Source organism: Chelonia mydas, chromosome 9 (genome assembly GCF_015237465.2).
Source record: "Chelonia mydas isolate rCheMyd1 chromosome 9, rCheMyd1.pri.v2, whole genome shotgun sequence".
Taxonomy (NCBI): domain Eukaryota; kingdom Metazoa; phylum Chordata; order Testudines; family Cheloniidae; genus Chelonia; species Chelonia mydas.
In genome coordinates this window covers 93,252,011-93,324,099 of record NC_057855.1, presented here as the reverse complement: position 1 = coordinate 93,324,099, position 72,089 = coordinate 93,252,011, and the positions used below count along the sequence as shown (strand labels likewise).

The 72,089-nt window shown below is 41.7% G+C and overlaps 1 protein-coding gene across 1 annotated transcript; it reads right to left on the bottom strand.

Annotated features, from left to right (window-relative positions):
* Positions 1–44,398: 44,398 nt before the first annotated feature.
* SLITRK4 (SLIT and NTRK like family member 4) lies at positions 44,399–50,527 on the bottom strand. Its single transcript, XM_037909555.2, has 2 exons — positions 49,820–50,527; positions 44,399–47,674 (listed from the first exon to the last, which is right to left on the bottom strand). The coding sequence occupies exons 1-2, from the start codon at positions 49,836–49,838 to the stop codon at positions 45,111–45,113; spliced, it is 2,583 nt and encodes an 860-aa protein (XP_037765483.1). The 5' UTR covers positions 49,839–50,527; the 3' UTR covers positions 44,399–45,110.
* Positions 50,528–72,089: the final 21,562 nt, after the last annotated feature.

Here is a 72,089-nt window from a genome sequence, read left to right as displayed (position 1 = left end):
TCCATTCAGACTTATTTCTTGTTCAGCCAATCGCTCAGACAAACAAGTCTGTTTACATTTGCAGGAGATAATGCTGCCCGTTTCTTGTTCACAATGTCACCTGAATGTGAGAACAGGTGTTCACGTGGCACTGTTGTAGCAGGCATCACAAGATATTTACATGCCAGATGCTCAAAAGATTCATATGTCCCTTTATGCAAGCATCCATGCTGATGACGAGTTCTGCTTGATAACAGTCCAAAGCAGTGTGGACCGACACATCATCTGAGTCAGATGCCACCAGCAGAAGGTTGATTTTCTTTGTCGGTAGTTCAGGTTCTGTAGTTTCTGCATTGGAGTTTTGCTCTTTTAAGACTTCTGAAAGCGTGCTCCACACCTTGTCCCTCTCAGATTTTGGAAGACACTTCAGATTCTTAAACCTTGGGTTGAGTGCTGGAGCTATCTTTACAAATCTCACATTGCTACCTTCTTTGCATTTTGTCAAATCTGCAGCAAAAGTGTTCTTAAAATGAACATGTGCTGAATCATCATCCGAGACTACTATAACATGAAATGTGGCAGAATGTGGGTAAAATAGAGCTGGAGACATTCAATTCTCCCCCAAGGAGTTCAGTCACAAATTTAACACATTTTTTAACAAGCACCATCACCATGAAAGCATGTCCTCTGGAATGGTGGCCGAAGCATGAAGGGGCATACGAATGTTTAGCATATCTGGCATGTAGATACCTTGCAATGCCAGCTACAAAAGTTTCATGCGAATCCCTGTTCTCACTTTCTGGTGACATTGTAAGTAAGAAGTGGGCAGCATTATCTCCCGTAAATGTAAACAAACTTGTTTGTCTTAGTGATTGGTTGAACGAGAAGTAGGACTGAGTGGACTTGGGGCTCTAAAGTTTTGCATTGTTTTGGTTTTGAGAGCAGTTATGTAACAATTTTTTTTTTGTAAATTGCATTTTCACAATAAAGAGCTTGCACTACAGTACTTTCATGAGATGAATTGAAAAATGCAGTTTCTTTTATCATTTTTACAGTGCAAATATTTGTAATAAAAATAATAATATAAAGTGAGCAGTGTACTCTTTGTATTCTGTGTTGTAATTGAAATCAATATATATGAAAATTTAGAAAAACATCCAAAATATGTAATAAATGTCAATTGGTATTCTATTGTTTAACAGTGCAATTAAAACTGTGATTAATTACTATTAATTTTTTTAATATCAATTCATTGTTGAGTTAATCGCATGAATTAATTGCCGTTAATCGACAGCCCTAGTTTCTACACCTTTAACCATTTTTGTCTCTCTCCTCTGGGCTCTTGCCAGTTGAGCCATAACTTTCCTAAAGTGTGGCGCCCAGAACTGGACACAGTACTACAGCTGAGGCCTCACCAGTGCCAAGGAGAGCAGGCAATTATTTCCCACATCTTAAATATGTAGCCTATATAGTGACTGAACTTTTTCTGACTGACACTTTTGTGTCAGTGGTGAATTCGTTATGTTGTTGGCATAACCGTGCACTAAAAACAGCCTCTATATAGCAAACACATCCCGGTGGTTTGCTAATGCTACGGATTAGCTGACAGGTTGAAAAGAAAAGGGAGATGGGTCATAGCCCTGGTGATGTGGGAGCAGCTATAAGGAAGCTCTCCAAAGTGAACCTAGAAAAAGCTGGATTTTTTTTTGTAGAAGAGGCAACAAACCCACACTATTACAGTGCATTAAATGTTAATGAGGAGTAACTGCTAAGAATAAAAAATAACCTCATTTATATTTCTTTCAATTAAACTACCTGATAGGATTTGCTAAATACCGTGATTTCAGATATTAATCTGTTTTGTTTACAAATATTTGATGACATCAAGGCAGGTAAGTTTACGTCTTAAAATTAATTCTTAAAAAGGTTATGTAATGGTATAATGCAATGAACATCTGTGGAATCGTAAAGTTTTTTACACATAAAAGGAATGTTTTGGGGATTCGTTGTCTACAAACACCTGCCTAGTGATAATGCCAAAGACAAAGCCCTTGATTACATTTGACAGATGACAGGGACCACACAATATCCTTGATTCTGACAGACATCTCATTTGCTTTAACCATATAAAAATCTGTCTTGCTAATTAGAAAAATAAAGCTGAGACTGGCTTTTGAAGACAGAGACTTAAATTAGTTTATTTATCAGTTTTCCATGAAAGAATGGCTTTTGACTCATACAAAAGAAGAAGCTGACCCTGTAAAGACTTAAAGCAGGTGCATAACTTTATATAGTGAGGAGTACTAAGATGTGTACGGTTATGCGTATAGTCTTTGTTGTATTGAGCCCTACATTTTTATCTACTCTTAACTTTTACTTTCTTCTTGTGAACCTGAAGTAGAACTTTAAAGAAGGCTGTATGTTCAATTTTATTTCTTTTTCACATGAAAATTTAACCAATTGAAAAAAGTTATAAATATCCCTTCTCCTTGTAAAAAAAAGAAAAGAAAAAAAGTGTTATCCCAGGCACTAAAAAGCTCATGGAAGCATGAGTTATAAGCAGTCGCTGATTAGGCTGTTTTTCTTCTTTTCAACTCAACAGTACCTTTTGAAACTAACATTGGACAAGCAGTTATGATTTATTCAGAGTTGTGACTTCAATTTAGTTGACACATTTCCATACTTTGCTTTATATTTATGATTTAGTATTGTTTTTAGCCACTGGAAATGAAAAACTAAAGCTTGTTCAATATTTACTTTTCATTTCAGTAGATCTTATTGGTGTTCAATGTAATGATGTCATTGACTTGTTTTATGATTTCTCACTTGCATGAATATTAATAGAAGTGGAAAATGCCTCAGTTGATTTTAAAGTTTTCAACAAGACAGTATTTGGGCAAAAATACTTTGATCAATAGTGTATTTGTCTTGCAATATCAGTTTATTGGTGGAAATTGAGACTGCTGCCCCATAGGTGTCATTTGAAAACACCAATCCATAGCAAGTTCTTCTTTCGTGTTCTAACAGCTAACTTTTAAAAAAGAAGAAAAGTGTCTTTAAATATTCTGGTTTCGCCATCTTTACTTTTAATTTATGAGCTCTCTGTTGTTTTTCTCTAGCAAATTAGCATTGAAATTTGAGATTTATTTCCAGGGATTATAGACATGTTGGAAGCCTTTAACAGAACAAGCCACAACCTCAGCTGGTGTAAATCAGCATAACTCCAATGAACTCTGCCAATTTACACCAGCTAGGATCTGGCTCAAAGTTTGTAGAGAACACAGCTGGACACATACTCACATTTTCTTCACGATTGGATATTAAAGTTATCCTCCTGTGAAACCCCAAGCAATACCAAGGCTGGTCCTTATACCCTTGTGAAGTTACAGGTACTCAGTTTCTTTCCATAATTCATGAACACCACTGTCATTGGTGAGGAAGTGGCTGAAGATTGCCAGGGGGCACTAGAATGAATATGTAGAATCTCTTACCTCTAGGTTTTCATTTTGAAGCTGGCCTCGGTTAACTCAAAAGTTGTTGCTACCATCTGATGGCTGGCTCATGTGAAATGACTTGTTGGTCTAATTTCACACAGGACAACTTCCTGGTGATCTCAGAAACCCCCATCACAACTGGATCCTTTGTTCACAGTCTCCAGGGGCGAGATCAAGGACTGACTGGACATAGAGAGTGACTCACCCTCCAACCCGCCCCTGCGTGATCCTTCTGCAGGGCCAGGATGCAGCAAAGCACTTAGGCACCTGCTCAGGTTTAAGCACATAAATAGTCCCCTTGACCTCCATGGGATTCATCATGTGCTTAAAGTTAAGCATGCACTTAAGTGCTTTCGTGTATCAGGGTCGAATGGAGCTGGGGCACATCAGTTGGTAGCATGAAGGATGCTTGCACTGCTGCTGCCAATGCTGTATGTTTTCAGTGTATAAATTGAGGATTTCCATCTTGGGGGATGTTAATCAAGTACCTTTCATGAACTCTGACTTCACTAATATAGAGCTATCTCTCACTATATATATATAAAGTTTTGATATATATATCAGTTTTGAAACTCTGACATCAAATGACATATTCTTTCTTTATGCCTAGTTATTCGTACTATCCTTTTCAGACCTTCCTGGGGTCTTAAGCATGGAGTAATTGCTGTGGTATGTTATATTACTACTTCCATAAATGGCAATGAGCCTTTTTACGTGTAATCACTTCTACTGATTTGTGTATTCTTTGAAGACAAATATTATGAGAGTGTTCTGGAAACCAACCACAATGATTTTTTCAATCATTTTTAAAAAGCACAGTATCTATTTCAGTCCCTTTTCCTGATTTTTGGTAATCTTCAAGGTGGTTGCTTAAGACGGGTTCCATTGTATTTTCTTTGTGCCCTGGGTTATATGGCTCATTTATCCTGTAGGCCCTGATTCAGCAAGTTCTTAAGCACTTGCTTAGACCCACTGACACCAGTGATATTAGTTATGTATATAGAGATAGGCATGTGCTTAAATGCCTTGCTGACTGGGGACCCTAATTAATATAGCTAAAAGGAAAAGGGCCTGAAAACATGGGGGATTCTTTAAAGTGGTCTTTTACAACACAGGTTTGCCTGGTGGAGGTCGATATTACTGCAGTGGCAGCTTTCACTGCACAATTGAAAACTACTTTTGAGAGATGGAGCTTCTGCCACCACCTTGGCCTTCCTACATTCCCTGGAGGGACAGTGGAGTCCCCTGCTGCATTGCTGTTGGGCAGCATTCTTGACAAGTGCATTGGAGACACTGGAAAAGCACCACACTATGAATGCTGTTATAGAGCAATGAGACACGGAGAGTCTAAAACACCATCCCTGGGGGAGCAACTACAAGCTGCTTATCATAGAAAAGGAAGTCCTGTCGGAGATTTACCAGGGACCATCACAGGTAAAAATGTGTTTGCTAGCAATGTCTGAGCTAGCGTCAGGCAGAGATGCTCCAACTCTGGAAAAATTAATCTTTTAACAAACAATCCCAGCAAACTAGAGCTCCTCGTTGTGTCTAAATATGTTTGAATTCAGTGTCATGGAAAACTTTTTATGGACTAGACTGTGCAAGAGGTGAGTACTTACTCCTACACGTAGCACTGTTGGGACTCGCCAGTGTATGATATTTAGGATCTAGCCCTATGTTTATATTTCCAGCCATTTGGGGCAAGAATGAAGTGATGGGTAGGTTAACATACTGGCAATTCTGTATTCTGAGTTTATTTCCCAACTCTTGCACACATTCTTTGGGACCATCGGCAAATCACCTGTTTATCCATATGCAAAATGGGCCTACTTCTCACCTTCACAGGGGTTTTGCAAGGTGTAATTTACTATTTGCATATTTCCCTGGATGCAAGGTGCTGCATAAGCATCATTATTAAGAACTAATTATACCACTTAAAAGTGGCAAAGGAGTATTTCTTCATTTTTAGTTGGGTGTGCTTGTCTGTGCCTGGCTTTCTCTAGCAGTATGAATCATCCATCTCTAGTGACCCTTTAAAATATGATGCCTAGCCTCAGGGATTTGTAAAACTGGGGCTGTCAACCTGGGGTTCACACTATGGAGAAGGTTGAGAAGCACTACTCTAAATGCATGCAAATCATTCTGATGAATTTCCTGCATTCTTAGACAAAGCTTTAAGGAGGCCCAAAAAGAACTATATGCCAATCTCACAAGAGCCACTTCTCCTGGTCAAAAATTTGCCCCAGCATGGGGTCTTTTAAACATCATTTCATCAGGATATAAAAGGTCTTGTTAGGTCTTTTAGGAAAGAAACAGGGTAAACCAATTGCACAACAAAATGGAAATACATACCCTTTGGGGGCTATGACTTTTAGTGGGGCTATTTGTGCAGAAAGGCATAATTCACCATAAGTCGGGAAGCAGAATCAGGCTCTTTATCATTTATTGCAAAGAAATATATGGAGTGACGTATTCAAAAGGAACCTATGGCAATTAGGCATTCAAGCTTGGATTGTTACCCAGGGTTCTTTCAACCCAAAGCTCTTGGTAACTTTTACTCTGTGCAAGGTGGTGTCAGGAAATAAATCGGGAGACACGGCCGTCAGACCAATAGATGGCTGGTACAAACAGGACAACACAAGAGTGCTTTCACTTAAAGCTAAACTTTACTTAGTCTCAAGCACCTATACACACATCCGCAACAGGTTAGTAAAACACCCCCAACCCTTGATAATTACCAAAGCTGAGCGTGGCTCTCGAGTGGCACAGCGGCAGCCCGTCTGCCTGTGGGAAACACAAGATGCATCCAGAGAGAGAGTCCAGTCCTGAAGAGTCCCACTACCTCAAACTTTTTCCCCTTATTTATACATTAGTAACAGAATGACATGTCCCTTAAAGCAAACTTGTTAAGTAAGCAGTTTCAATGGTCAAGCGAGAGGTTCCTTCTGATTATCGATTAACCAGGTGTGGGTGTTTCCAGAGTTTGCAGCCTTGAGGCCCCAATAGACATTCCTGGGGCACATCCTGCTCCTCTAAGATGCATGTATCAGCAACTTCAACACAATTCTTATCAGGAAAGACGCGAGGTCAAGCTGCCCTCTCTGTGGCACCCAATCCCCCGCCCCACCCCCCACTCCCGCCTCCTGCCTTGGTTAAGCTAAGCCTGCTGACTTGGCTAATTTATAGCCTGCTGACTTGGCTGCTTTTAGCAATAAGCCATAGTGGTTTCAGGCACTTTGCTGGTTTGCCAAAGTCTCCCCGTACAGGATCAATGGGATTTAGAGCCTAAAAATCTTTGAGGTTCTGGGCCTCAAGTGTCATTGACTCTGAGCACTTAACTCCATCAGGATACTCTGAAAAATCCCAGCTAACTGGGCAACTGAAATTGTACCTACCTGCCATGCATGGGTTTTCCTTAATGGAGCAATATTCACCAGTGGAGGCTGTAATTTCAAAGGAGGCTATGGAGTTAGGTGTCCAGTTCTCACTGGATGCCAATGGGATTTAGGGGTCAAATTTTCTGAAGCTTCAATAGGACCTAGGTTTCTAAGTCACTAGGCAACCATCTCCCTTTGGCTCCTTTGAAAATCCCAGCTCTTTTTTTTTTTTTTTTTTTTTGAGAGAAGCAAAGTTTGGAGATAATAATGGTTGGTGCTGAAATAGTTAAGCTTTGTATCCTTAAAATGCCACCTACACAAGAGAAATACAGGGCCAGATTATTGCTTCTTGGTCTGGCTTTGGCCGAAAAAGAGAAAAGCTACCCTAAAGGACCAACTGAAGATTCCATCGTGGCATGTGTGGCAGGGTTAGGGGTAAGGGTAGGCATGGGGTGGAGTCATGCTGTTCCTTGGCTAGCACAAGGTCCCTATGACACTGCTGCAGCTGGCATCAACTGGAGGAAAGCTTAGGCCAACTCAAGTCAGAGGGAGTAGAAAGTTGGCTTAGATTCTCTTCCTCTAACCCTCTCTTCAGGATTGAGCCCACTCAGTCTCATTTGTATGTACAGTCTCTTTGTATCTCAGAACCATATTATTATATTGCTTCACTTACACTGAGTTAGTAAATCAAATTATAAAAAGATTTATGGAAATCGCCATTGCCAATGAAGATCAAATTAAGACGTTCCTGCATGGAGCTGGAAACTTTCCCCTGAGTCCCCATTACCTTGTAGCCGGCAGGATTGTATTTTGGCTCGATGACATTCACTTGCTGTTATTGGAAACAAACCCTTGATACCACATTTGATGCAGCTCAGTTTCTATTTTTGAGATTCCAGACACCGTCTCTCTTACAACTCTAGAAATGCCTTTCAGACGCTGACAAATATCTCCCAGGAAACTTGACTCAAAGTGCACTTGCCTCTTATGGAATGAAACACAGACTGCCATTCACAAGCAGATTCCTTTAGTGGCAACCAGATATGCCAAACAAGGGAAAAAAAAACAATATGCAAACCTCAGACTCAGCATCCTTTTGGACTCCAACAGAGCATCACACATCACATGCAGTATTCTTGTAACACATAATACTAATTCCCTTCTTTTTCCATGTAATGCAGTCTCTTCAGAAAATGTTGAAATGTTTTAACACAAATATATAGTACTAAAAATTAGGGCTGTTGATTAATGGCAAAAAAATTAATCACGATTAATCGCGGTTTTAATCGCACTGTTAAACAGAATTAAACAGAATTGTATGTCCCCTGCTGTTTTACCCACATTCTGCCATATATTTCATATTATAGCAGTCTCGGATGATGACCCAGCACATGTTGTTCATTTTAAGAACACTTTCGCTGCACTGACAAAATGCAAAGAACGTACCAATGTGAGATTTCTAAAGATAGCTACAGCACTCGACCCAAGATTTAAGAATATGAAGTGTCTTCCAAATCTGAGAGGGACAAGGTGTGGAGCGTGCTTTCAGAAGTCTTAAAAGAGCAAAACTCCAATGCGGAAACTACAGAACCTGAACCACCAAAAAAGAAAATCAGACTTCTACTGGGGGGATCTGACTCATATAATGAAAATAAACATGTGTCAGTCTGCACTGCTTTGGATTGTTATCAAGCAGAACCCGTCATCAGCATTGATGCATGTCTCCTGGAAATGAAGCATGAAGGGACATAGGAATCTTTAGCGCATCTGGCACATAAATATCTTGTGACATTGGCTACAACAGTGCCATGTGAACACCTGTTCTCACTTTCAGGTGACATTGTAAACAAGAAGCGGGCAGCATTATCCCCTGCAAATATAAAAAACTTGTTTGAGCAATTTGCTGAACAAGAAGCAGGACTTAGTGGACTTGCAGGTTCTAAAATTTTATGTTGTTTTATTTTTGAATGCAGGTTTTTTTTACATAATTCCACATTTGTAACCTCAACTTTCATGATAGAGATTGCACTACACTACTTGTATTAGGTGAATTGAAAAATACTATGTCTTTTGGGTTTTTTACAGTGAAAATACTTGTAATCAAAAATAAATATAAAGTGAGCACTGTGTACTTTGTATTCTGTGTTGTAACTGAATTGTAACTGAACTGTGTTGCAACTGTCAATTGAAAATGTAGAGAACATCCAAAAATATTTAAATAAACGGTATTCTATTATTGTGTAACAGTGTGATTAATCGCACGATTAAGTTGCGATTAATTTTTTTAACTGCACAATTAATCGTGATTCATTTTTTCTATCTCTTGATAGCCCTACCAAAAATATGTCAAAATATTAGTGTACAGAAAACATCATAAAAGACTGAATTACAATGGGTCGGATTCGTCTTTTTGGATCTGATTCAATGTCCATTTACATCACTGGCAAGACTTCCATGGATGTCTTGGCATTGGATCAATCCCTTAGTCTCATTGACTACATTCTCTGAAGTCAATGGAATTGATCTGCATTTACACCAGTGTAAGTGAGATCAGAATCTGTCCTGTTTTTTCTTGTATATGTAAATTGTGAAATTAAATTATTTTTTTGTGATGCATAATGTTAAATAAAGGTGAAATTAAGCAAGGAACAAAGAACGAAAAAGTCTCAGATTGCTTAGCAGTCATGGATCTCAGAGCACACAAGAAATTGAGAGCATTTTTCCAACTACATTTTGAAGAGGTCACCTTTTAAAGGCCTGGCATGGCTATCCTGAAGTGAATGAAAGCTCTGCCACCGATTTTAATTGGATACAGGATCAGGGCCTTAGATAATTATTGGGTAACGATCACACCAGCATTTCACATGCTGGGCTACATTCAGATCACTCATGCGAGTGGTCCCACGGACTTCAGACATCACATGCAGTATCGCCCTGTTAGAGCGGGGCTCTGTTCTCAAGGCTGCCTTGCCTTGGGCCTCTTGCCGTTGCATCTCTGCGTTGCTCCGTTTCCTCCTCTACAAAGTAGAGATAGCAATATTCGCATGCCTGTGAATAGTGCACTGAATTAGAGCTAGACGGGATTCTTCCGATGACAAGTTTATTCAACACTTTTAGTCCGATAGTCATGAATTCAACACAAATCGTTTTGGACATTGGAAAAGTGGCCAGAAGAGGTCATGCTAATGTAAACAACCCAATCCCCTTATGCCCTTCAGCCTAGTGATTAGTGCACTAACCTGGGATGGGGGCAACCCATATTTGTCTCCCCACTCTGCAACCAACCGTAAACAAGTTTTTTTCAATTCACCAAAAAGTCTGAAAAAAATTAGATTCTGTTTGATCCAAAAGCTAATTTTTGGGGGGAGGGACAGCGGGGTCGGAACTGTAGCTGAACTAAAAAAAATGAGTTATTCATCTATCTCCCAGCTCTACAATGAATTCCCCTGGTGAAAATACTATATAAGTTATTATTGTTGTTATGTAACACAGAGTACTGCACCTTTTAGATATTTTAAAGCTGTTTTTATTGCCTTAAATTAGTTAGAAACCACAGAGGGGTTTTGCTTAGTGGCGAAAGTCATGAATCCTCCATCCCAATGCATCACAATCCAGTGGGGTAGCCAAAGTCATTTTGTGCTTGGCCGTAAAGCTACTGCAGTCACGTTCTGTGTTGTGCATGCTTAGCAATGCACCGTTGCCTTGTGATGCCCTTTATTTCTGAAGGTGGGAAGAGTTTCTCAATAATGTGACCAATCTGACTCTGGCTTTCATGGCTGTTTTGAGTCAGATGTTATTTCTTACCGCACCATTGCAACAAAAGGCTTATATACACAGTTCATCATTTTGATGGGTTTCTGGTTCCCCTCCCTGCAGTTAATTTAATTCTCCTGATCATATTTTCAGAAGAGATGATGTCAAAGGAGCTGTGCGCGGCTTTAAGACCAAGACCTGAAGAAGAAATAGCACAAGAATGCCATCATTTGCAATGATAAAAGTTACAGCCATCACAAGAGAGAGCAGAGCCTGAATAGCACAAAGAAAGGTACATTCAGCAACCCTTCCTGCCTCTGGAGGGAGCTTTTCCTTTCCAGTAACTGAGTGAAACACTCTCCACCTACTATGCAAATCAGAGGGATTAGGCCTTTGCAGCAATCTAACATGATGAGTGCAGGAGACTAGATGCCCTTTTTCTTCTTTTGTTCCTTTTCTGGGGACGGAGGAAGGGATTTGAATATTAAATCACGTTACAGAAAGCTCTAGGTAGTAACGGAAATTCTTGAAATCATCCTTATCTTACTTCTGGAGTGTTGCTGAGAACAGCTTGGGGCCAAGTTCTGACAACCTTAATTGAATCAAACTCCTCTTAAGCCAATAAGCCAAATAAAGATACATGATGAGAAGTGAAAAGGGGGCCAATGACTCAAGGTGCTTAGCAATGACAGGGCTCTGATCATACACAGTAAGTGGAGCAGCAAAGGATCACGTGGGGGCAAAGCGTACGGTCCCTGTTGCAGTTAGAGCAGCCGCAGTAATGCTGCACATAGGACCGGTCATACTGGGACACACGCTAGCTGAGTTTCCTGTCTTCCGACACTCGCCAGTGCCAGCTGCTTCAGAGGGAATGTACAGACCAGGGCAATTATCGAGTGATCCATCCCATTGTCCAGTTCCAGCTTCTGGCAGTTGGCAGTTTAGGATCACTTGGAGCATGGGGTCACATCTCTGACCATCTTGGCTAATAGTCACGGATGGACCTATCCTCCTGTAACTCCCCTCAGCAGTATCAGTACCCCGAAGGTGTTGCGATGCCAGTGGGGTACTGCTGGAGCCCAGCAGTTCCTGATGCAGGCACACCCCTATGTGAAAGGCATGGAGCTAGCTCTGTCCCAGCCAGAGCTTCACCTGTGCTGGTGGAAGGGTAGCTCCTTTTGTGTCACTCGATGGAGTAATTGGACTGTAGTAGTGCTGACGATCTGGTGCTCTGTTTCCAGATTGATTGATTTTTCTGATTGTCACTTACTCAAAGAGCGACACTGGTAGACTTGAGCCTGCTCCAGCTGCAGTGAGCACAAGTTTTGCCACGGACTCAGTGGATACAGGACCGGTCCCAAAGATGGTTTTTATTTTCCTCATTCATTTAACTCAGTTGAGGGCTGCAGCTTTTTGTCTTGCAAGTTAACTAGCCCATTCAAAATGGCACAAACTGGATGGGAGAAGTAATGAAAGTGGAAGTAGCTGGGTGCGTTGAGGTGCAGTATTCAGTGTTCTGAAGCTTTCTCTCCAGCTGGTCACCAACTCCAGGAGCTGTATAAACTAACCCTGGTCTTTTGTGCCTAATGGTCTTGTATTAAGCTTCGCCAGATGTATTACATTTATGTTTTGAAATACAATATGATGTGTAGAAACTATTTTAAAAAGCAACTGGAGGGTTTTGTGTTAAGGAACTAGGCTGAAGCTCTTGGTCCAATTCCTGACACAACTGCAGCCTTCCTGTGTGATCCTAAGAAAGTCAATTCTCTTCTCTATATCGTAGTTCCCTATCTATCCACAGGAGAGAATAATCGTTCATATCTACCATAGCCATGGGAACTAGGAGCGTGGGGGTGCTACAGTGCCCCCAGGTTTTAGCCGGGGCTCCGCTGTTGGCTCCGCATCTGGGCCCCAGCCACACCCTCCCCCATGCCCAGCTGCTGGCCCCCACGTGTCCGGGGTCCTGGCCAGCTGCTACCCCCGCTCCAGGGTCCTGGCTGCTGGCCCCAGGGCTCTGCTGCTGGCCCTGCTCCACCCCAGCTTGGGGTGGGGCGGCAGCCAACAGGGGTAAGGGAGCTGGCTTTCAGCACCCCCACTATTCAAAGTGTTCCCACGCCGCTGGTGTTTCCCACTCCTCGAGTGTCTTGTCTATTTTGATGGTAAGCTCATTGGGCAGGGACTGCCTCCTATGATGTATTTTTTAGAATGGATAATCATTGAGTCCTGATCTTGATTGTGGTGTGTTGGCACTACTGTAAATCAAAATAATTTTTAAAAAGCAAACATGTTTTAACATTTATTCTGACAGAGCCATTAAGTAGGTCCCTGGGTTGACAGCAACATGTAACAATTAGAGGGTTAAAACAAGATTTCATTGAAACTCCTCTAGATACCTGTGCACTGTGATAACCAGCAGTTTGCAAATGGTAGCCTGAAGCCATAACAAAAAGCGTGCTTGATTTTGCGCTTCAAAAGATGGATGAATGAAACAATAAATATGCATTGTGCTTTGTCTCCCTGAACAACAAATAGGAACAGATGACAAAATTTGGGGAAAGGCCTACGGAAACACAGCCAGATTTCAGTCTTAAGGCAGTCTCCTGCCATCACTTACCCATGTGCAGTGTAGAGGCTCAGGAATCTTGCTCTGTTGCACAATTAACACCCGTCTGTTTAACGGATGTGTGGACCATATAAGACAAAATGAGAACTGGCTGAACGTTCATCACTCCTACACTGAACCCAGCTTCCATTGTTCCAGTTGGATACGTTCCTTCCATCCCACCCTGATTGCCTCTTATGCTAACACCTGCTGCGTCCTATCTCAACCTCAACGGGGAGTCACCTGAAAACCTGGCATCCTCTCTGCTTTCTCCCTGGTGCACTGTTCACAACCAATTTCTTAGTACTTGTGTTCTTCCTTGTAATAACATGTACCCTATGGACCGTATCCAAAACCCATGGAAGGTAGTGGGAGGCTGGGCTTTTGATCAGGCTTCTAGAACATTAATGGAAAATTGGAGAATGCCAGAAAGTTAGGAGTGAATGGTGCATCAGGGATCCAGAAAAGAAGCTTAGTGTGGAGTTGAGTGTATTTTATAGTGCCAGATTATCAACTGGTATAAATCATGACTACAGGAGAGCTATGCCTATTTATACCATCTGAGTTCCTGGTCCTTGGAATGAGGTAATTTTCTATCAGGGAGTCAATGAAGTGAGGGACTAGCAGGTCAGAGGCCATTCGCAAGTTCTCTGCTGAAGCTTGTGGTGTCTTTATTGTCTTTCTGCCCCTAAAACAGATAAGGAAGCGATGAAGGATCAGGGGTGGGGTGGTGACTGGAGAGGGAGGGGAGAGGACACGTTATGCTCCAGTTTCACAGGGAGAGCACTGAGGGAACTTTGGTGAGGGCTGGATGTGAGGAGCGTGGAGAAACAAGTGTGGTAGGCAGTAAGTCCAATGGAATGAGGAGACAAGCTGAGAGGTTTGGTTAAGGTTCAGGAGATAATCCAGCCTTTTTGCAGATTCATACATTTTAAGGCCAGCAGGGACCATCAATTCATCCAGTCTGACTTCCTGTATAAACAGGTTATAGAATTTCTACCAGTCACTCTATAGTGAGCTAAATAACGGGTGTTGGACTAACGCATTCTATGGAAGGTTCTGTTGGGTCACTTAAAGTATCTTTCTCCTATTCCCAACGAGTTGTTTGCTTCACAGAGCTGCACCAGAGCATGCAGCAATGAAGAGCAGATGTTTGAGAAAGAGGGTCTGAGATGTTTAAGTAAAAATGGGGTGGCAGTGGGAAAATCAGCCATCACCTATAACGGGATAAATTCCCTGCTGAGATAAGAGGACACGTCTCCATGGATTTCAACAGAGTTGGCCCCGAGATTATTAGTTAATGGTGATGATGGGCATATTTCTCTTATCACCATATATAACATCAGGGCTGCAAGACTCTAGGCCAATGGGAGCTGTGGAGTCAGCACTCTGGATGGGGGCAGCGTGTGGAGACCTCCTGCCACTCCCTGCCCCCCGCCCCGCCCCAGGGTCCCAGGGACATGTTGGCCACTTCCAGGAGTGGAATCCTGCCTTAGCCCCGCTGTCCCGCCGGACTTTTAGTGCCTAAATTCTCCTCGTTTGGCATCAGTACCCTCCGGGAGATAGACGAAGGGGGAGCAGTAGATCAGCAGGGCCCATGAACCCCTTGGAGTACCCTTCGGGACCCCCCGGGGTCCGCAGATCCCAGTTTGAGCAACACTGTGCTAGAGGAAACCTTTGATTTTCCATTGACACAGATTTCAGAGTAGCAGCCGTGTTAGTCTGTATTCGCAAAAAGAACAGGAGGACTTGTGGCGCCTTAGAGACTAACCAATTTATTTAAGCATAAGCTTTCCTGAGCTATAGCTCACTCCTCAGACGTTCCTGTTAACTGCTGGAAATGGCCCACCTTAATTATCACTACAAAAGGTTTCCTTCCCCCACTCCCCGCTTTCCTGCTGGTAATAGCTCATCTTAAGTGATCACTCTCCTTACAGTGTGTATAATAACACCCATTTTTTCATGTTCTGTGTGTATGTAAATCTCCTCATTGTATTTTCCACTTAATGCATCCGATGAAGTGAGCTGTAGCTCACGAAAGCTTATGCGCAAATAAATTGGTTCGTCTCTAAGGTGCCCCTAGTCCTCCTTTTCCATTAACACAGAGAAATCCTGATCCTTTCATTCACACTCATTGGCAGATAGAATCATACTCATGTGTTACAGAATTCATTCACACACACTTCCAACTTCCAAAACAAATACCATACACGGAAGTAAATACACTCTATCTAAATTAAAGACTATATTAGTTTATATTTTACTTTCCACTTGATACATATTCACAGCTCTTTCCCAGCCTTCCTTCTTTTCACGGGAACAGAAAGGTTACTAAGTGAGTATCCGGAGAATTTACTACAGGAGGAAACAGCTTTATGAATGCATACCTCAAAGCAATTTAATCTGCCTAGTCAAAACTAGTTATAATGCTGCATAAATTGAAAATGGAGAGAGTCAGTACAGATCAAGATTTGGGGCAGAGCCAAAGACAGTCACTTGAGCGGTCTTGCTCTCCCAAGGTGAAGTGCTTAAGATTTCTTAATGCAAAAATATAAAAGCTTCTTTCCTGTGGGCACTGCAGAGTGGGAGACTTAAAATCTTTGAAAGAGCAATAAACAGCATGGTTTTATATCAAGCCAGATAAACTTGCTTGCTTTTTTATTTTTAATCAAATAAGTGGATTAAGGGAATGGAGTAGACATAATGTGGCTGTGCTTTCATAAAGCATTTGAGATAGTATACCACAAAATCTTACTTGAAAAATTAACAAAAATAGTGATAATATCAACTCTCATATCAATTACACATTTTGGGGTCTGCGTACAACTTTGACTTTCCTACTGTGACTGTGAAGACTGAAGGCTAATGTGATAGGATTGATCATGATGAAAAAATGCTGTGATAGGATAAGAATAACCCCAAACTGAACATTTGTATTGGAAATATTTGTAACCACCAACCAAACAGAAACCAGAGTACCAGTGTAGAGATTTCATGTTACAGAGTTTTGATGAGTGTTCTGCTGCTCCAACAGAGACATCTGAGAATCCTTTCTGCACTGTACAGAAACAGCTACTACATTTTCAAAGTCTTTTTTGGCTGTTCTGCCACTGTAAGCCATTATTATTGAGTATTTCACAGTGCCCAAATGTGTACCAGGTGCCTCACTGTGAAAATAAAAGACATGGTACTTACCCTAAAGGGTCTACAATAGAATTTATATTTCATTATAACTGCAACAGATATTTTGTATTGTATCATACCGTTGCCCCTACTTCCAACAGCAGCACCCCATTAGGACATCAATATAGTCTCTCTGTCGAGCAGAAGCAGATGTTTGGGACCTTGCAGATTGGCTTCTCAGTGGACGAGAAACCAGTAATGCAGAACTTGAGTATAGTCTGAGTGTAACTTATTTTATTTACACATATACACCAGTCCTGGAACAGAGATGGTCAAACAGCATTCAGGCTATTCCTTCTTTCAGAAATTGCAATCCAACACCATTTCCAGAGGAGCAGTTCTGCCTCAAGAATTGGCTCCATTGAGAGACCAAGGCAGCCAGTAAAGTCCTGCTGCTTACTCTCCCCCAACCACTGCATTAAACCAAACTCTGCATGACCAAAAAAACAAAACAAAACAAAAAAAACCCACACATTATGTCTTCCCAAGACTGAGCATTTGCTCGCATGCTAATAAAAAGGAACCTGGAAGTGTAACACAACCACCTGGTGATGCCTGGTATGCAGTAAAATCATGATGCTCACTAAAAGTATTGAGGCCCAGTATCTGCAATAGATTACCTCAGTGGGGTTCTTTGCAGGCACAAGAGTCCTCTGGCTTTTTGTCTTCATTGGGGTCCTAACCTGTGAGTGTGGCTCCCACAATACAAACAACATTAATAATTAATAAATGCACAGCTACACCGAGAGCTAGACATAGCTCCATGCCAAATACACAACGTTAATTTTTCATACGTTCATATTACAAAGAAATTATTCAGGCATAAAACAAAAACAGCAATTTGCTCTCTAGTCTCTGCTTTTCAATGGGCAACATATTTGCAGAACACCCTGAATTCTTCGGGGGGGGTAGGTCGGAAGGCAAATAAACAAATGTCTTCCTCTTCCAATCCACGGTGCCAAAAGAATTGTTTATGGTTTGTTTTGTTTTTTTGAATGTTTGAAGTGTAAAAATTCTCAGTGGCTAAGAGCCATCTCCTGCCGCCTTAGACCTTGTATCACCTCTGGCCCTTATTTGCAGATTCTTATGCACAGGCTTAACTTTAAGCATATGAGCAGTTCCATTGACATCAGTGGGACTAGTTACATGTTGAAAGCTAAGCATGCACAGAAGTGTTTTTGAGTCAGGGGCTTACTCTTTAAATAGCCCTATTGATTTAAAAGTCCTATTCACTGTGAGTAAAGGTGACTGGATTTGTTGCTTTGCCTCAGACTAAGAATACCTGAACTACACTGGGCTTTAACTGTTAATTCTCCCTCATTTTTAAAGTTTCAGTCTCCATTTGCTTCATTGTAAAGCACACAGGCTACTGTTATAAAGAGACAATAGATAAATTGAATTACTTTTTACTGTTTAAATGTAATTTCTTCATCTGACAGGTTTTAATGCACAATACATATATTAAAAGTATGCAGTACTTTTTCCCCCGTATGTGGCTGCAGGATTTGTAAGAGTAGATGGGACTTTGTAAATGTATGCTTACACTTAAAACAATGTGATCTGTTGCTCAGTAAGATTAGCACGTACCAGATCTACATCTCTAACAGAGCTTCTTTGTTCATTTCTTGGAGGGCATTAAACCTTCGTTAACATCTGACTTATCATTCTCTAGCTAAGCCCATTTCTAAGTGAAAATCAAGAACTATTCTGTGCAAAACATAACTGGATACACAGACGTTGCATGCTGTTATATTCTTCTGCTATGCTGCATTGGAAAGTGTGGAGGGAGAATGAAATTAACAGCTGTGGATCCTAAATATTGTTTACTTGTGTCCTTGCATTGCCACAACTATATAACTTTGGTCTGCTGGAGTATAGGGATACTTTGCACACATGGCTAATGTTTGTGTTTTGAGGATTTATTCCTTAGAGCTCCAAGACAAAAGTGAAATGTACTGCCATTTCATTCAGTTGCTAATGAAATAATTTGTGCTGAATTATGCCAGCCCAAAAAACCTAGTAGGGTCTAATTTTACATGGACAGATAGACTATGAGAGGCACCATAATTATTGTAACGAGAACTAGTCAAATATGGCTGGTGAACTCTGAATGATAATTTGGCTCAGTCAGGTTGGTGTCCCATTATATTCACTATTTATTAGCAATTGTGTAAACAGGCTTTTGTTCACACTAGTATCTGGGGGGTGACTGGTCTTCATTTTTGCACAAGGGGAAGACATTGCTTCCCCCCCACTTTTTTTGCGGGGGGGAGCATATTCATTGATCATAAGTCTCCTCTGTAAAAAAATGACAGTCCTCCAACCGTGCTGCAGAAAGAATATCAGGTGACTCCAGAACAGTGACTGAACGCTCCAGGTGACGTTGGCAATCAACTGGTAGGCTGAAACTTATTCACATGAATTGTTGGTTGAACAATAATGAATAGCAAAATAAATCTGTAAAAAACCAAACCCAAACTGTTAACATGAGAATTGTGAATGGGGGGGGAGGGGGGATGACCAGAGTAAATCACCTTGAAAAATGTAAATTCAATCATCTTTAACTGTGATATTTGTCTCAGCTCAGTGGTTTTTATCTGTACTTAGTATATATCCTAACCTGATAAAAAATAAAATCATACCTTATAGACATTCCATTCAAATCACTCTCAGAGATAGCTTAATTTTCAAGTGAGCAGGAGTCAAGAAGGCTGAGCAATTAAAGGGGAAGATGCACTACAGAGCTAGCATTCTGGAGATAGACTTAATTACTCATGATTACTGTTTCTTAAGCTTCATTTTATCCCCACAGTTTCATGGTTTCTTTGGCCACCAAAGACCTAATCCTACACCCAATGAACTCAGTACAAATCTTGCTATTAAGTCTACATTCTAGAAGCCAATATTCTGTCCCAGCCTGTAGCTGTAAAATCTTATCAGAATGACAGAGTCAAAAAAAAAAATGAATGCAGTATTGTTTTAGCCGTGGCTTTCCCAGGAGAGGTGTTGGGTTATTATAAAAATTAAGGAGGAGAAAACGCTGGTCGACCAATGCTTATACCATTTGTTTTCAAATTGATCATGAATCCAAAGTCCATTTGATGATAACAGGTGAGCCACGAGCAAATCTACAAAGGGAAGTGCAAGAACACCCAAGTTCACCCTCAGTATGCACTGGGAAATATGCTTTCCACTGCTAAATCTTCAGGTCATTGCAAACATGAGCAAAATGGCCACAGTTACACATCTAATCCTAGGTTTCAGAGTAGCAGCCATGTTAGTCTGTATCCCCCAAAAGAAAAGGAGGACTTGTGGCACTTTAGAGACTAACAAATTTATTTGAGCATAAGCTTTCGTGAGCTACAGCTCACTTCATCGGATGCATTCAGTGGAAAATACAGTGGGGAGATTTATATACATAGAGAACGTGAAACAATGGATGTTACCATACACACTGTAACTAGAGTGATCAGGTAAGGTGAGCTATTATCAGCGGGGGGGGGGGGGGGGACCTTTTGTAGTGATAATCAAGGTGGGCCATGAGCCTGAACTGCAACATAAGATCTGAACGCCCTATCCTTTCCTCAAACATACAACATGCTTCGAATTTTGGGCTTGGCCCTATATAAGACTGACCTGGGCCATCAAATCTGAAAGCCCCAAACTTTGTGGAAATTCATCTGCTTATCCCAGTTTGGCTCTGAACTTTGTGACTTGACTACACTGCTCATGTGTACATTTCAATCAAAAATATTCTTAAATGCGTCTCTCATGAGTATAAGTACAGTCGGGGAAATGGACAAGTTTAGGCCTGAATTACAAAGCCTCATCCACCTACATGGTCCATACAGCACTTTAACCTATTTTGCTTCACTTGTGTATTCAACAGATGTGTCCAGGGTAAAAGTAAATGTACTGGGCCAAATGGTGTCAGCAGTTAATGCCTATATCACGTCCATTCTGGTCAGTTCATGTGCAACTGAGCACAAAATATGCTCCTGGTTCAGTTTATTATACAGAAAGGGCCACATAGGCTTTATATTAAAATACTCATTTTCAAGCATAATAGCATTTAAAAAAACAAAAAGATAAATGTGTTTCCCTGGAGACAATAAAAGTGCTTGCCCTTTTCCACATCCTCCTGCTGACTGTACTTGAATTTTTTCACATTTGTTTCCATGCAGAACAGTTTGATTTCTTTTCAGTACAATCTACCACCTCGTGAACATGAACAGAAACTAACAAGAAGGAGGTAAGCCCAAATAAAAATGATTGTTCCCCTTGATTTCGTCTTTCTTCCTCTTATAATGAAGACAACCATCTAAACTTTGCAAGCTTAACTTTTTACACAGAGAGACACACACACACACAGAGTTAAAACAGACCCAAATCCTTGAATCTATATCTAATGAAATTCATTTCTCTGTTGGTTGCCTAGGTAACAGTCACAAAGTTGTTTATATAAACAACCTGCAGCCAGTGAAAGAAAATGTGGTTTAAGTGGAAGACTCTACTTCTCAAGGCTTGCACATTATTAATGGAACAAACAATCGTAAAACCAACATTATATTCCTGGAGTGCATGCTGGATGACAGTGGGTGAGTATTTTATACTATTGGCTCCCTTGTGAGGGTAAAGGAGGGCATTGGAAAGTTGTGAGCAAATTGAATGGAAGAGTACAAGTCTATATCTACAAGGGTTTTTTTTTCTAGGAGGCTCCTTTTCAGCTTGGTACTGGTGATGTACCTACATGCTGCCCATTAAACAGGGTGATTATTGAAATAAAAAAGTTTGTTATTGTTTGCATTGTTCTCATAGTACAGAACCTTAATTGAGCTGCTTAGTTTTAGCCCTGGTCTACACTTAAAATGCCCTAGCTATATCATGTGGGGTGTGAAAAATTCACACCTCCGAGTCCTGTAGTTAAGCCAATCTAACCCCTAGAGTAGCTACAGCTAGGTCAGTGGAAGAATTCTTCCACGGACCTAGCTATCGCTGCTTGGGAAGGTGGTTTAAGCTACACTGATGGGGAAAAAAAAAACCTTCCATCAGTGTAGGAAGCATCTGTGCCTCAACGGCATAGCTGCCGCTGTGCTGCTGTAGCCCCGTCACGCCGCCATACCCTTCGGTTCCTACTAATAACCATAAGCCTTGGATCTTCTAAACATCTACAGATGAAACAGACAGTGAAGACAAAGGCAATTGTTTCCATAGCAACATGGACCTGTGGAAGTGTTCAGCCACACTTCACCTTCACCTCCTCCTGTTCCACACAGGTTTCCTGATTCAGAGTTATCTTTGATGCCTCCATGGAAATCCAGCAATGATTGGCTGTTTTCAATGTCCCTCATGAGACTCACCATGGAGAGCTGGTATAGCCAAATATGGCTCATAAACCTCCAGGTTTTAAATGTTTTAAACTGTTCCATTGTTGCTAACTCCCAGCATTCAAACACTGTGTCAGCCCCCTCCCCCCAAAATCATGCGATTGGCTCAAAAATCATCAGACCTAAAACAAGCCGCTTTTTATTATGAATTATTGTTATTATTTTATTTCTTGTCTGGTTTCTGAGACTTCAGGATGCAGATCAGGTCACAGTTCCAAGCTTTCCTCCACCAACGTGTGGGTTAGAGCCATACGTTTTGTTTTGCTTTTTAAAAAGAGAGCTGAGGTTCCCACCTAATTTACTTCAAGGAACTCGTGGCTTTATGTATACTATCCAGTATTATGAGACTAGCAAGACAATGGGTCACGCTGCCGTTCGGCCATAACACACAAGAGAAAAATGTGAATTTGCAGAATGTCGCTATTTATCAAAATCCTAAATCATTTGCCTGTTAAGTGTTGCTTTTTCAAAGGGGCAGTGTCTTACCACTCTGATACTACAGTATATAGTGTGTATGTATGTACAGTGCTTCACACAATGCGGCTGGAACTCCTAGGCACCACTGTAAATTAATAAAGTGTAATTCGTATTTGGAACCTAAATAGAGACTCTAGTCCCTCTGCAAGAGGTGTAATAGGTTGTTTGGAAAAACAAAAGTAATGCGGACAAGATGCCAACAACAGTGTGTTGCTTGATGTTCTTTCTGTGAATAAGAATATGGCACCAACAATCAGCAAACAGCAGGATCAGAGGCTACCCTTTCTTAGTGGCCAATTGTCTTACTATTCTCATAGCTCTCTGCTCATTTAGTGGGATTTACTTCGCTCTTCAGCAGCATCACTTGCAGTAGCCACACGCTATATAAAGCTACCCTGTTTAAACTGCATGGTGCAATGAAAACCTGCTATGAAATAAGCTCTTTTTCACAAAAATCAAGACACGTCTTATTCACATGGTGGGAATTGCAATGTTTTTCTAACAAATCTTTATCACTGTGGAATTGAGGTGTTTGTTGTTGGTTTTTGTTTTTTTTTTTAATTATTCCTACCCTGAATATTAGAAGTACAGGAGTTTACAGATTTTATTAGATAAGTGTGTCAGTCCAACTCAAAGAGGGCATATGCCGCTGACTATATGAGGGGAAGCTGATATTTAAAAAATATAAAAAATGTAGTATCCAATTTGTTGTTGCTGACTAAAAACTTGTGGCCATATTTTAAAAATGAAAAATGCCTCCTCGATGAATTTTTTTTTTTTTGTCAAAGATGTTCAGGTTTGTGTTTAAACCCAAAAGTTACTTGGTTTTTGTTTTGTTTTGTCCTCCTGAAATCTTTTGCTTTACAGTAACTGAAATCCAAATCAATGTCAGGTTGCAGCTGCTAGAAAAGACAATGGTCATTTTTCAGTGGCCGAAAACCAAAACAGATCCCAACCTTTTCCCTTTGGACAAAAACTCAAAATAGTCTGTGGGAGAAAACGATGAAAAGGGGAACGTTTTGTAATCAACACATTTTGCAGGGGAAAAAATATCAGTTTGTAGTTACATCTCGGTACACATACAGCAACTCTGTTGATTTCAAGAATCTGGCAGCTGAAAATGCTATGTTTGCTATGTATTATGAGTGTGCCAATATGGTAATTTCCTCGCAGTGCCCTTGGAACACCTTATTGAATGAAGTTTAAGTACGTTTGGAGTCCATTGTATTAAATAAAAAGATTAAACATTATTGTGGGCCTGGATGATCAATGTGGCAGACAAGAATGGGACAATACATGTGAAGTGGATTTCCTAGGACAACTGTAGGAGGTGAATCCAAATTTCTCTCTGCCCTCACCCCCCTGCCTCCAGTTATGTATACAAAAAGCCAAGGTCTTTGAAGCTGTGCTTTGTAGACAGGGTGACTGTCTGATGATTATCTGTTCCTAGGGTCCCAAGATCAAAGGCCCAGACTGTATGAAGGAGGAGCTCTCCAATTCCTGGGTGCCCTTGTTCTGAGTTAACAGCTGATACGAACTTGTAAGCACAGAAAAACCACTTGGTGGGTTTGCTCATCTGCCAGAGCCCTTGGTGGATGTGGGGATAAACTCTGCTAATCTTATTAGAATGTCTGTAGGTTCTTGTATTGTTTTAATATGTTTGTTCTGTAGTGTTTCCCCCTTAAGACTAAATGCACTTGCTTAGAAAGTACTGTGTGGTAACTTCTAACTAGGAGCAATTTCTCTGGATATAGCCTCCGAGGAGAAAGCACAGCAAGCTTGCTTAGACAGTGTGACTCGGGGAACTCACAGTGTATGCAGCGAACTGTGAAGCGTGGAAAAAAAACCCAGTCAGGAGGCAGAGAGTCTGCACCCATGAGAGGTGATGGCTAGGGAGCCGGGAGTCTAGACCAGTTGCCCTTGCTGGACCACAGAGGGGAAATGCAGATGCAATTGCCTTTAAATGTGACAGTGGGAACTTTGTATTCAAGGAAACAAAAATATCCTCAGGTTTAGTCCCAACTAAAGAAAAACTCACACTGAGATTTTCAAAAACACTCAACACAGGCCTAACTTGACTGTTATTGAAGTCAGTGTTAAAATTCCCTTTGACTTCACTGGGAGAAGAGACAGGTGAACAGTGAGTGATTCTGAAAATCCTACCTTAACATGGTGTTCCCACATTCAATGGGGAATATGCCCGAAGAAGGACTGAATAAATATTGAATGAGGACATCCTGAGGAGAGCAACAGGGGAAGAGCATGGAACCCTCATATTAATGAATCAGAACCCATTCTTGCAATCCTAATGGGCCTATTTTCCATATCCGTCTTCAGAACTTTGCATCATGTGTTTTCTGAAAATCTATTTTGACCTGAGCAGGGGCCTGAGTCTGCAGCTACTGAAGTTAATGGCTTCCAGCCGTTCCAATAGGAGGCCAACCAGGCCCAGATATTTGGCTTCCTACCATTTGAGCGGAAGCAGAAACAGGCTCATTTCTGCTCCTCCTGAGATCCCTGGAAGCCAGTGGCTTCAGTTTCTGTAGGCTCAGCTTTTCCTCTCCTCCCATTCTCTGGTTTTTACATTTTACATTCTGTTTAATCAGGCACACAGTTTTTTACACTGTGATTGGGAGGAGGGGAGGAGTTATTGGTGTATTGCTCTTTAATGAAAACATGGTTCTGCTAAGCAAATCTTTAAGCAGAACCACATTGAGACAAAAATTTCCCATTAATATCAGGACCAGGCTTGTATTATGGGCCTGCCACAAACTTCACAGATGTCAGTGGGAAATTTCCCATTGACTCAGTGGACTTTCCATTAGGTCCACTGCAGGGCATTTTGAGGTCCACTGCAGGGCATTTTTAGTCATCCTATCTGAGGGCTGAAGCTGCTTTGGTGGGGCTCTGCCAAATGAGTGTGTGTGTGTGTGTGTGTGTGTGTGGTTTTATTTTTTCTCAAGGATGCCTTGAGCCTTGGCTGCCCATTCTTTGCTAAATCTAGTTTTAAATGGAATAATTAAGACTTCAACGTGGTGAGTAGAAATTGTGACACCATCAGCTTGAATTTGAAAAGAAACAAGGACAAGGTTACTGTTGTGTTGAGCCCCGTATTAGTAGTTCTGTTTGACAGTGCTGGAGGGGAAAAGTCTAGAAAAGCTAGTGCTAAATATGAAGGACTCTTAGAAAAGCTTATCTTGTATTCTAAGACTTTTGTTCAAATAGGAGGTTGCGGGAATGATATGTGCTTATTTTGCTTTACAGTAGTGTTTTGGGGGTAAGAGTCTATAATAAAGAAACCTCTAGTAGTTATTGCCTGCATTTCCGAGACTACTCTTTTAACAAAGATTTCGACCTATTTCCAGCAATGACTAAGAAAAAAGCAGGTACTGAATAATGACATGATTGTACGCCAAGGTTGTTTTCGCTTTGTTGCCCCCATATTGACATTAAACATGAATTTCAACCACACAAGCCCACGCCATCAAAGGATATCATGGCCCTCACAGTGAGTGTAAAATTTCATAAATGAGGAATGAAAGCTGCCGTTTTATTTTCATGTCCTGCAGATATAGTACTCCCAATACTGTGATTTCTATTTCACAAAACACTGGAGTAGACAGTGTAAACACTGGGTCTTACTCACACTTATGAGCCTTGGTTACACAGTTATAAAATGATTTTGAGTTTTGTATCCTGCTTCTTCAGAGCTAGTTTATATTAGCAGCAGCAGTAAACACCAAAGGCCTGACCTATAGCCTATCAATGGCAAAAGTGAAACTCCAGTTGACTTCAGTGGCCTGTGGATAAGGCCCCAAGAGGGGTTAGAGACTGTGTAAAAGATTATGTGGCTGGTACAAACCCTTTTGGTGCAGTATGTATGTGCAGGCCTAAAATAGAGAGAAGGACAGATAAGTAGCTCCCCATCTAAGTCCATCTACGTCCCACCACTATGATACCTGTTACCTCCTTGAGATCCAAGTACAATTTATTTTGGTAGACACATTAGATTGAGGCTAAAGCCCATTAAATTTACAAGGCCTCCAATTACACAACGGGGTCCAGATACTCATCTTGTGGAAATCATCCAGTGATGTCAACTGAGCTCCACCGATTTATAAAAGCTGAGGATCTGGCTATAATATTATGGAAGTGTTGGCTGCAGTTCCGTCGTTAAGGATGAGTTGAGTTTTTCCACTTAAAGCAGGGAATCCTGCTAAATCCATTACTTATATTATGTTGCCTGTATTGACTTATGTTTATGATAATTTCTACAGCCCTGTAGTGGTTTGGTTTTACCCATAAGTAATGGAGCTGTAGTTAGCCTTAACATTTTCACGTAGTTTTTATCTGACAGTATAAGCTAGTTCATATCTACACTTGATAAGAAATGCACCCTCCAAACTTTCTACAGCCTGCACAGTGGAACTGCTTTGATTTTACTACCACAGAAGTTTAGGAGAATGCAAAGGACGCTCAAAGTTCGTGCTAATATTAGCACTAGCCTATCCAAAGAGGACAGAGAGGAAAGGGGAGGCATGTCCCATTCCCGTCTGGCAGCAGAGGGAAGCAGATACTGCATCATCTTCAAAGATAACAGCATGGCTGCTTTCCTCTCATTCTCTCTAAATAGATGCATGAATTTAATAGAAAGAGCTCACTTTTCTATAGTTTTTTTTTTACCATCCTATATCAGTGTTGGCAAACTAATCTACCTCTGAAGCCAAATGGAAGTTTGGAAGCAAATAGTTTTGTTTTCCTGGAATTTTGAAAAATTTCCTCCAGCTTTCCCCATAATCGAAAAAAAAAAGAGAGATGAGGTTCCTTATACATTGTTCGTTACAGCTAAATAATAAGGATGGGTAGCTCTATTGCTTACAAAGTAATATTAGTCCGCTATCCGATGAAGTGAGCTGTAGCTCACGAAAGCTTATGCTCAAATAAATTGGTTAGTCTCTAAGGTGCCACAAGTCCTCCTTTTCTTTTTGCGAATACAGACTAACACGGCTGCTACTCTGAAACCTATACAGAACATGCTACTGTGTGTTAGAGTCAATTTCACCCCCATGCAGAGGGCCAGCATAACCCCACGCATCACGTAAGTCCACTTACGCCCACAAAATGCACTTCATGCTAGCCCTTAGCGCAGACATGAATTTTCCCCTGGTACCCCTATTTTGCAAATTGCGATGTTTTCTCTTGGATCAGAGATGATCTGTACAGCAGCTTTGCTGCAAAAGACAATGATAGATTTGGGACTGTACTGCTACACACCACATAGCATTGATATGCCTTAGGAAAACTTTCTATTTGAGGCATGACATTTTTTTTCTCTGCAGTGGAGATGTTGCTCATACTCAAACTCTGAAATCTCTCTCCCTGTCATATTACTTTTAAGACAGCATTTGATTTTGCAGCCCGGAATTTGGCCCTAAACCTACACATAACAACACAGAAAATGTTGATATATAATCTAGGCTTACCTTGGATAATGTGAACATCAAAATGAAGGGTAAATAAAATACTCGTTCAACCCTAATTCAGCCTTCTTTCTTTACCTATATGGTTACATCCTGTTTTCCCACAGGACCCCCCCACCTCATTCACTGATCTAGCTCTATTTCAAGGTTCTTTGACTAAACCCGTCACTAGGGTACCTGGGGGTAGATAACAGAATTGGTACCATTCAAATATTTTCACAAACATTCTTTTAAGTATTCATACAGTTGTGAATCTACTAATTATTTCCCTTAAAAATGCATGGTAGGAGCTGTGCTTCTAGGGTAATAATTAAAAGTTTCATTTGGTTACATAAGCCATTGCAATTTTTTTTGTAAATATATAACATTTTGCAAAGATCTAAACTCAGCACCTAAATACTTTGGAGGCTCTGGCCCTAGGTGCCTAACTCCCATGGAAATAAGTGGCAGTTAGATGCCTAAATATCTTTGAAGATCACTTAAATTCATCGTGGAGAAACTAAATGAATTATTTGCTTCAATCTTCACAGCTGAGAATGTTAGGGAGGTTCCCAAACCTGAGCCGTCTTTTGTAGGTGACAAATCTGAGGAATTGTCACAGATTGAAGTGTCATAAGAGGAGGTTTTGGAATTAATTGAGAAACTGAACAGTAACAAGTCACCGGGCCCAGATGGCATTCACCCAAGAGTTCTGAAAGAACTCAAATGTGAAATTGCGGAACTATTAACTATGGTTTGTAACCACCTGTCCTTTAAATCAACTTCTGTACCCAGTGACTGGAAGATAGCTAATGTAACGCCAATATTTAAAAAGGGCTCTAGAGGTGATCCTGGCAATTACAGACCGGTAAGTCTAACATCAGTATTGGGCAAATTAGTTGAAACAATAGTAAAGAATAAAATTGTCAGACACGTAGAAGAACATAAATTGTTGAGCACAAGTCAACATGGTTTCTGTAAAGGGAAATCATGTATTACTAATCTATTAGAGTTCTTTGAAAGGTCAACAAACATGTGGACATGGGGATCCAGTGGACACAGTGTACTTAGATTTCCAGAAAGTCTTTGACAAGGTCCCTAACCAAAGGCTTTTGCGTAAATTAAGTTGTCGTGGGATAAGAAGGAAGATCCTTTCATGGACTGAGAACTGGTTAAAGACAGGGAACAAAGGGTAGGAATAAATGGTAAATTTTCAGAATGGAGAGGGGTAACTAGTTGTGTTCCCCAAGGGTCAGTCCTAGGACCAATCCTATTCAACTTATTCATATATGATCTGGAGATAGGGGTAAACAGTGAGGTGGCAAAGTTTGCAGATGATACTAAACTGCTCAAGATAGTTAAGACCAAAGCAGGCTGTGAAGAACTTCAAAAAGATCTCTCAAATCTAAGTGATTGGGCAACACAATGGGAAATGAAATTTAATGTGGATAAATGTAAAGTAATGTACATTGGAAAAAATAACCCCAATTATACATACAATATAATGGGGGCTAATTTACCTACAACTAATCAGGAGAAAGATCTTGGAGTCATCGTGGATAGTTCTCTGAAGACGTCCATGCAGTGTGCAGCGGCAGTCAAAAAAGCAAATGGGATGTTAGGAATCATTAAAAAAGGGATAGAGAATAAGAGGGAGAATATCTTATTGCCCTTATATCAATCCATGGTATACCCACATCTTGAATACTGCATACAGCTGTGGTCCCCTCATCCCCAAAAAGATATACTGGCATTAGAAAAGGTTCAGAGAAGGGCAACTAAAATGATTAGGGGTTTGAAACGGGTCCCATATGAGGAGAGATTAAAGAGGCTAGGACTTTTCAGCTTGGAAAAGAGGAGACTAAGGGGGGATATGATCGAGGTCTATAAAATCATGAGTGATGTGAAGAAAGTGAATAAGGAAAAGTTATTTACTTGTTCCCATAATATAAAAACTAGGGGCCACCAAATGAAATTAATGGGTAGCAGATTTAAAACAAATAAAAGGAAGTTCTTCACTCAGCACACAGTCAACCTGTGGAACTCCTTGCCCGAGGAGGTTGTGAAGGCTAGGACTATAACAGGTTTTAAAAGCGAACTGGATAAATTCATGGAGGTGAAGTCCATTAATGGCTATTAGCCAGGATGGGTAAGGAATGGTGTCCCTAGCCTCTGTCAGAGGGTGGAGATGGATGGCAGGAGAGAGATCACTTGATCATTACCTGTTAGGTTCACTCCCTCTAGGGCACCTGGCATTGGCCACTGGTGGAAGACAGGATACTGGGCTGGATGGACCTTTGGCCTGATCCAATATGGCCATTCTTATGTTCTTATCTGGGCCTTAGGTACTACAGTGATGGGTGCTAGTGAATAGTCTAGTAGATAATCTACTCTGCAGAGTACGTGTATCCATATTCTAATGTATTAATGATAATATTCTATAACTCTTGCAACTACCAACCTGGAAAGTGATCTTAAATGGTCATAACTACTGAAAACAGCTTTAAAAACTTATTAGCAGTGTGTATGAGCCAGCATTCCCTCTGGAGTTATCAGAGACAACTGGCAAAAGAGGAGGATAGTTTTTTTTTTCAGATATACTCCAGCAGAGGCACTCTCGTTTGCCTGTATGAGAACACAGCTCCCCTGCAGGCTGCTGCCCCCCACAGCTTCCATCAGTGGTGTCCCCCATCTCAGATAGGAAAAGCACCAAGGTTAACACTGACACTATCCATTTTGATTTTGGCAGGGGTTCCCTGCAGGGTTAGGGCCCAGTTCAGCAAAGCACTTAAACGCGTGCTTAACTTTAAGCATGTTCTTAAGGACCTAAGCACATGCTTAAAGTAAAGCATGTGTGTGACACATGGCTAGAGAAGGTTAAACAGCCTGCAAAATAAACAACCAGCAAAAGACATGTGGGGAGATAATGTTTGTGTTTTTGTGTATTTGCATATGTATGAGTAGGGTCCACAATGCAACAGTCCCTGTCTATGCTGTATTCGGATAATTCAGAGATCAAAAGAACATCCTAGCATTTAAATGAATTGTAAACCCTGGATATCTTGGTATTCATCTCTCTTTGAAAAGTATAGCAAATAATCAGTGAATGGTGGCGGAACAAGCAAATTGCCTTATGTTAATTCTATAGCTAAGTACCGGTGATGGACCTTCTTCAAAGTCATGCTAATTACCTTTTGAACTCCCAACTTGTCAAAAGACATGAAATTGTATAAAAGATCCTTGGGTCCTGATTCTGTCGTCTCAGATCTGCTTAGGCTTCATCAGGGGAAGTTTGAGTCACAAGACTGAGGTCCCAGTTATGCTGGTATGCCCTGCATATGCTATTTGGACATTGGACTATAACCTATGAACTATTTCTAAAAGAACTCTTTGCAACTACAAAGCTCACCCATCTCTGATGTGAATCTGCACCTAAATGAATTGAACTCATGTCTGTATGTATATTGATCTTTTAACCAGACTCTCTGTTTTGTTTTTTAATAAAGTTTAGTTTAGTTAATAAGAATTGGCTGTATTTGGATAAGATCTGAAACATCCATTAACCTGTGGGGTAATGTGTCCGATCCTCTGGGATTGGTAGAACCTCTTCTATTATATGATGAAATAAGATTTACAAAAATGTTCATCATATTTGACGTGGGCACCTGGATGGAGGCCTGAGGCTGGATCACATTAAGGGAACTGTGTTGTTTGGACTTCTGAGTAACCAGTAAGGTAATAAAGAAGCTGTTTTATGCTGGTTTGGTAAATCTAAGTAGTGGAATATCCACCAGCTTTATGGGGATTGTCTACCCCATTCTTTGCAGTTCACCCTAATTGAGTGACCATAGCTGGCCTCCACTGGGACCCCGGATGCAATGTGCTTAAGTGCTTTGCTGAATAAGGGCCTGAAGGGGATGATGCTTGAAAGTGTTTGTTCTGCTATCCTCACCTTCTCTCGCCCCAGCCTGTCCACCCCTCTCCATTAGAAAAGCCCCAGCTCTGTCCAGGGAATCCTGCAGGTTCCAGTGGAGACGTTAATAATGCTGCGGGGGGGGGGGGGTCACCTCCCCTTTCTGCGCCCGCTAATTAGGATCCCCTGTCTCTTTGTCCCATCCCCCATCAGAGATAGTGTTGGTGCGTTTGAGGGGTGGGGGGAGTTGGTCTGTGAGTTGATGGGGTTTTCGGCAGTTTAAATATAATCATAACGATTGCTTCGGTATGACACACACTCTGACAGTTTGATATCTATCTTTCACTCAGATGAGACGATACATTTACACATGACTTCTTTTTTTTTCACAAGAAGCTTTACCATCAGATAGCTGGCTATAAATACCTTTCAGAGAGAGAGAGAGAGAGAGGAAGAGGGAGAAATATGCCTGTTCTTTCAAACACATCCCTCAACCAGCAGCATTTTCATTAGTTGATTAGTACAGAATTAAATATTAAAGGTGTCAAGTAGGGCCTCACAGAGGGCTTGGAAAGTTTACATCAGTGCATACCCTGTAACAAGGCCCTTTGTTAATGGATTTTACTGTTTTTCACCAAAAACGTCCTTTGTTTCACAAACAATATTCAGTTTTTACCACTTTTCTTCTGAATTTTGGCCCACTCAAGTACATGAACATGCTGATTATGTTAAGAAAACCCGATAGATTACATTCAGTAGATGTGGTCATATTAATAAGCTGGTCTAAGTGAAAATGTGAAGCTGTCTGTTAAAGTAAGACAATGCAGTGGAAAAGACACACAGAGCTACGCACACACGCATATGTGTACAACAGTACCTGACCCGGCTCCTCACTCTAGAGGAGTGGCTCACTAATGTGGGCAGCCCAGGTAACGGAGACACCATTTCTCCTTCTGGAGTGGGTGGAGAAGAGGTGGAGAAGGCAGCTTGACGAGATGGCATTGTCGCCTTATACAGTATAAATTAGGGTGGCCATTTTTGTCAAAGTTCCATCGACCCTGTCTCCCTGACCCACTGACTCTCCATTCCACCCCTATCTCAGTTCCCCAGATCCCGCAGCGTCCCTTCGAAAGGCTTATTCCCGTGTTGCGGAACAGCCTTTCCTACATGCAAGCAAGCGTCACAAAGGGTTCCAATTCTGCCTCAAACCACCCCTCTTATACCCCAGCGCATGCTTAGCCAGTTTGCTGTCTTCATTGTGCCATATTATCTCGTTCGTTCTGTAAACATATTTTGTGTCCATGACACGTGTTGTATGTAAGATGCATTAAGAAAAGCTGACTGGAATAAATGAAAATGTTGCCAGAGTTAGGAAGGGGTTAAAGGTCGTGCAGCCTGATTTTGATCGCACGTAGTTTTTTCCTTCAGGACAGTGCTGTTAACTCCTGATTTACCTGGTGTAAGGTCAAAATCAGGCCCCATTTTGGAGGAAAATTTAAGTAGACTTTAATTTTGTTTTTGTTCGGTAAGAGTATGGAGGATAGATGCTAGTGTGATGGGTCCTGTTCCAGCAGGCCCCAGAGAAGAATGAGCCCATATTTTTGGCAAAGGTGTTTGTTTATGTAGCATGCCGTGCTAGTTGTATCCTGGAACATTGTTTAAAACATGGCAACATGGATACTTTTGTTCAATGGAAAAGACAAAAGGGGAGGTCTAGTTCCAGACAACACCACTGGGGGAGCTGTTCTTTAGGCACACCAGCAAAGGGACTCTGGGAAGCATGAGACTGCATGGGCCAGAAAAAGCTGAGCTGGGAAGGCGGGATACATTGAAGGATAGCGAGGGGATAGAGAAGACAGGGCCCTTCGACAAGACGGGGGGGCCTTTCCATCTTCATCGGTTGAACTATTGAGCCTGAAGAAAAGTCCAGTCTAAAGCGGGATCAAAGCCAATCCAGGTTGGGAAGAGCTCTGTGCAGGGAGGGAGAGCCCTGCCTAGGGGAGTTAAGGAGACACCGGTGACACCAGGTGACTGTCTTACTGCAGTAAAGCTCTGTTCAGCTTCCCAACGGAGTGCTTCTGTGCTTGTATCTCCTCTGCAAATCTCTCCTGTAACATCTCTCCCCACACCCTGCCTATCATTCTTCCCACTAAGGAACACTCGCTATGACTATCCTGGGAGGCTCACACTGCTCATTAATTGATCAGAGGTGTCGTGCCAAGTGACGCAAAATACTGTTTTCATTCCCTCCCACCACTCCGGGGGCTGCTTCTGCAACAGGCCTTGTCAGCACAAGGAACAACCATAAAGGCCCGATGGAAAAACACAAGGCAGTGAATGGAAAGACACCTACTGACTTCAATGGCTGGTGGATCAGGCCCCATAACTGGTAATCAGATCTGGGCCTCCTGCATAGCGCATTAAAGCAATGTGCCAGCTGGCCGGTCCTATGATAGCCTTTAGAAAAAAGAAAAGAACAATCCATCACAGAAGTGCATGAGCACTGACTGACAGGAGAGACTTCCTTTTTGCAGTCAGGATGTAAGCAGGATGTTTTGAAACAGGCACAGAATTGGCTTCCTGACAGACCATATTAGATCCTTTGGGACAGTTACTGTCTGTTGTGGAAATGAGGTTTTTAATCTTGGATTATCTTTCCAAAGAATAAAAAGTTAAACCCTGCTTGCCTTGCACACACAAGCAGCCCTAATGAGTTCACATGACTAAGGCGAGGGTGATTGGGCTCCAAAAGAAAATGGTTCCCCATTAAATAGTTAGCTATGCTTGGAGATGTGCAGGGAAAGGAGCTCTGAAAAATAATTACTGCACATGGGTCCAATTACTCAGCGTTCACACAGTCCTAACCCAGGCAAAGCTCCCACCTGACCTGAGCAAGAATGTTGACTAAGGGATGGTATAGAAATTACTAAAGACTGCAGGATTTGGCCTATCGCCCTACCCAGTTCTCATTAGTTTAGTATTGACTTATATTTCCCCCTTCAAATCCCAAATGCCATTTCACCAAATTATGGATTCTAACATCTTCTCCCATTCATTTTTTTTAAACTGAAGCTTTTTAATATATTTATATGAATAAAAAAAGAAACCAAAACTAGCTAAATTCTAGGTATTTTGTATAATTGACACAAATATGGCAATTTTTTAGGTCCTGATCCTGTAATCAGATGTGAATGTGTCAATAGGGCTTCATGGGGATAGGCTCCTGCACTGGTAGATCTCAATGCAGGATAAGAGGGTGGGGGGAAAAACAGATTAAAAAACCCCACCTTCCTAGTAAGATATTGTATGATCAGCTATGAGTCAAGCCACATATTTATAGCTGAGTTGTAGTCCCCCTGCAAATAGATCTAAATAATGGAAACACTGCTACTATAATTAAAACTGTATCAGTGTCAGGTGCTACTACATTAAGCTGACCTTTGGCATTATATTTGCTGAGCTAAATAAATAAATTACAAGCCACAAATCCCAGCAACAAACATGGGCATATTTGATCATTTACAGTGTGAACTTGTTACTACAGTGCCATCTTCAGTGCATTACACAAAGTGGATTTTTCCTGCACAGAATTGTTCATTGCTCTTTATGAGCTGGAAATGTAAAACGAAATCACTGCTACATTAAAGAAAAAAAAGCCAAAGCCCTCTCCCTAAATGTATTATTGAGGACCACAGCATTATATCTCAGAAAAAAATGTAACAGCCAGATAAACACATGTAATGCCTTGTGTTATGGAGAATAGGAAACACTGCAATTGCATATTATCCAGGAATCTGTTGATCAAGATATGCGATCAAAACATGTCTCCGTATACATGCAAATGACCCTTACCAGAGATGGACAGGTATTAGCTTTTCACTTTGTTTACGATATTGCAGAATTGACAATAAATAGCTCACAGAATCGTTAACATTTTTTCATACAATTCAAACTGCACATTGCATAAAGCTTTGCAAACAGAAAAAAAACAAATCATATCTCCTGCAAACAGACACAAGCACCAGGATTTTATAGCAGCTGCACCACAGAAAACAGTTACAGCAGGAAACCCTTTCCCCCCAACTTTTTGTGTAGTTGGATTGAACCTAGGGGGGCAGGTTGTTCCCCTTGGTGTACAACACAGGTAGATGGACTGTGTGTTGAGATATTATACAGGGTTAAAAGGTGCCAGTCCTGAAGACCTGCGGAATGGTTTCTGCGGCAGTCCTGTTCCCAAAACTCCTGTGCCCTGGTTATTCCTCCTATGAAATAGTTTGTGTGCAGATAATGCTCATCATTTACACACTGCTTTCATCTTGCATTACAAACCCAAATGAATCCTCCGAAGCGCAGCTTTTAAATGCGTAAGCCTCACTAGCCTTGTTTTCACATGGGGACACTGAGGAAGAGCGTTTAAATGTCTTTCCCAAATAACAGGGAGTGCATGTGTGAGAACTCAGGCTTAGAACCCTTGAGTTCCTGGTGTCAATTTCTCTAGCCACTGGACCTGGCGATTCTCATGAGGACATCATAAAAGCCTACTTATGACACTATATAACACCATCGTAACTCCAGTCACTACAAACTCCCCTGACCTTGGGGAGCCTACCCAGAAGGCAAACCTTCCCTTGCTTAAATGGAAGGTTTGCCTGCAGAAAGACTGCAGGATAAGTACATTACTCAGCTCTTAAATACGAGCTCATTCAAACTATTCGCTGTGCAGTATTTCCTTTTGATTTAAAGGACATTTTCATCAGATCAAAACAGGTCTTGAAATGTAGATTACTCATGATGTTGTTGCTCTATATCTACTTTTTAAGGCATCGTGTGTGTTGAGAGAATATCTATTGGCCATATGCTGCTTCCTCTTGGGCTCCGTACTGTAGCCCTTTCCCCAGCGTGTAGTCTGACAGACTTCAGCAGGACTATTCCCAACAGTAAGGCCTGCCTACCTTAAAAACTTAGCTGGATAACCAGAACTACAAACAATGTGATAATAAGAAGGATTACTGTAAAAAAGATCACAGTTACTTGGGAACCTGTATAAGAAAATAACATCTTTTGCTGCATACACTGCTTGCCGACTGCAGAACAACCCAATTCCAGCACTCATGCGCTCAGAGGAGATCTCAGGCAAATCAGGAAGAGGAAGAAACAGAGAAACATCACAAACCATCACCAGATGGACTGGTTTCCAAAGGAGAGTGGAAGTTTTCCAACTTTGCTGTGACTGTGTCGACAACCTCCACATCAGAAATGTCATTTGAAGAAGGAGGACTGCAAAACTGGGCCCTTACGATGCTAATCTTTCACAATCCAAGGCAACATACTGTTGAGTAAGCCAAAAATTATGAAGGAATCCATGCCCCAGCGAGTATTAAAAATGAATATTTCCATTCATTGTGGGTGTAAAAGGCACATCCCCTCTGACCCGTTTGCAGCCCAGTGTGGGACTGCAAGTGTGCCCCCACTTTAATTTCTTCCAACTAGGGCATCAATACATTCACTTTAAAAGGATCTGGGTGATGAGAAGACAAAACAAATGAGCAATAATTCTCAGGGAAGGAGCAATTGTAACAAAAGTTTATATAATCCTCACCTTAGCACCCAGGTTCAGAGCTCCTCAACTTAAAGTTTACAAAACAAAGTCTCTGACTCCAGTAAGTCTAATCTCCTGGCCCCTGAGAGAACTCACTACAACTGAATATAATTTAACTGTTTAAGTGGCCTGGCCCCTCCTTCATTACCTCAGGCTGTCTTGGTTCTTGACTCCAGCCTGGCCATTAAAGGGGTAGAACACATCTTTACAATGGGCCTAATCCTGAAAAAAAATCTCTACTCAGGTTACTGAGGTCTACTCTATTACTCACACAAGCAATCCCACAGATTTCACTGATACCCCTCACCCCAGTTGCAGGATCAGGCCCTAGGGACCAATCCTGAGAGATGCTGAATGCTCTCAACTCCCACTGAAGTCAACGGAAGATAAGAATGTTCAGCACCTCACATTTCATTTCAAGGCAAAATGAAGAGAGATGATGAAGACCTACGTATGCAGATAAATACCACCTTCAATGGCACCCAGGCAATCCTACTGGTTTACGCGGGGGTGCACGATTGTAGCAAAGGGCAGAATTTAGCCCATGAAGTGAAAAAGCATGAAACCTATAAGCAATATCAACTACCTGTTTTTCTCTCTGTTAGCAAAATACTTTCTAAATATAGGTAATTAACCACCAGTGTAGCCATTCTTCAAACCTGTGTATTTTTCTATTTCCTTATTGGAAAATGTAAATCTGATATGTTTTGTTTTTATTTAAAGAACATTATAGATGACGGTTTGGGGGGGAGGAGAGGCCTGGAGTTGTTTTTCTCCAAAATTATTTTGGGGTACAAACCAACACACACTGCAAAATAACCACCAGCAACCTGGGATCTTGTGTCTGTGGTTTGTAGACGATAGACAAGAAAAATATCATGCCGATAGGGACTCTCAGTCTATGAAATCCTGCCAGGGAGCAAGGAAATCTGCTGTACAATACATTGTTTCCTGCAGTTTCTCGCATTGAGTGATCTGCAAAACCTGTCAGAAAGCTCTGCACTTTGTTACTCTCCCCATTGAGATATATTTATAGGGCTTTGGTTCATGTCCAGCTCTGAGTGCGAATACACCTGAAAAATACATTCGCTCCAAAATGTTGGCAAACAAAACCTGAATTCACCCTGGTACTCAAATACAAATAATATCCACATACAGAAATGAATATGATGCAGAAAGGCAATATTAGGATAAACATTTGTCCAGTACTCCTGACCTATAAATGGCACCAAACCTAGGAGTAAATCCTATAAATAGATCCATATGGATGTGATTTAGCCTGTAGTTTGACTTGGCCGCCTCAAAGGGCTGGATCACTTCTTCTCCCTCCACAGTACAAATCCCCTTCCAAATAAAAGATCTGTGGAGGATCATGAACTGCCACTCTGGCCCTGCCTAACATCCATAGTGCCCAAAAGTCATGAATTTATGATGGTTTGGGCGTCACAGGCTCAAACTGAATCTTCCATAAGGGAAGCTAATACCATCTTCTTTTCATAACTTGGTTTTCACCATTTTTTGCACCATCCATCATCTGACAGGCCTCTGAAACTACCCAGAGGCAAGTCTATTGCAACTTGCCTTATTTTTTCAAGCTGATGGTGGCTGAAACCTGTGGCTCTTTGGAAATTCTCTAGACAAACACGGAATGGTACAGAACTGGATAGAAACAAGATAAAAACTGAGAGGGTTTAGTGGAAGGGTACCCTGAGAGGTAGGAGGACACACATTTCTGGACAACACATAAGATTCAGTAATGAAGTGAAACTCTCTTGGACAGCCATTTAGAGATATTTGTTTGTTTTGGTGCAAGAGGCCGGCAAAGTTCTACTTAAGTCACTCTTTGTTTTTGGATAAACAGGGACCATAGGACCAGCTGCTCGGAAAGTGTAAACTGTAGTGTCTCCATTGAAGCTGATTGGGATTTGCCTATTTATATTTGAACTATTCATATTCAATACAAATTGGGTCTCAGACAAAAAATGAGCCTCTTTGTCCTTGCCCTATATATGTTTGTGTCTTGGAGAAATTACTCAGTGTTAACTTACGACACTCTTTATATAAAGTGATTGAAAAATCAATACAGTATAGCACTGGAGTCAGTGAATAAGGATTGATATTTTACTCATAGTAAAGTATTCAAAATGCACTGCTTTCAGCCACTATCTGAAACAGAGTTAAATATTATTAATGACTCTGAAAAAAAAATCACAAAAAAAGTAAAGATCTTTACATCAGGCCCGTATTTATCGCAGAAGGAGGAGTGGGGTTAGGATGAAATGGTTACTGGTATCTACATCTAGATGTAGGGATTAAAAACAGCACTCTGACATGTTTGATCATCCATATTATTATATAATGTCTCGCAACATGTAAATCAATGCAAGTTTTGTCATTGTCTTCAATAGGCATTGGCTCAAGCCCACACTAGATTCAATACTACTCTTAATTAAGTTAATCATAGCTTTGCGACTGAGTTAATGGCAGAAGACGCAAGATCATGCTGTCTTTATTCTCGGGACCGATCACGTTCCAACTAAAAGCAATGACCAAACTCTCTACTGACTTCATTGGGCGTTGGGTCCAGCCCTTCCAATTACAGCACCAATTTTTGCTCTCATGCTCACCAAGGTAAATCTGGGGAAACTCCAGTAAAGTCAGTGGAGATACACTAGTGTAAATGTAGTGTATCTGTGAGAAGATTTTAGCCCTGAAAGTTGCCTTTGTATTTTTATTTTTCAGCACAGTATCAGTCACTGCAAAATGTGTTTAGTAAATTTGCATTGCAGTTAAAAATACAGTACAGCCAATGCAAGACATACAAAGGATACACTGTCAAGTTAACAAGCCTCCATTTTTAGAAAACAAATGTATGTATCTATATTATTAATAACACTGTCGTAACTACAAATGAAATAATTTTCAAAAACTACTTTAGGGCTTAAGCTTCAAGTTACTACTTAGAAGGAACTCCCATTGACTGCATGACTGGGCCTATACTTTTCACCACTAGTGCTTTTGGTTCACTTCTTAGGTTTCGCTCCTCTTGTACGTTGAAAAAAAAATAATCTGCATTAAGTCCTGATTTCTTAGTCTGTATCTCATTCTGATTCCCATGTACGGCTGTCATGCTGCATGTTTAATCTAGGACCCCAGGGGAATGTTTAATCTAGTTGCACATGAAGATTTTTAAGATTTTGTAAAACATTTTTAATACAATATCTAAATTTGGAGCCTAAACTACCTGATGGTCTCTTCTTGACTTTCATCTACAAATGCTTCTAAACTATAATAAAGGCAGGTGGTTGGATCTTTGTAGGGAATTAATTAAACATAAATTAATTTTGATCCTTTGCAAAATTGTCTGATGCAAACTGATTAATGAGAGGGGATCAGGGTCAAGACAAATGTCCTTGACATTGTATGACTGTTCTTCCAGGCATTTCAATATGGAAGATATCAGAAACTGACTAGAGGCTACGTTCTGCTCATGTTACTAATGCAAACAGTCCCATTTGACTTCAGTGAGACTATTTGGCTGAGTAAGGCAAAGCAGATTTGATTTAAACATTGGATAGTGGGATAAACTTTAATAAATATTTTAAAATATTTGCCCTAATATCTATGAATATAAAATAATGTCTAACTACTTTACAGCTTTTCTCTCTCTTCTGAAAACAAACTCACAGAGAATGTTCTTGACATTTAACAAAGTCTAGTTTCAGAAATATGATTGTACCAAACAATTTTATTAATATTTCCATACAAATCTTTTAAATAAATTCTGCCTAATATTTTGATGTTTGTTGAAAGCAAACGAAGGTCGCTGAAACATTTTTGCTGAGTTTTACATTGTACTGGATATTATAAGTTAACTCTATTTTCTTTATAAACTAATCTAAAAATAGTCATGATCAAGGCAGGGTAAAAACAATACATTTTGTTTTCTTTATTTCAAAATAGAGCGATTATCAATACATTCTTGTTATATTTCCTTCCCAACTCTTTGGATGCAAAATAAAATTAAATAAAACAAAAAATAAAAATAAAAAAATCCCACTGTGCTCGTTTCATACAATAGCAATGTACAAATCATGCAAAAATATTATAGATAGATATTCTAGATGTGTTTGTTAACTCTGAAACATTTGTTAACATTATTCACAAGGCCATGCCTTTTATAATGTATACCCTTATGGCTTTAAAAATTACCTTTTGGATTATCTTTCAGATTTATTTACTTTCAGTCTGGAAAACTACATGTAAAATGTCAGTTGACGTCTGGACTCAAATTGCTGCATTATAATGACTGGTTTCTGATAAAATTGCACAAAGTTTTTCTCTTTCAAAGAAATGATTACACTTTATTGATTTCATTAAAAATGTAAACTTGGCTTATAATACAATGAACACAATAAATTATGTTAACACCTTCACTGCTTTAGTGCTGCATATATGTCATTGCCGCCACTGTAACAATGTGGCCACCCAAATCAATATAATGCAAAGGCTGGCCTGGTCTGTTGAGCCACACGGAAGAGTGCCTTTCCTGGATAGACTATCATTAGATCGGCATGAACATTCCACTAAACTGTTATCCAGACACATACACTGTCCCTTAGCACTGGAGGAAGTAAACTAACTCAGGTTGTCATTTAAACCAACAGCATCAAAGAAATATAGTGGTTTGCCCACCTAAGCTTTTTTTTTTTTCTTTTTTTTAACTCACACTGCTCTGCCTAGGTATTGCACCACGTATGTAAAACACGACTGAGAGAGCTACACAGTAAGGCCCAGACTGAGCAACCCTTATTGACACCGGTGAGCATGACCCTGTTGAATTCAGTCAGACAAAGTGATCACCGCGGTGAATAAGGGTTCTACAGCAGGGACGAACTGTGTAATACACAACAGTCTCCTCCACCTGCTCCCATTTGAGTCCATGCCAACGCTACCATGCATTTAGGCCCGGATCCAGCAACGCAGTAAAGCCTGTGCTCACTTTTAAACTCGTGAGTACTCTCATTGCGCACGATGAAAGTTGGGCATGTAATTAAATGCTTTGCTGGAGGGGGGACCTAAAAGAGTCGCCATATCTGTCCAGTGTGGGCATAATGGTAAAGTTCTTCTTCTCTTTAACAGTCAATGGGAGATTTCCCCAGGCGGAAGAGGAGAGGACCGGACCCAAATTAATGTCGTTGGGGGGAGGCATATCAATCATAGTAAAACTGATTTACTTAACTGTTGTTCTGTTAAATCTGAGCAATATCAACCACAAATATATCACCTTTAACAACACTCACAATGTAGCATTTATGTATTAAAGATTTGTGTATTCTTTTTAATTCACATCTCTCAACAGAAGGATATGAGCCATAGGCTATGCTCTCTGCCTTGGCAAATCTCAGTGACCCTTGACACATTCTCAAAGGTGTGCAGCAGTGAGTAGAAGGCAGCAACCCATTATCCTCAGATACCTGATGGTGCCTTTATGGTCTAGCATTTCAGTACATCTTTAAGATTCCTTAATCCATAGGCCCTTGACACAATAAATTAAAACACTTTCCTAAGAGCCTGTGCAGTGATTTGGGTAAACACGCCATTAGGAATCTTTTAGGCCAGGAATATATGCATGCATAGTAACCATATCCAGAAAATCTCGATGACATTTTGGATTAAATAAATTAGTACGCATGTGTAAAGCAGCTTTTTCAAAGATGAACCAGTCTGTTATTTATTTAAAAACCATCTAAAGTCCCTCATACATTTTGTACCATGGGGAAATTAGAAAAAAAAAAAAACAAAAAACCCCTTTTGAAATGACAAGTAGAAAATATCTCTCACTCTTTCTTCTCTCTCTCTTTAAAATAAAGATGTGCTGATGCTTTTCAAAAACTTTGTTAAAAAAATATTCCAGGCATTATGCCAAGGATCATCCCAGAATAAAATTTTACAGCAGTGTTATAAAGCCCTGAAATTAGAGGTTTAGACTGGAAAATGCTGACACAGCCTTAACCACAGTAGTGCTATCGGGCTTTGTTGTAATAGCTGCCACTTGGAATTCATGAAAACATTAATGTTTATTTTCTGTTGCAATTTGATAGACTTATGTATTGATTTTAAAAGGCGTGGGGGGAAATTTATGGCAGCAAGATAGATTAAGGTCCTGATCCAAAGTCCATTGACATCAGTGGAGGAGCCCCTATTGTCTTGAATGGGCTCTGAATCAGGCGTGTAGAATAGATTTTCTGTATGATGCTTTACTAATACATGCCTACTGGGATCTGAAGTTACCATTTCCCAGTGAGAAAAAGGGGGTGTTTTCCATCTTGACCATTTGTTGCTATCAATTGAGATTCAGCTTTCACAAAGGCAAGTTTGTATTCTTTATAGATGTGGCCTACAAAATACTCTGAACTGAACCAAGACCATTAAATGCATTTTACAATGTGGCTTTGATAGACACATGATTGCCATACGGTTTACTGATCTGGTTCATTATCTAACTGACAGCAGTCAGATAGATAACTGGGACAAAAAATTGATGCATATACAATTCAACTATTACCCTTATTCATTAACGCCTGTAAATACTTGTAGTGAAAACTATTTAGATTAAGCTGCAGAACCCTGAAAAGCAAGACAACCGATGGCAAATAATTGCCTGAGACACAATACTAAAAAACTAATGAATCTATTTTAAAATGCACCATTGGTAACAAATCTGAAATAAGATAATAATATAGTAATTTCACAAGAATAGTACAGAACATTTTTATTATTATTATTATTATTATTATTATTATTATACCTGATCACGGGATCACGGATAATTCTATACAATTTGTCACTGGTTTTTGTTTGGTATATTGTTCTGTTTTTAATTTATACTGAATGATTAATGCATTGTGATCAGGAAAACAAGTCAGGCATATTAAATACATATTACGGAGTACATATTTTCCTATTTAGTATACAAAGTATTTCATAAATATGAATTATCTTACAAAAATAATTTCTGCTACGCTCACACAGTAAGCACTTTGAAAAGTTTGGTCAACCTTTTGGGGTTGTAGGAGTTTCAGATAACTGAGAAGGAACTCTAGTCTTAATTGGATTTGAGTCTTACATAAGATTCTGCATTAAAATCAAGTATTTTCTTCATATCACTACAAATGCTGCAGAAGTCAGGTTGCACTTTTTTTCTTTTCTTTTTCTTTTTTTTTTAAATTTTATGTATAGACAGGTATACTTCAAGGGTCAAATTTATTTTATAGGTATGTTATGCATGGTATATTTTAAACAAATATTTGCACAATTTAACATTATAAATCCAGTGGTTTCAAGATGCAGGCCATAAATGTAACCGATTTACACATACTATTGAATGTTCTCTCTTTGCATGCTTTTTACTTTTCAGATAATCTTTAAACAGTGCCGTTACAACACCACAAATCAAAGGATTACTCCAGTTCCACCAACTTAATCCACGTGCAAGATGAAGGACCCAGCTGAGGTACAAACACTGGTACCAGTTTTCTTGTGTTTGCTCTTACAAATCACAAGGAGACAAAGGTTTTGCATCTAAGGTACAAAACATATATGCCTTTTGAGGTTAAATTCAGTGTAATATGTGTCTAAAGCATCCCTTTGGCAATAGAGTTTGCAGTATCCCTACAGGATTCCAGAGGGTATCAGCTTTATGTAGTAAAATCTATTATGGAAATCTCCTCTACTTGACAAATCATATGCAGCTACAGACAGATACCCTTGGATATACCTGCCTCTATGCCTACCAATATAATATAGTATTCGGAAGTTAAAAGTCAACAAAAGGCACTTTCATCATTAAATAAATGTCCTCTGTAAGAAATAAGATTGCATGACCTATATTTTATTCAAAGCTGTTTGTTCTTCAAGGACTTGTAGGTAGTCAGGTGAACCTTGAAGTTTAGCTTTCAGTTCAAAATATTCACTCTTTCTTTGCTCTACCACAATTTTACTATGATTACCACCTATTAATGACTTCTTGATTTTTTTGTCTTGTTGTTTCTCTGGATAACGTATTTCAAAGCCACTGACCCCTATGCTGTTGTATTCTTTTTTACTTTCAAGAAAATTCTGAATAAATACATTGGAATCCCTCCCAGGAAACAACTCATCCAGTTCATCAATTGTGCTAAGTCTTTTTCTGGTATCCACATGCAATAAATCCTTTTCCTTGTCGGTAATATTTCTCAGAATGACTTTTTGCCCTTGTGGATCCGCAAATGTGAAGCCTGTTTCGGATTCTTTTAAGCCACAAGTGTGGCTTTTGCTCATCTGCTCAATGGTTTGAGGAATGAAGGCCTCTGCGCCTAGTCCATCCTTTTTGTTTGATTTGTGGTCGTGCTTTCTTAGCTGCAGTTGCATGGAACTGCACTCTTGGTTCCCAATTCCTTCGTGCTTTACTGATGGTTTCTTGTTGCGCCGAAGCACAAAGACAAGAAGGCAAAAAGCAACAAACACTGTTAAAATAAGCACAACTAGTATGCTTAAGATTAGAATGGACAATGGAACTGGGCCACCAGGAGGACTTCGAATTGGACCCAACGGTGTAGTAAAAGAGACAGCAGGCACAGGACTAGTGAACAGAGCAGATGGCTTGTTTAAAAGTTTAGGACATAAGATCTCATTTTTGAGAGACTTCAGTTCAACGTTAGCAAACTGAACAGGTGTTTCACATTTTAATTCCTTCACCACAATACCTTCATTTAGTTTTTCCAGCCATAGTTTTAAAGCAACTAAATCACACGTGCAGTCCCACGGGTTACCTTCCAAATCAATTTGTGTAAGAGATTTTAGCTGATCAAGAACGCCACTTACAGGTAAATACATGAAATGATTGTTCCTCAGATTCAGTCTAGCCAGTGGAGCACCAGCAAAAACATACGCTGGCAGACTTCTAAGAAGATTATTGTTCAAATAGAGCAACTGCAAATTTGGCATTAAGTCAAACGTGCCTGCTAAAATTTCTTTGATAACGTTGTATTCCAAATACAGATATTGCAAATTGTGGAGGCCAGCAAACATTTCTGGACTCAGCCGCTCTATCTGATTGCCATTAAGATACAATCTCCGTAAATTTGTAAGGTTGCGGAAAACCGCCCCTTTGATTGCTGCAATCTGATTACTGCCTAAATGTAGTAAATCCAGCCCTTCAAAGTCAATGAAATCTGAGGTGTCCACATCCTTAATATAATTGCCATTTACATGCAGTTTCTTGGCATTGAAAGGTTTTGGTACGAGTTCGGCCAATGATTCTATATTTCTTTCTTGGCAGTTTACACTTAATCCCAAATCAGAAGGATGAGTTTTGCAGACACACGGGCTTGGGCAAGGAGTTAGAGGAGGCACCCTGGTCTGGTAAGACACAATTTGACTGAGATTGCGATTAGAGAGCGCTTTTCCTGCTACTATCCCCGAGATCTTGGAAGGATTTGTAGTTTTTGGAGGCTTGGTGACTAATCTGTGCATTGACGTTTGCGTAGTGTGGCCATTAGGTGTGCTGTAACCAGGCTCCAACTGGGATGGAGGCAGAATGCGCACATCAAAATCACTCCCTGTCCCCATGGAGCATAATTCTTGTTTATTGGTTTCCTTTAAAAGCCTTCCATACAAGTCGCTAGGCGTTTCACAGATAGCTTCTCCAATGTAAATGTTATAGGGCATATTCTCCAGCCAGGCTTTCAAAGGCAACAAATCACAGGTACAATTCCAAGGGTTATCTTCCAGCTGCAGTTCGACAACTCGACCAATGTGTTCCAGAACTCCAATGTAGGGAAGCTTCTGTATTCGATTCCCGCGTATATCCAGATGGGTTAGAGAAGCGAATCGAAAAATATTATCGGGCAGGAATGAAATCAGATTGTCATTAAGGATGAGGACTTTCAGCTTGTGAAGCTTATTGAAGGCTCCCCGTTCAATATACTTGATTAAATTGTAGTCAGCTTGGAGATACTCCAAGTTCTCTATGCCAAGGAAAGTGTCAGCTCGGAGAATCTTTAATTCATTGTTGTTCAAGTGCAACTGTTTTAATGCACTGAGCCCGAGGAATGCTCCTCCCTCAATGTTCTGCAATTTATTGTTACCCAGTTGCAGGGACACTGCATGTGTAAAATTAAGAAATGTATTTGGATATAGAATGATCAGTAGGTTGTTTTGAAAATTAAGGTGGTAAAAATTAGACCAAGGTGGTTTGAGCTGATTTGGTCGGTAGACTGCAACCTTCTCGCAATTGACATACAGTACATTCTCAACTGACACACACGAGCAAACATTGCAAATTTCCACCGAGTTGTCAGGATCTGCATTTGTAGAAGAAACTGGAGTTGACAAAACCAGAACGAGCCACAGCAACATCTTCGTGTGATCAGCAAGCCACCTTATGCTCCTGAATAAAGATACAGAATCTAAAGAAGAAAGACAGGGACAAAAAAGAAAAGAAAATATTTTTCAGTTGTCATTATTCCAAAAAGTCATTGGGGTTAATATTGTACTTTACTGAGCTACTGTACCTGGCTAGTATTACAGATAAAGTATAAACAGCAAATGTAAAGTAAAATGAAAGGTGTTTTTTTTCAACAACCCCACAAAATAATTTCAGATATAGAATCTGAACCTGTAGACACACACACAAATATATGTGGGCCTATAACATATCTCCTGTACATGACAAACGTGCATAACTAACAAAGTAAAATGCATCCGATGAAGCGAGCTGTAGCTCACGAAAGCTTATGCTCAAATAAATTGGTTCGTCTCTAAGGTGCCACAAGTCCTCCTTTTCTTTTTAAAGTAAAATAAGCAAAGCAGGCTTAATATTTTACTCATATGAACTATCTACAATTCTGTTACTGTACATATATCGCCAGAGATGTAAAGGACGTTACACACATGTGGGTTGAGATAAGGCAGTAGAGAAAATAAAGATGTGAGGGAAAAGAGCAGTGCCTCTATACAATGGTATCTACATATCTAACTATCACTCTACAGAGTGTGAGCGAACACACACAGAAACATCCCTACTGTGCTTAGTAAACGTATTGTAAGTAACATACTCTAAGGCGGTCGTCGGGAGACAATGCACTATCCATGAATCAGGATGACCAGCTCCAGGCTAATGATAGAGGGATGTGTCAGGACCATCTACAGGCTTGCAGCCCCAGTCCCAAAACCCATACCCTGATTGGCAGAGCAAGACAAAGTCGCAATCCGCCAGCGTGACATCACCAAAACCTTACAGCAACTTTGATGGAAGAAACTGAGCTCACGTGCCCTGGTCCCTGCCATGAAGGTAGCTTGCAAGAGCCCCTCTCCTGTAGCCAGGTCATTTTTAGCTGCCATTTTCCACTCCGAGAGCTGGAGCCGCTGGCTTTGGTCGGGGGTTAGGGGCTGGTGGGGATTTTGTAAAGCAGCCCGAGCCGCGTCCCCTCGGCCGGGAGGAAGCGAGCTGGAAGGGCAGGGAGCCACTGACTGGAAAGGGGAAGCAGGAGCCAGCCGCGAGAAGCGAGCGAGGAGGGGATCGCGCTGGAAGGGAAGGCAGCGGCGGGCCAAGGGGAGGCAGAAAGGAGGGACAGAAGGACACGAGGGAGGCGGGTGCAGGACAGAGGGAGCGGGGGAAAGGTAGGAAGCAAGAGGGAGGTGGAAAGAATGGGGAAGTTGGAGGGGGCAGGGAATTTTGAGGGCGCTGGGGCAGGGGGAAGGGGGGGGGAGAAAGCGGAGCTGGGGGTGGGGATCCAGCGGGCAGAGCCGACCCCCATGTGCTGTCGCTTTCCGGAGTCTTCCCACGGCCGCCCCCCACCCCGCAGCCGGCGGTGGCGGCTCCCTGCCCACGGCTCGTCTGCAGCGCCCGGTGCATGCGGGTCTCCGCCCCCGGCCACGCTGGTACCCCGGGCTCCCCCCAGCAGCGACCCCGGGCGGTACCTCCGCCGGGGGTGGAGGGTGCGGGGCGATGGGGCGGGGGGGGGGGGCGATTCCGCAATGTTTTGCCGCAACACGGTGGCCGCAGCCGAGCGGCTCGGCTGGTGCCGGCTCCAGCGCTCGGTCGTGGGCGCCCTGTCCCCGCGGCTTGCAGGCTGGGGAGGGGGGCGGGGAGCGGAGCCCGGCTCCCCCCCCCCCCCCAGAGCCAGCCCCCTTTTGCAACAATGCACAACCCCCCCCACGCCCCCCACCCCACCCCCGGCGGCACCTTTGCAAAGCCCCCTTCCCCCGCGGCCCATGGCTCGCCCCCATCCCAGCCCCACTCCGCGGGCCGGCAGCCCCGAGGGGAAGCCGGCGGAAAAGCGGGGCAGCGAGCGAGCGCCGGGGAACTTGGTGCCATTGACCCCGGGCAGCCGGCGCCGGCTTGCAGGGAGAGGCGACCGGGCCGGGGATCAGGCTGCCGGAGGGAGCCCTCAGCCGCCTCCCCCAGTGGGAAGCCTCCGCAAGGAATCCGATAAAAGCCACACACCGGGACACAAACGAACAAACGCGCGCACCCCTGCTGGCCCCGGGAGCGAGGTTCTGTCCGGCGCCGGCTCCCCCAGCCCGGGCGGAGCGGCACCTTCCTGCCTTACCTTTGCCATCCGGCTCCATCGCCGGCTGCGCTGCTATCTGCGCTGCAGTTTCTGCGAGTGTCTCTACGTGATCTGGACTTCTGCTGCTCCGCGCGCACACACACAGGGAGAGACACACACACACACACACACACACGAGCAACACAGCGAGAGACACACACAGCGAGGTGACCCCCCCCCCCCAACACACACACACAGCGGTTATTACCCCTGTAGACCCAGAGCAACGGAAATACACTCAGTGACACAGACTAGCCCTACACACACACACACACACACACACACACACAGAGTGGCACGCACACACACATTACCCTGTATAGAGAGAGAGATTTCCCCTTCCACACAGACCCTGAGATTTCCCTCTCCACACATACAGAACCATCACACACACAGAGAGAGCTCTCACCCATCCCTTGCATGCAGAAACACACACACACACACACACACACACACACACACACACACGGGCGCTGTTCAGGGGGACGGGAAAGCCAGAGGAAACGAAGGAGAGCGAGACGGGGATCGAAGAGACCAGCGTGCCACAGAAAACGAACGACTCAAGCCAACCAACCAACCAACCAACAGATGCACAGCTGCCCCCCGCGGCCTCGATCCCCCTCTTGGGCTGGGACTGCAGGGCACTGCACCCTTCGCCCAGCGATGCCCCCCTCGCAGACCGAGAAAACAGCGCTCACAGTAAAACAAACACAGCGACCCTTCCCGGTGCCGCTTTGGAGCCGAGTTTCGAGGCAACAAGGAAGGGTCTAGCGTCATTCCACCTCCCCCTGCCTGCCCGTGCGGCAAGGGGTTAGGGGCCTGGGGGGGGGGGGGCGGGGGGGTTCGCTACAAGTGAAGCAACCTTCCCCAGGTATTGCTGGGGCTTTGGGTGGCCCCTGCTGTCCTTTGTGGGCTGTTCTGCATCGCCAAGCTAGCCACAAAGTGGGCATCACTCCAGTTCAGCACCAACTTGCATCACATTTTGCAAAGGAGCAAATAAAATATACAAAGTCTCCCCCCTGCATCTTCTCTGACGATTTAATCTCCCCCCCCCCCCCCCCCCCCGTTAAACAACCTAGAGGTTCAAATTGGATGGGAAGCAATGGTAACAGTTGATACAGTTAATGTGAAGACGGTTATGAAACAACATTGCTTTAAGGAAACCCCAGCCTACCCTTCCCTGAGACAACACCGATATTTGGGTAGCTCATTCTTCCTTAGTTAGCTGAAATTCTTCCTCTGCCTAGGTTACAGCTGCAGTATGATGAAAAAAGCCTCCCTCTGATGCTATTACGAGCTCCCATTTACTTTACATTTTATAATATCATTGCAAGTGGTAATGAATACCACAAACAATGGGACACAGCTCTCCAAGGCAGAGGAATCAGTTCACCAAATGTGATCTTATCAAGAGAGTTGAACTGTTTTGACTTTGCTACAAATGTTAACACGATTCAGTAGGAGAGAGAAAACTGTATATGTATACTCTGAAACCTGTATATGTAAGTATTGCCCACATTCCAGGTGGGAGTGAGAGTTCTGGGCAGTAAAAATCAGAGATTTTAAATGAGCAACAGAATTTCTTCATTTATGGAAATGAAATAAACAGTATGCTCTGAAGGCTGACTGTATCTAATTGAAACAATTGTAGAATGTTATTTTGCATTAAGCGGATAGACTGATACCTGAACACAAATGCATCTGACATCAGTGATTTCCATATCACAACAGAAATGAAGTAATCTGTGATTAATATTCACCCAATTAAAAACTGAAGTCTTTAAAATGAAAACTCCTTTAATTATTGAACCATTAACAAAGCTACATTCTCATAAAAGGGAATACATGTATATAAAAAGTCCAATTCACAAGTGGATGTGCATAGTTTGGCCTGAATTTCCCAAACTCTTTCTCCAAATACATTTTCAAGATGGGGAACTCAGGACTGCAATAGAATGCACTCAGTAAAACAAGTTAATACCAGATTGAAAAAGCTACCTAAAGTAGCTTCATATACATAAGTATAGGTGTGAGGATCAAGGTGCTGGTTTTGTTTTATCTATCATTTTAAACTAGATGTTAGACTAATCCTTTGCTTCTTTAATAGGTCAAATTGAATTAGACATTTTTAGTATGCCACTACTCCACTGCCATTCAAATAACTGGCTAGGCACTTAAAGAAAACTTCAGATCTATACAACAAAGAAGCAAGCTTCAAACTGTTAAAGCATGAAATGAATAAGCATCTAACTACAGGGAATTAAAAAAGCAACACAGACTTCATAGCTAAATTACTTTTGTTGTTTGCATTATAAATTGCTATTGACAGTGGTTTATATTGATGCTATTGTAAATCATGTGTCAGAACAAAACTTAATATGCAATACAAATTTGTTGTTAGAGAAAGGATTTAATATATTTTAGCACTTTTTTGACAGTGTAGCAAAAGAAAAGAAAAGAGAAAAGAAAGCCCCAAATCTTTTAAAAGTGATTTCTGAGCTATCACTAAACTATATAATGTCTGATCTGTTGAGAATTATTCCAACATTTATATGTAAGGAATCATACCTTTTGGTATTAAAAAACCCCATAAGAAATCAGTTCTAATTTTGAAAAGTAAAACCAGAGCATGAATTCAAGATCAAGATCTAAGACAGTGGCACACCTAAGATATAATTTGCATAAAATGGTTACATCTTATGCTGGGTCATATTCTCCCTTGAGGTATGTGCAGAATTCCTATTGGCATCGATGGAAATTCTCCATACAGATTGATGGTAGACCATGACCATGGCAACTTGGGTTATCTGGTCTGAATCGCTGCACTTTACAAGATAACTCTGGACCACAGATCATTCCCACTATTGTCTTTTCTATCCTGTTGTCAGATATCTGCACTGATGGTGCTTCTATACCACCTCTAGTTGATTTTCTTCCCTCTACTCAAGAGTGTCTTTATTGGTAAGAATTTTCTGGCAATCTCCAGAATAAATGCTTCCTTTGTTTAAGTTTAGCATCAGAAACCATTTTTGGAAAAACAGCAGCTAGAATGGTAAAAACTGTTCACGCAAAAGAGAGAGAGGTGATCAAACAGGGAAATGTTAGATATTCTACTCTATGTACTTGGAGATGCATACAGGGTGGCATTCATCAGTGGTGCAATTACCATATCAACAGATGTCATTACTGCATCTAAATACGAGTTCCTGGGATCACAAGCTGATTCACTGTTTTTGGCTAAGGCAACTAGTCTCAAATCTCAGCAAAAATCATATAAAAGTTTATGTTGATTTCATTTAGGTCACCACGAACTCCTAACTGACAAACACATGCCCATAATCTCCCACCCACTCATATTTAGAGGTAGGTAGACATAAAGGAAATAGAAGTGCAAGACTTTATGGGCATTCAAAATCTGCTATCAGAAAAGCACTCCTATAACAAAGTCCTCTAAATGCGGAGGACAGTGGAAATGCTGAATCCAACATTCACGGCAAAATCATGTGTCAAGGACCCATGAGTGCCTTATTTTTTGCAAAAAGAAAAGGAGTACTTGTGGCACCTTAGAGACTAACCAATTTATTTGAGCATGAGCTTTTGTGAGCTACAGCTCACTTCATCCGATGCATACTGTGGAAACTGCAGAAGACATTATACACACAGAGACCATGAAACAATACCTCCTCCCACCCCACTCTCCTGCTGGTAATAGCTTATCTAAAGTGATCATCAAGTTGGGCCATTTCCAGCACAAATCCAGGTTTTCTCACCCTCCGCCCCCCCACACACAAACTCACTCTCCTGCTGACAAATCAGATGTCAAGAATTATAACATTCATAAACCAGTCGGAGAACACTTCAATCTCTCTGGTCACGCAATCACAGACATGAAGGTAGCTATCTTACAGCAAAAAAACTTCAAATCCAGACTCCAGTGAGAAACTGCTGAATTGGAATTCATTTGCAAATTGGATACTATTAATTTAGGCTTAAATAGAGACTGGGAGTGGCTAAGTCATTATGCAAGGTAGCCTATTTCCCCTTGTTTTTTCCTAACCCCCCCCCCGCCCCCCCAGACATTCTGGTTAAACTTGGATTTATGCTGGAAATGGCCCATCTTGATTGTCATGCACATTGTGGGGAGAGTGGTCAGTTTGGATGAGCTATTGCCAGCAGGAGAGTGAGTCTGTGTGTGGGGGGGGTGGGGTGGGGGGGGGGTGAGAAAACCTGGATTTGTGCTGGAAATGGCCCACCTTGATTATCATGCACATTGTAGGGAGAGTGGTCACTTTGGATAAACTATTAACAGCAGGAGAGTGAGTTTGTGTGTGTGTTTTTTGGAAAAAAGGGGGAGGGGGTGAGAAAACCTGTATTTGTGCTGGAAATGGCCCACCTTGATTTTCATGCACATTGTAAGGAGAGTGGTCACTTTGGTTAGGCTATTACCAGCAGGAGAGTGAGTTTGTGTGTGTGGTTTCTGGAGGGGGGTGAGGGGGTGAGAGAACCTGGATTTGTGCAGGAAATGGCAGACCTTGATTATCATACACATTGTGAAGAGAGTGGTCACTTTGGATGGGCTATTACCAGCAGGAGAGTGAGTTTGTGTGTGTGTGTGGGGGGGGGGGGGGGCGGAGGGTGAGAAAACCTGGATTTGTGCTGGAAATGACCCAACTTGATGATCACTTTAGATAAGCTATTACCAGCAGGAGAGTGGGGTGGGAGGAGATATTGTTTCATGGTCTCTGTGTGTATATAATAATGATATTCTGCAATTTCCACAGTATGCATCCGATGAAGTGAGCTGTAGCTCACAAAAGCTCATGCTCAAATAAATTGGTTAGTCTCTAAGGTGCCACAAGTCCTCCTTTTCTTTTTGCGAATACAGACTAACACGGCTGTTACTCTGAAACCTGTTATTTTTTGCAGAATGGGGTCTTGAGAGATAACTGGAGGAAAGGGTGATCTGAGCACCCTCAACTTCTTTTTCTTGGAGACTTTCTATGTAATTTGTAAATGTGGGCTTCTCTGGGCATTGTTGTGCTATAGTAAGACACAACTACACAAAGGGGGTGTGTGCCTATGCCTCTGTCTCTCTCAGTGTACACAGAGCTTTGAAATCAGAGACTGCAACAACAAGGATTGTGACTATCTTTACTTAGTTGGGCTTCACAAGGGGACCCTTGCACCTGTTCCCACACCCACTCACTGCCAGCTGTGATCTAGCCCATTTTATTATATCTGGCAACTGCAATGACAACAGTGGGACATGTGGTTCTGGTCCAAAACTTACAGAAGTCAATGGGAGTTTCAATGGAATTTGGTTCAGGCTCTAAATCATTAAAATTATTTTTAGCAATGTAAGTTTACACACCACTTTAGACACAGTCCCTGCCTTGAAGAAATTTAGAGAAGGAGCAACAGTTAACGTTGTGGTTGTGTGTGGAGGGGGGAAAGAGGGGAATTGTTTAATTGGAATACTTAAAGGGGCTGGTTAGCAATATTTTGACATAGAAAGCAAAGTTGATGTGTCCTCCGTCTGTTCCTGGAGTTTCCATGGTAAAACAATTTATGTTTAACAAGGTTACACCATCCCTCTGCTACCAGATAACAATTGCAACCCTCAGCAAACAGCCAAACACAACAGTGACTGCTCAGCACTGACTAGTAATGATTCTGCGGCTGACAGGACATGTCCTTTCTAAGAGAAGTAGGAATCAGTAACTCCACCCCTTGGTCCTCCTTTTACATGTGTTTAGCCGAACTGTCTGTCAGAGGAGAGAGAGAGAGAGAGAAAGAGTGTAAGCATCCTTGGGTAAAAAAAAAAAATTATTAGAGTTAGTCTCTGCATGTGCAACTTTTAAAGAGACAATGTGATAGGAAACAGTGTGAGTCTGTAATACACTGAAGACAGAACCGCTGCAACCTAGCACTGTGCCAAATAAAGTGGAAGAAATGCTGTCAAAGACATGGCTCTGCACGGTTCCATATTATTTCCAGCTAGCTTACTCCAGTTTATCCAAGAGCCCTCTTCAAGCTGCAACAAGTAACCTATCACCTGCTACAGGAAAGCAAACATCAGCTGAGAATACATTGCCGCTTGTATTCTCTGAGCACTGGGAAAGGTGTTTTTTGTTTGTTTTTTTCATTTTATCCATCATTCACAACAAGTTGTTACCTTTAAAGTTTGATAAAGAGGGTATACTTCTGTTAGTGGGCTTTTTGACTAATTCTTTCTGTAAGCTCAGCCCACAGGGGTCCTTGTCCCCGGAACTACTCTTGCCTACCTGCACAGTCAAGACACACCAAGCAGGCATTTGACTGCACTAAATTGGAGATGCCAATGCCACCTTGTCAGTACAAATGTCTACACATTTTCTTTGCGTATGTTCAGTAACCCAGGGATCGCTCATCTCGCCAGCTCACTGTCAGAGGCCAAGAGCTGAAGCAATGCTTGGTCAAAAGGCAAAGATAATAAACACTGCGGAATCCCAAAATAGACAGCTGACAGTCACAGAATCCACTGTGGGTATCATTGTGTGAGGATGTGTCACAGCAATGAAAGCATAGTCACAGACATATGATGTATCCAACATTTGCTCAGCTATTGCTACGTCCAGGGTACCTGGGGGAACTGAGCAGCAAACTAACTCCTCCCGAAGAAAAGCGTGGATGAATTCCAAGCTAGAAAAGTGCACATAGCTAAATTAATGCTCCTAGAGCCAAGATCTATTTTAGAAATACTAAAGTGGAGGAAGTTTCACTGGCAGCTGGACATGGCAGGATGACAGGGAGAGGGGAAATCATCCTGTACATTTGGCAAGTTGTTTTTCTGTTTGTCTCCGCTTGTCTGTCTGATCTTTTAGACTGTAAGCTCTCTGCAGCAGGGGTTGTCTTCTATTGTCCTCTGCTATGTGTGTACAGCACCTTGCACAGTGGGGCCTGACCCTGGTTAGGGTCTTTAGGAGCTACAAATAATTTACAAATACAAATAACTTACCTATTATACTCCATATTAAGGGGCCCGTCCTGCAAACCCTTACTCACATGAGTTGGGATTAAAGTTAAATAGGTGTTCCTCCACTCAGCACTGCTATCCCCTGGGTAACCTGGTGCCCAGTGGAATTCTCTGTCCAGAATTCAGGCTCCCCAGGCAATACATGGGGAGAGTAAGAGACCTAAGGAAGGGATGGTCAGAAGCTAGCAGGCTGATCAGGGAGCCGTCTAAGCTAGTCAGGTGTGAAATAATGAGGGGAGAGGCTTAGGTACCTATGGAACTCTTTCGAATGCAGACAGATAGACCTGCACTAGCTCTGCTTGAGCTAGCGTGCTAAAATAACAGTGTAGCTGAGGATAGCACAGTTAGCAGCTAGGACTAGCTGCCTGAGTACAAAGTCACACAAATGCTCTTGGGTGGCAAGCCCGAGCCAGTGCCCTTACTCGAGCTCGTGTGTGTCTGTCCAGCTACAGTGCAGACATATCCCTAAGGAAGGGATCGTCAGATGACCTCCTGAGGTCTCTTCCAACCCTAATCTTCTATGATTCTATGATATCTCAAATGGCTGACCTGATGTGCCTGGCTGACAGGCAGACATAGATACCTCCTTCCACTCGGGATCTTCAGCCATGAACCTTCTCCTGGCCAAGCCAGGCCAGCCACTTAAGCAGTCCTAGAAGCTGAAACTCTCTCTGCTGCTTGTGCATGGATACCTTGCTCACTCTCATCCTGGCCTGTACCCCCATTTGTCTTTTGTGCATCCACTGTCCATCCAGCCATTGAGAGCCTGCTTTTGGCCCTCTGACAGGTATCAAGTCTTAAGTGTGTTCAAAACACACCCCCACCATTGGGTCCTGCTGATGAGATAGGCATTCTCCTGCCTTGATTGAGAATCTTGATTCCAGGTCTCCAGGTAGAGCTCTGAGCAGCTTGTTGGCTATGGGGTGCCAGCAGCCCTTCAGCTGCTTTGAAAATTCTGGCCAGTAGGAACTTTGGCACCTAGGGGACTTAGGCATCTGCAGGGTTAGGCAGCAGCTTAGCAGCAGCTGTGAAAATGTCAGTGGCACCCAGATGGTGGATTTAGGAACCTAAAGAGGTAGTTAGATGCCTATGTACTTGTAAGGTTCTTGGCCCCATTGATATTCTCCCGCTCTGTAAACTGTGAGATTCACTGCCCTCCCTCCCGCAGTTTCTCTGCTGCTGGATAACGGCTAACCAAACAAAACACTGGAATGTGGTAGATATGGTCATCCATGTGCAGAAGCTACCATATGCCTTAGATTTGTTGCTTTGTTTAGGGGGACTTGATCTATTTGGGAAAAAAGTTTGCAGCAAAATTAAGATATTGCACTGGCTATTTGCTCATTACTCCACTTTAATCTCCTCTCCTATTGCTCCTAGGGTTTTCTTTTTCAGCTGCCCTAATTTCTTCTACTTTCACATATTCTATTAATTTCAATTAAGGCCTCTGTAGGCTCATGAGCCTGACAGGCTTTTTTTTTAATTATTGCTTTCAAAAAAGCAGGCTTGCTTGCCAGACTGGCTTTCCTATGGCCTGTAGACCATTCGAAAGGAGAGTATCACCATGACCCAAAGTATTTTGGAAGGAAGCAGAAGCTTACTATAATACGAAGAAGAGAGTGATGATAGGATAAAATGAGGCACTCTTTTTTAATGACTGTAGGCCAGAGACTCATCTGGAGTGAACTACCTTCAGTAGAGCAAGTCTGACTTACAACAGCTGAAAATCTGGTGCAGTCGCTGTAGATTGCTTGTGGGAAAAATGCCTTTAAAAAGCAAACTGGTTTACAGCAGGTATCAGAGAAGAGGGAATCCCAAAGATGTGGAACAATACTGTTGTTGTCCTTTCGTAGAAGACGAGCTAATGGAGATCCAAAGAACTACCAGGCTTCTTTTAATAGGCTAGTCCTGTGTCTAAGAATGGATCTTAGATGCACGGTATAAAAAATGAATGATCACTTGATCAATAGATAAGGCCAAATTCTGCTCTAATTTACACCAGCATAAATCCAGAGTGATTGCATTTAAGTCAAGGTCGTCACTAAGGAAAAGAGAGGAGCTCTTCTCCTGCAGACTTGAGGAGGTCTACTTGAGAAAAGTTGCAGAGATTTCTTTCTCCAGCAGAGTTTCTGAGTTCCCTGGGAGTGGAATGTCTGGATTTCCTGACTTGGAAAAGGGCTCTCAGCCTTTTAACATTTAAAAAAGAAAAACATCTTGTCCTGCCCCATCTTAATCACAAGTAATCTTCAGAAGAAACATTTACTCCTGTTCACTGTTTGGGAGAAGGAGTGAACAGAAAGTCTAGAGTGACTTCAACTACGGAGTCTTAACTGAGGCCCACATAATGGGGACATCATTGAACATACAGAAGATTTCCTGCCCTGCTCTGAATCCATGTTAGGATCTGAGCTACCTCCATCAAGGAGGAGCAACTCAGAAGAACCAAAGACATGACAAAGCATAATCTGTCACTTAATCACAAGGTCCACAACCAGCCTGTGCTTCTGGTAAGGACATCAAGTTCAAAGCCTTGGGTCTTCTCCTAGATATGGAGTTAAAAATTATAACCCACCAGACAAATCTGGAGACAAAATTAGTGAGGATTTGTTTTATGAAATAATGAATTAAATCAATGGGCTTTACAAGAAAAGAAAGTGACGAGGATGACAGAGGTGGAAAAGACAGAGATATCATGGCAATGACCACATGCCCCTTAGGAAGGGGCACAGATAGAAACATCTTGAGAACAGACATTAATGTCTGGCAAGAAGCAGCAAAAGTAATGTGGTCTTAGCTAGGAGGCAAAAGAGGAGCATGTGTGGGATCAGTAGAGAAACAGGGAATTTGGTAGAAGACCATGAGTGATGCTCCTGGAGGCCTTTATCCTGTAACGGTGCTGACAGAAGCTGATAATAATGACAACAATAATCATCCTGTCTTATATATTTTAAGATACTTTACATGAAGAATTCAGAGAGAAAGGGAGAGAGAAAGCATATTATTTGAAAATAAAAAGCACTTGGCTGAAAAATCATAAATTCCCTTTCTCTCCATTCTGTCTGGATAATACACAAATATGCCATAATTGTGGAGCACTGAAATAAATCATTTTTTATATATATGAAAAAAAGAGAAAGAAAAAAGTTACCCTCCAACATTTTACCAGGGATAAAAAGAAAGCATTACTTTCCATGATTTTCACCGCTTTAGTAGGTCAAACCAGGCTGTAGATATACAGATTGTATTGTTGCTTTGCCTTGGGATCCTCTGAGTCTGCTAGTGATGCCTTCTGATTGTTGTTTATAGACACCAAGAGACCTTGGCCTCCTTTTTTTTTCTCTTTTAATTTGCTCTGAAAACATACTGATATCATGGTTGTTCCTTCCCTCAGTTTGCAATGTTTCCCTCCCTCCAGGAATTTTTGTATGAGATATTTTTATTTGGATTGGAGCAGACATCATCACATTAGAAGTTTTCATGTCAGCATTCATGGTGCCAGTGCTGTGGCTTTCATTAGGTTAGAACAACATCTATGGCAAAGCAAAAAAATGAAACCTTACCAAAATACCTTACCGAAATCAGCCCCTAGCCTGCTCTGTAAATAATCCACCACCAACAAACACTTTGGGGCTAAAATTTGGTGTTCAAGACATCGGCGTGCAACCAGGGCCCAGTGCATCTCCCATTGAAGTCAATGGCATCCTTCCATTGACTTTGATGGAAATTGGATCAGCTTATCTATTTATTTTAAGTTTGCACTGGTTTCTGAGTCTTGTTTCTGACATGAGCTCCAATCTGCAGTGCTTGTGCCAACTTAAACTTGCATTCCCCGCACAACAGCCATTAACTGAATTAGCCACAATCAGCCAACCAATGCCACATGCCATTGCTCCTCTCCATGCCATTGATAAAGAACAAAACTCTTCAGGGCATGCAGTGGTCAGTCGTCACCAATAGGTTTGGATCTTAAAAACAGCAGTTTGTTTTTTGTCATTCTGCAAACTGTTTATTAGTTTTGACAGGCTGACAATGAAATATAATGTAAGAAAGGAAATATACCTCGAACATTTTGGGGGTAAATTCTTTTTTTCAGTTACACCCCGTTCCACGCGCTTAAAGCCTACAAAGGCCTTGGAAGGGCATAACTGAGAGAAGACTTTGGCTGTGTATATAGATGCACACACACAAACAGGACTATAGCCCCAGTCTCAGCTGATGTGCAGTGCCAATGAAGCTGCCCTACACATTTTTAAATAGTTCTTAGCTTGGCCTCAGATGTTGTGGGTGCAATTTTCCACCATCCATTAATTATACCCACATTTCTGCACACACATTTCATTGGACATTTAAAAGGACAGACTCATTGACTTCAATGTGCTTAGGATCAGGTCCTTAACAATCTCCCCTGATATGTAGATGCAGTCATCTCTTTTGTTCCCGTTCTTAAATGCTTTTGTCACATCCTACTTGGCAATGACTCACTGAAGTTTTATTATTTCTTTCTTTATATATATATATATATTGGCAGGATACTGTCTCAGTTCAACACATTTAATGAATAGCCATCTGGGAAGGCAGACATTTTTTTAGAACTAAGAAGACATAGCATAGCATAATCATGGCAGCTTGCAATAGGAATCAATACGCCCCAAATGCCTCAATCAGATTTAGGACCAAATATTTCCATCTTCATTCAGTCAACAATCAGCTTTGGGTCCCTGCTGGATTGTGTGACATCTTTATCATGTGAAAAATGGCTACCCAGCACTTAATCATTTCATGCTATTTCCCTACGGAGTTATTGTTAATTAAAAATAATTATATTTAAAAAAAATTCCTTTCAAGGATCTAATTTTCAGCAATCGTTAGTGCTGCACAGAGCTGATGCCCCTACGCTGGGAACTGGCAGAAGTGCAGTAGAAAGGAAGTAAAAGCGAGAACTTTTTTCTGTAAGAACATTTAGCCCGGGTCTATTTCTTTGAGTCATGGACGCACTGGCTATACAGTATCTTTTTCATTGCAGTGAGTAACAAATGTCCAGACACCCGATCCTTTTCCTAGCCTAGGGTAGAACTGAGCTATCATTTGTAAATGGAGAACTTGACTTTCTGTTGGCTTTATGAAATTTACTTTTTTTTTATGTTTAAACAGAACTGATTGAAAAAATGGAAAAAAAAATCAAGAACATTTTGTGCAAATTTTGGTTCCCTTTTTTCATTGTTTGAAATTTCAATAAGAACATTGTCAACATTTCAAATTTTGAAAATTTTCAACCAGCTCTGATAATAGACACAACCAAATAAATAATACATATCCTAGTAATCCCAACTGATAGCATTTTTCACTACAGACTTTAAGTAATCCTCAAAATTCCCTATAGAGGTAGTTAAATAGCTATTGCTATCCCATTATACAGATGACAAAACTGAGACATAGGAGCTACGGCCTGATCCAAAATAAATCAAAAGATACCCCTGGGTGTAAATGAGCTTTGGATCAGGACTTAAGCCACAGAGCAGAGAGTCTAACTCAAGGGTCCCTGGCTTTTTGCTCAGACCACAGCTCCCTCTACAGGACTACATGGGGATTCACTTTACTAGTAAATCCTAGCCTATCACAATTCATTGCAAATTACTTTAGTAGATTTCAGGTGGCAAAGTAAAAGGACGTGAATAATCATTTAAAAATCAACCAGAATTCCCCAATCACGTCTGCAATTAAAAACGTTATGGACTGTAGTTTGAAGAACCGCCATGACTCAGTGCTTCTCTTTGAAACACTTTAGACTCACACTTCTTAGATTTCATTTCAGCACCTTTGTTGTATTACTCTCCAGCTCATTTGTCTGAAGCATACAGAGGCAAACAAAGACGCACAGCCCAGCAACTGATAAGAACATTCATTAGGCCCAATTCTCATCTCCATGACAAAGCTGCAATCCCCTATTATTATGTATATGTTAATCAAAGACAACCCAGAGTCTGTGCAGAGTCATTGCCATACAGTTCTTTTTGCAGAATTGGGCCCTTATTGTTAAGTTAACCCGTTAAAACACGGAGTCCAATTTTGCTTCCTCAATGTCAAAACTTCCATTACCGTGAACAGGATGCAGGTTCAAGCCCCAAGAAAGGACAAACACCATTTCACGGTGGAGAAACTGGTTGCCTAGTTACTCTTTAAAAAATGATAGTTATAGATGACTTTGCATGGCAAAATTTGGACCTGAATTTGGATCCTAAGCTAAAGTTCCCCCAAGTTCAGTTGTGTTCAGCTCCTGCATTCTCCTTTGGCCTGTGTGCAGATTTGCCCAAGCCACAAACCCTGGCTCTGGAGCCAAACTTTTCCTAAATGCAGAGTGGGTTTGTGCCAGTGTTCCCATTCAGCCCCATCTCTAGTTATCAGAATTTCAGATCTCCATGGAGTACAACAGAACTGAGACACAGTCGGCTTGGCTCTCCTCTTCAGCTGTACGTCCAGCTGACTTCAGTGGAGTTATTCTTCAGTTACACTGATATGAGTGAGCACAGAATAACATGCAGAAAGAATCATTTGGTTCCCTTCTTAGCTGTGGATCATTCAGGATTCTTGATAGGCTAGATAGATAAATAGATAGATATAGCTATACAAGTAGCCTTGTAGCTTTCTCCAAGTAGAGATGGGGCTGAATATATATATATTCAGTGACGGAGTCAGACCAGAAGGATATAAGAGAGTGGTGGAAGGCAGGTATATCAGCCTCAGGATGAGCAGGTCCCTGTTCCCTGGATAGCCAAACACAGGCTACTTCAGGCCAATCAAGACACTTGACGCCAATTAACCAGTTAAGGTCGTTAGGCTAATGGAGACAGGTGGAACTAATCAAGGTCACCCTCAGACTGCTTAAAAGCTCTCCTTTCCAGTTCCCTCGGGAGAGTCCAGGTGAAAGGAACTGGAGGAGGAAGCATTGCTGTATCCTGAGGTAAGGGTGAAGCTAGGAAGGGGGGTCCATGAGGGAAGTGGCCCAGGGAATCAAAGCAGCATTTAGCGGTGGAGGGAAAGCCACCAACAGCTGCTACCATTAGGGTCCCTGGGCTGGAACCTGGAGTAGAGGGTGGGTCCGGGTTCCCCTCCTCCCCACATACTCTACAGAGATCCCCTTGAAAGGGGAAGCAAAACTCGGTTCATTCAGGAGGCCGAACTGTACCTACTGAGCTCTACGGAGCAACAAAGACTGTGAGTTATTTCCCCTTTCCATCTCCCATACTGGCCTGTGATGAAAGTAACTCAATAGGCTGTGACTCTGGCCACTACACTATGAAAGGAAGGTCACATTGGGCCCTTAGTGAATTTCTGAGGCCCCTGGATCCTCCAGGAAGCGTGGGACCCACAATCACAGGCTTGGAACTTTGTCACAATATATATATATAGTGTGTGTGCATATATATATAAATATATATATACACACACACACGCTAGCCTTCAGTTTAATTTCTAGCACCTCTGCAAAGATTACTTTCCCATAGTGAGCTACTACAGTACTGGTATTCTATGGCAGGGTGTCTTCCTGCTCCAGACTCTTTTCTACCTACAAACTGCTCGCGGACCTCCTTTTGGCAATTTTTCTTTATAACGTTCTCCACACCACCCTTACAAACGTGTGCAGCTCTTTATTTACAATCGCATACACTCCTTGGCTCCCTCAGCCAAGGAGTGGAGGAGACAGAACGTATCTGCCATCCAAGAGGTCTCTCCTGGCTCTGACTCCGAAAAGCCTGTCATTCTCTCTCCCGCACCTGCCCAAACGCTTCCTTCTCCAAACGATGCTGTCAATTAGGTACAGTTTGCCCTCAGGTTTACTCCGGGGCAATTTAACTGGTGATCAGAGCGCTGGTGCAGTTACTGCTGCCCAGCATAATGCTAAGAGATTGATCATGCAAACACTCTTGAGTCACTTTACACATGTGCATAAGCGTTTTCAGGATTAGGCCCCAAGCCCCTGTAGCAACAACCCTACTCTGGGGCTTTGTAATTGCTAGATAGTCACTGAACCCTCTATGTGTAGACGAAGAATAAAGTTGTTGTATTCTTCAATGTGGTTGTAGCTGTGTTGGTCCCAGGATATGAAAGGGACAAGGTAGGTGAGGGAATATCTTTTATTGAACCAGCTTCTGTTGGTGGAAGGTACAAGCCATTGAGCCACATCTCAGGGGTCCTCTGCAGGTCACCTTGAGGCTTGCACATTCCACCAACAGAAGTTGGTCCAGTAAAAGATATTACTCACTTACCTTGTCTGTTATCCTTCAGTTACATCTAGTATTAGGGATGATATTATGGATTTCTTTCTCCTTAACCTAGTGCATAGGCTGTTGGTCATAATGTTGGACGGCCGTTTAACACTGACATATACTCAAAGCCCTTGGTTTTCAGTTTTTATTTTGTTGACAATTCCCCGGAATTTATCAGTGTTTATTACATTTTGTTTAAAGGGTGAAAATCAGTGCAAAAATTAACTTCACTGTTTTCTGGGTAAATATCGTGGTTACTACTGGTGGATTGAAAAAAACAATAAATAGAGAAAAGTAATAGTATTGAGGGTAAAAGAAGTTTCATGCTGTGGTGTATTTAATTAACCGTATGTACACATGTGCACACAGGTGCGTGTGCACATGTGTCTCTTCCACTACATTGCCTTACGTTAATAGGTAGCCTTGCATTTACACTTAGACTAACTTATTATTAGCATAAACACGTCTGCCTAATGGAATGCATTGGATTTTCTTAACATAATCAGTATTTTCATGCACTTGAGTGCTCCCAAACTTTGGGTGGAAAAAAATCTGTAAAAATGGAGTAATAGTTTTTGTAAAACCCAGGAAATTTTCAGTAAAAAAATCAGTAAAATCTGAAAACTGGGGACCTTACATATACATCTAAGGCAACATTTTCAAAAATGCCTATGGGCATTAGAAGCCTAAATCCCATTGATTTTCAATGAGACTAAGGGCTTGTCTAGATTGCGATTCGACCTATGGGGTGTGAATAGAAGTGGGCACAAAAGTGTTTCACTGTAACGCCCCCTGTGTGGAGGCTGTGGACACAAACTAAAAGGTTCCTACTTCCCGTTAACATTGTCCTCTTTGAACATGACTACTAACTGCCCAATGGTATGTCTACACTGCCATCACAAGGTGCGACTGCAGCTTGTGAAGACATACCCGAGGAGTGACGCAGTGGCAAAATGGCCGCCAGAGCAGGTTGGACAAAGCCGCCTGGAACCCTGGGATATTACTCAGGCAACTAGTCCGTGCTGAAGCGCATACTGCTATGGCCCCAAGCTAATAGATTAACACTGGCTCAGGTATGTCAACCCAAGCTGCGGGCGCACCCCAACATTGCTGAGTAGACAGACCCTAAGCCTTTTTTGAAAACGGGTCTTGGTACTTTTGTACACTTTACCCCAGTCTCCACATGCTGCATGAATGTAATTCCCATTAAAGGAATATGTATGACCTGCTGTTATTAAGCCCACTCCTGCTTGCTTTGAAAGACTCTGAGATCTGGATGAGAGGCAGTAACTCCCTACAAGGTGAAAGGGTATACAGTATATTGGGGGAAATATTTTGCGGGGGGGAAATGCTGGTTCCCTGCAGTTTAAACTAACAATTTTAGATACAGCTTCTTCCCGTCACAGCTGATGCGCTGCGAGTGAGAAATATTAAAATTTTCTAAAGAGGCGTATGCATATGTTGTGCATTATGTTTCACCAGCTTGACAGACGAATAAGACAATAGTATTGTATCTTTTAATTATCTTCATTGCTAAAGCAAATAAGACATTTGTGTGGCTGCTGGGAAACCTGCTATGATTTCTTAGCTCCTGTGTGGTGTGAAGTAAAATCTTTTCAAACAGGGCAAACACTGTTAATTAGCTGGGAGCTTGTAGAGAGGCACCAATTAAATAAAAAAATAATTATAATTGGTTTTAATGTACTTGGAAGCCTAGGTGGAGCCAGCAGATTCATATCTGAAACGGAGGGAAATAACATCTGCTCTGAGCTAACACTGGTCCAGCACCCCCAGCTGGCTGATTAATCATCAAAGAGTCTATTTGAAATATTTTACAAATCCGTTATTTGATAAACAGTTGAAGGGCAATTCTGTCCATTCCTTTCCTGTTAATGGAGTTGTACCAGTCAGTGTTTGGCCAATGTCTCACAAGCTTTATGAAGATGAGTAAGTGTCCTGGACTTTTAAAGTCCACCAAGGATCTGTTAATGTAGCCCCTTATTTTGAATCTACTTGTTAATATGACTGCTGGAATCAGAAATCTGCAGAACAGCTCACTGGTGCTGATTTCAGAGTAGCAGCCGTGTTAGTCTGTATCCGCAAAAAGAACAGGAGGACTTGTGGCACCTTAGAGACTAACAAATTTATTAGAGCATAAGCTTTCGTGAGCTACAGCTCACTTCATTGGATGCATGTAGTGGAAAACACAGTGGGGAGATTTTATATACACAGGGAACATGAAACAATGGGTGTTACCATACACACTGTAACCAGAGTGATCAGGTAAGGTGAGGTCTTATTACCAGCAGGAGAGCGGGGGTGGGGGGGAACCTTTTGAAGTGATAATCAAGGTGGGCCATTTCCAGCAGTTGACAAGAACGTGTGAGGAACAGTAGGGGGGAAAATAAACATGGGGAAATAGTATTACTTTGTGTAATGACACATCCATTCCCAGTCTTTAGTCAAGCCTAAGTTAATTTTATCCAGTTTGCAAACTAATTCCAGTTCAGCAGTCTCTCGTTGGTGTCTGTTTTTGAAGTTTTTTGTTGAAGAATTGCCACTTTTAGGTCTGTAATTGAGTGACCAAAGAGATTGAAGTGTTCTCCGACTGGTTTTTGAATGTTATAATTCTTGACGTCTGATTTGTGTCCATTTATTCTTTTACATAGAGACTGTCCAGTTTGGCCAATGTACATGGCAGAGGGGCATTGCTGGCACATGGTGGCATATATCACATTGGTAGATGTGCAGGTGAACGAGCCTCTGATAGTGTGGCTGATGTGATTAGGCCCTATGATGGTGTCCCCGAATAGATATGTGGACACAGTTGGCAACGGGCTTTGTTGCAAGGATAGGTTCCTGGGTTAGTGGTTTTGTTGTGTGGTTGCTGGTGAGTATTTGCTTCAGGTTGGGGGGCTGTCTATAAGCAAGGACTGGCCTGTCTCCCAAGATCTGTGAGAGAGATGGGTCATCCTTCAGGAGAGCTTGTAGATCGTTGATGATGCATTGGAGAGGTTTTAGTTGGGGCTGAAATGGATGGCTAGTGGCGTTCTGTTATTTTCTTTGTTGGGCCTGTCCTGTAGTAGGTAACTTCTGAGTACTCTTCTGGCTCTGTCAATCTGTTTATTCACTTCATCAGGTGGGTATTGTAGTTGTAAGAATGCTTGATAGAGCTCTTGTAGAGCTCTTGTTTGTCTCTGTCTGAGGGTTGGAGCAAATGCAGTTGTATCGTAGAGCTTGGCTGTAGACAATGGATCATGTGGTGTGGTCTGGATGAAAGCTGGAGGCATGTAGGTAAGCATAGCCGTCAGTAGGTTTCTGGTATAGGGTGGTGTTTATGTGATTATCACTTATTAGCACCGTAGTGTCCAGGAAGTGGATCTCTTGTGTGGACTGGTCCAGGCTGAGGTTGATGGTGGGATGGAAATTGTTGAAATCATGGTGGAATTCCTCCAAGGCTTCTTTTCCATGGGTCCAGATGATGACGATGTCATCACTGTAGTGCAAGAAGAGTAGGGGCGTTAGGGGATGAGAGCTGAGGAAGCGTTCTAAATGTTGGCATACTGTGGGGCCATGCGGGTACCCATAGCAGTGCCGCTGATTTGAAGGTATACATTGTCCCCAAATGTGAAATAGTTATGGGTGAGGACAAAGTCACAAAGTTCAGCCACCAGGTTTGCCGTGACATTATTGGGGATACTGTTCCTGACAGCTTGTAGTCAGTCCATCTTTGTGTGGAATGTTGGTGTAGAGGGCTTCTACATCCATAGTGGTTAGGATGGTGTTTTCAGGAAGATCACCGATGGATTGTAGTTTCCTCAGGAAGTTGGTGGTGTCTCGAAGATAGCTGGGAGTGCTAGTAGTGTAGGGCCTGAGGAGAGAGTCTACATAGCCAGACAATCCTGCTGTCAGGATGCCAATACCTGAGATGATGGGGTGTCCAGGATTTCCAGGTTTATGGATCTTGGGTAGCAGATAGAATACCCCTGGTTGAGGTTCTAGGGGTGTGTCTGTGGATTTTCAGGGAGTTTCTTGAGCAGATGGTGTAGGTTCTTTTGGTAACCTTCAGTGGGATCAGAGGGTAATGGCTTGTAGAAAGTGGTGTCGGAGAGCTGCCTGGCAGCCTCTTGTTCATATTCTGACCTATTCATGGTGACGACAGCACCTCCTTTGTCAGCCTTTTTGATTATGATGTGAGAGTTGTTTCTGAGGCTGTGGATGGCATTGTGTTCTGCACGGCTGAGGTTATGGGGCAAGTGATGCTGCATTTCCACAATTTCAGCCCTTGCACATTGGTGGAGGCACTCTATGTGGAAGTCCAGTCTGTTGTTTTGACCTTCAGGAGGAGTCCACCCAGAATCCTTTTTGTAGTGTTGGTAGGAAGGTCTCTGTGGGTTAGTATGTTGTTCAGAGGTGTGTTGGACAGTCTCTATGTAAAAGAATAAATGGACAGAAGTCAGACATCAAGAATTATAACATTCAAAAACCAGTCGGAGAACACTTCAATCTCTTTGGTCACTCGATTACAGACCTAAAAGTGGCAATTCTTCAACAAAAAACTTCAAAAACAGACTCTAATGAGAGACTGCTGAATTGGAATTAATTTGCAACCTGGACACAATTAACTTAGGCTTGAATAGAGACTGTGAGTGGATGTGTCATTACACAAAGTAAAACTATTTCCCCATGTTTATTCCCCCCCCCCCCCCCCGGCTACTGTTCCTCACACGTTCTTGTTAGAAATGGCCCACCTTGATTATCACTACAAAAGTCCTCCCCCCCACTGCTCTCCTGCTGATCATAGCTCACCTTACCTGATCACTCTGGTTACAGTGTGTATGGTAACACCCATTGTTTCATGTTCTCTGTGTATATAAAATCTCCCCACTGTATTTTCCACTGCATGCATCTGATGAAGTGAGCTGTAGCTCACGAAAGCTTATGCTCAAATAAATTTGTTAGTCTCTAAGGTGCCACAAGTCCTCCTTTTCTTTTCACTGGTGCTGGTATGCTAAGCCATGAGACAGACTATGCTTGATTCAAGAGGGCATGTTTGTCCAGATTCTGCTCTCAGTTTCACCTGTGTAAATCCAGAGTAACTCAACTTCTTTGGCAGTAGAGTTACTTTGGATTTAGAGGAGTGTAACCTATCATTCAAGTGCACAACTATCTACAACTTATCATTCAAGTACACAGTTCCTACTTTAATATTAGGAAGTAGGGGTCTGATTGCCTCCAGATCCATGTGAACAGGGACATAGTTTCAGATGTCTTCATGGCTGTTTCCATTTTCCTGGGATGCTGCAGAGATGCTCTCTCTGAGTTCAGATCTGTGTTCTAAAAGGGGGAGTCACTCATGGCCCTACAATCAATCAACTCAGAGTTCCTTATGTGCTATGAAGCCCCTTTTAAAAGAGATCTAGGAGCTAGTACAGGTCCATGGTCTATGTGCACATTAGCAGTTTGGGGTCCAAGCCCTTGCTTCTTACTTTGGGGGAAGAGAAGGGAATGGGGACAAACTCCCTCTCCTACCCCCAAAGAATACTTCAAATGAAACTCCACCAGAGAAGTTTCCTTCCCCCATAGCTGTAGGAGGAGATAATCTGGCACTGGAGAATGCTTTGTGTCACCTAGCTGTCATTCAGTCTAAATACTTCGCAGTGTAAAATCATGTAAAATGAACAAAGCTGAAGCACACATTTTCAGTTTTCATTTAAAAGCAAATCTACAACAGCAACAAAGTATCTGGATCGCTCTGATAAGCTGAGGGTATTTTTGTTTGCACAGTGTTTTGTTTTGGAGGGAGCTGTGTTTGCTGGATGTTTCATTTAGCACCTGATAATGACATTGGTCCGGTATTCACTATTCATACTGACCAGCAACTAACTTTAAAGGGATTACTTGCATGGGATCAGATTTCAGCCTATAATGTAGCCATATACTAAAGGATTTAGTGAGGATGGAGATATGTTGGTACGTATAAAAAATATGGATGTCACCATATGACAATCCATTCCTGTTTGTCATATGGTGGATAATTTCTGGATGTATGAGCAGGTTGCATGGTACCATGCCTTACCTTTGTTATTGGCTAATAAGAGACAGAGATCACTGTCACTGTGTCGTTCCCCAAACTGAATTAGAACATAAGCTGTTTGGTACGTTCATTAGCATGCTGGTTTGCCCTAACATAGCGTGTGACCGATGTTCTCAGCATCCAAAGTGTTGCAATTAACTACCCGCCGTCTAAAACATCATGCTGAAAGGGAGGTGATAACAATTACACACAGATGGAAATCGTTCCTTAACAATACAACAACACATGCACATATGCTGAGACTGTACAAGTGGCCCACCTACCCTTACATCAGTAGGGATCTGATTCAATATATTGTATGTCAGGGCTTGACAGTGCCCTTAGTTACATTCCCAATAGGAATTGTTCCTGCATAATGGAAGGGGTTAAAATGCAGTCTAGGTGTATTCAGTTTGATGTATTTGACCCCAATCAAATCACAGGAGTTAGAGGAGAATCGAGCCTTACTTTTAATTTGTATGTAAATATCCCCTTCAGCCACCAGGTGGCAGTCTATTTGCCACTTCTGTTCCACATAGGAGGATAGCTATAGATATATTAAAGAAAGCCTAAACAAAGCTTTTTCTTCTGTAGAATATTGTGTGTCACTAGAGCCATAACAGTGCTGGATTTCATTATGGGCTGCTGCAGAGAAATGGCAGATTCGGATGGGTTTCAGAACTATTGATTTCAGCTTTCCGAAACCTGGCGCACGACTTCCGCATCTGTTCGCGTGAGCGTTGTATTCAGTTGCAATCCAGGTATCTTGGCACCGCTTATGGTTTGCTTTGAGTCTGGGGTTCAAAGGACCCATTCACTGGATATGATTTCACCAGATTCCCCCGGAAGCTGTTGTAACCTTAGCAAGCTTTTCAACAGGGCTGGGGAGAGTTGCAAGATTGGACGAAACCGAAA